This window comes from Schistocerca americana, chromosome 1 (genome assembly GCF_021461395.2).
Source record: "Schistocerca americana isolate TAMUIC-IGC-003095 chromosome 1, iqSchAmer2.1, whole genome shotgun sequence".
Taxonomy (NCBI): Eukaryota; Metazoa; Arthropoda; class Insecta; order Orthoptera; family Acrididae; genus Schistocerca; species Schistocerca americana.
In genome coordinates, this window is record NC_060119.1 from 632,961,677 (window position 1) to 633,033,765 (window position 72,089).

The 72,089-nt window shown below is 43.1% G+C and overlaps 3 protein-coding genes across 3 annotated transcripts in view; all 3 read right to left on the bottom strand.

The window, feature by feature from the left end:
• Positions 1–7,230: 7,230 nt before the first annotated feature.
• Positions 7,231–8,657, bottom strand: LOC124625592. Its single transcript, XM_047149182.1, has 2 exons — positions 8,336–8,657; positions 7,231–7,633 (listed from the first exon to the last, which is right to left on the bottom strand). The coding sequence occupies exons 1-2, from the start codon at positions 8,645–8,647 to the stop codon at positions 7,361–7,363; spliced, it is 585 nt and encodes a 194-aa protein (XP_047005138.1). The 5' UTR covers positions 8,648–8,657; the 3' UTR covers positions 7,231–7,360.
• A 28,012-nt stretch (positions 8,658–36,669) lies between these two features.
• Positions 36,670–41,917, bottom strand: LOC124544614. The gene is made up of 3 exons (XM_047123216.1): positions 41,881–41,917; positions 37,716–38,063; positions 36,670–37,014 (listed from the first exon to the last, which is right to left on the bottom strand). The coding sequence occupies exons 1-3, from the start codon at positions 41,884–41,886 to the stop codon at positions 36,742–36,744; spliced, it is 627 nt and encodes a 208-aa protein (XP_046979172.1). The 5' UTR covers positions 41,887–41,917; the 3' UTR covers positions 36,670–36,741.
• Positions 41,918–69,174: 27,257 nt separating this feature from the next.
• Positions 69,175–72,089, bottom strand: part of LOC124625608 — a 5,334-nt gene continuing 2,419 nt past the window's right edge. Inside the window, exons 2-3 of the mRNA XM_047149183.1 lie at positions 70,307–70,654; positions 69,175–69,605 (exon numbers count right to left, since the gene is read on the bottom strand). Of these exons, the coding sequence (XP_047005139.1) occupies positions 69,333–69,605; positions 70,307–70,654 (621 nt within the window). The 3' untranslated portion in view covers positions 69,175–69,332. The remainder of the gene's footprint in view (positions 69,606–70,306; positions 70,655–72,089) is intronic.

Here is a 72,089-nt window from a genome sequence, read left to right on the forward strand (position 1 = left end):
GAACAGAAGTGTGTCAGAAAGCTTTTGACAAACTGAAAGAACTGTTGACATCAAGTACGGTTCTTATATTTCCTGATTTAGAAAAAGAGTTTATACTAGCATGCGATGCATCGAATTAAACATTAGGGTTTGTTGAAACTTCCTGGCAGATTAAAACTGTGTGCCGGGCCGAGACTCGAACCCGGGACCTTTGCCTTTCGCGGGGTTTTTTCTTAGGCAGGAAACTCATGGGAAAGAACATTCTTTAGCCCATGCGTCTAGGCAGTTGAATGCAGCAGAAAGGAATTACTCAATAACTGAGAGGGAGATGCTTAGCGTAATCTACGGACTCACATATTTTAAATAATATTTATGTGGGAGAATATTTCGGGTAGTGACAGATCATGCTGCATTGAAGTGGTTGTTGAGGTTGAAGGATCCGTCCACTAGATTCGCTAGATGGGCTGTGAGGATTATTGAATTCGACTACGAGGTGGTGCACAAGCCTGGGTAGAACCACGGAAATGCGGATGCAATAAGTAGGAAGGTGGCAAAAGTAGAAGTCATAGGTAATGACCTAGCAGTAGGGCAAGAATTAGAGGACGCAAACAACGATTGCTAATTGTATCGGGCACAGCCACAATTTAATATGTACAACGGTCTTCAGTGCAGGGAAACTAAGTTAGGGCCAAGGGTAGTAGTGCCAGAGAGGTTGAGGGATGAGGTCTTAAAGGAAGCGCATGATCACGTGTTATCTGGTCATGGAAGGTGTAGAGCGACGAATAGGAGAGTGACGGAGAGGTACTGGAGGAGAGGTAGGAAAGCAGACGTGGATCAATATGTCAAGAATTGTGTATCATGTGCGCAGAGAGCAGGTTTGAGTCATAAAGAGATACAGCTACAACTATTACCGGAAGCGACATGTCCATTCTCTGTGCTGGGGATCGGTGTCTTAGGACTTTTAGGCGAACAGCATCAGGGGAACAGATTCGTTCTGACAATAATAGATCATCTTTCGAGGTACATGTAGATGGTGGCAATGCCAAATCAACAAGCAGCAATGGTCGCGCAAGCGTTAGTAAAAAACTGGATTTTGATGTTTGGTGTACTGACCAAGGGACCAAATTCATGTCGGATTTAATAAAGGAACGGCATAAATTGTTGAACTTAAAGAAGTTGAAGACGAGCGCGTTGCAACCACAGGCCAACGGAAGGGCAGAACGGGTACACAGAACACTCGGGAAGATGCTGAATTTTTATGTGGATTCTCATCACCATCATTAGGGCGAGTATTTTAAGCATATTGTATGCGCATACAACGGAAAAGTCCATACAAATACCGGTTTGTCTCCATATGAGACAGTGTACGGGCGAAAAAATTCCGTTATTGTTTAATTTAGTGAAACTTCAGAAAGGAAGGACCGGTGAATGTGTACGTCAATTCTCAAGGACAATTCGGGATGTTAGAAAACGGTTACAAAAGGTGAATACGAAGGCTTTGGAAAGGTAGGAAGACGCAGTAAAGTGGAAAGGAAGTTTACCGCAGTATAGATTGGGGCAGTAGGTAATGCTGTCCAGTCCCTATACACTAAAAGAAAAAACGAAGGTATCAAGGGCCATACCAAGTTGTTGAAACCACATCTGCCGTTAATGTTAAGCTTCTGCTGCCAACTAGATCAACTTTAGTACACATTGGGCAGTTACGGCCATTAGAGGGTTGCGCGGATGTAATTCCAGGCGTGTCACAGGAAGGAAAGAGGAAGAAAGAGAGAGTGAAAAGAGGTGTTAAGCACAGAGAAAACCAGGAAGATAGAGTACAGCATGAACTACCGTATGCTTTGCGATCCAGAAAGTAGTATAGTATTTGTAGTTTTTGTTGTTTTCTTGTACTGTGTGACTGGGTTTGCATTGTTGATTAGGCATTGTATTTTATATGTGTTTTTGGAGTATTGTGAGCCTGCTAGGGCTAGCAGTCCTTTTGAAGAGGGAGGAAGGGTAATGGTGGTCCCTGTCCTCAGATCACTGAAAAGGGAAGTGTAGCGTCTGACGTATGTGGAGTGTTGTTTGGAGGAGAAATCAAACGCAGTTCTGGAGAAATAAATGCGTCAGAGTAAATTTTGTGGCAAAGCCGTAGTAAATATGGTTCAAATGGCTCTGAGCACTATGGGACTTAATATCTGTGGTCATCAGTCTCCTAGAACTTAGAACTACTTAAACCTAACTAACCTAAGGCCATCACACGCATCTATGCCCGAGGCAGGATTCGAACCTGCGACCGTAGCGGTCACGCGGTTCCAGACTGAAGCGCCTAGAACTTCACGGCCACACCAGCCGGCTAGTAAATATGTGTTGAGCGATGTCAGAGTCGCAATATTTCCTGTTTAAGTTTTTAGTTATCGACAGTGGTGGGGCAGGCAATTCTTGTATATTGCACCAGATCAAATAATGTAAATTTAAGGATGAAAGTAGTCACACAATCGGTGTTGGATTTGGATCAAAACAGTAAATGTTAGAGGGAAATCTGTATATCTGAAAATATGGGACACGTGCACGGTGCAGCTATTTTTAGCCAGGGGGAAAGAAATAGACTGTGCAAGGGACATCATGGACCAAAATTGAGCGTACAAAGGGTCGGGATGCATTGGATCTTCCCCACCTACGAGAATTTGGTAATAGTAGCAAGTTGTTTTGAGCGGGGAGTATTTGTAGAAGCGCGGCGTCTAGAGCTCGAGGAGAGCGGAATTTTAATCAATGGCTCTAAGTGTAACATAATAGGTTTAACCTTCCACCTACCAGCGTTCATTTCAGGAGTCACGTTATTGAATGGTACGCAGCCACAGCTCTACTGACCAAATCCTACTCTAGAGTATTTGCCAAGTCAGAATCTGACCTTGTTAAATCAGACTCTAGAGCCAGACGCGTAAACCAATTCATTTTTGAGCAACAGGGGCACATTTCAGCCGAACAGCTTGCGCAACATGTCGCACAGTTTAGGGAAAGGCAATTGCAAACAACGATCATTGTGAGCACCTCTGTGCCAAGTGTCATCGCAGCCTTAACTTTGTTATCTGTTGTTTCTTTCTGATCAGGCGGAGAGCTAATTCCAAGAGGGAACCAAGGGTAGTCCGAGTCCCAGTGGATTGGATACCGAGGGCGTGAGACGAGTAGGTAAGTGGTTGATCGAGCAGTGGTATCCAGTAAGGAATTTTTACGTTTAGTTTCAGGTCATGGTTTTAAGGGGCACTAGACCACATTTAAGTTTTCCACTAGTAAGTAAATATGCCATGGGTGCCGACAAACAATTTAAGAGCTAGTTAACGGTCGAACCCGGGGATTGGGTCTTTTCAAAGAGGGGAATAATGTAGTGGCACCAAAGTTCAAGATAGGAACGTTAGATTTGGTACAACATTTCTGAGTGCACTTTCCGCCCTGCTTTCCACACTTAGGGTGACAATGTGGCAAAGATAATGTCTGTGGAGATACATGTATTTCCTCTGTGCACTAAAGCGAGAAGGTATTTCAGTGCAGGATGCATTTTGCTTTTAAGTACAGAATTGGCGATAGGTTTAGTAAATTGCAGTCCGTCAGGTCACTATTATAAATCGGATGACCGAAAGTAGTTTCCATCTATAAGACATTTAGGCCTACAATCGTGGATTCTGATGGATACTATGTTTCCCAAAAAATGCATATTCATTGTTCTCTTTTGACAGATGTGAGAACCACCGAGAAGAGCATAAAAAGAACTGGACAGAGGTAATAGTACTGCTCTACCTCTAAGTTCACCGAAACTAACCAGCTACACTCCAGGTTACTGAAGTTCTCATCGAGTTACTGTAGAAACCTTACTACGTATTCTAGAGAATCCGATTAGTCTGCCATTCTCCGCTACCTGTGACATACTGCTACTGACAATCCTTTCAGATTACCTATTCTGCATACTTATGCTGTCTTTGTACTGTATCTACCGACATACGATAGATTAAGGAATTCGCTGATGGTTTTGGAGGCAAAAACTATGCGATTTTTTCAAGAAGTTCGTTACAGCCCAGCGTTACTATTCCATACTTGCAACTCCCACATGATATGCACTCTAACACATCAAACAACTTGCTCAGTATGGCCTGATCAAACAGCTTGTTCTTTACGGCCAAGGTGTAGTTTTCCATACGAGGCACCACCTGCATAGTGCACCACGTCGGTTAACGAATTAGTTGGCCACTACACCACCAAATGCAGCATCTAAACGCTCAATGGCGTTCTCTCCTGACAATAATCTACTACCCACGTCACCCAAAGTACCATACTCGACTAGGTCCTGTCCAGTATAAACGGAAGGGAATATACTGATTAGCAATTACATATCTACAGACGGACTCTGTATCCCGCTGTGAACGACAAAGCACAGGGTATCGAGCATTGTATTTCTATCTGTCGGGAAATTCATTACACTTAAACGACACATGCGTAGGCGACTGAATACGGTATTTATATATAGTACGCAGATCTTTTCAATCCTGTTTAATATTTCGTCATAATCATGGATATCTATACTTTTCAATAACGTAATAAGTGATTTAAAATCGTCTTCACTTGTTTCCAATTACTGTGTGTGGTTTAATTCTCACAACGACTGCTTCTCTAGCTTCGTTGAACATTCGGTTGAACCGGTTCCTAACCGACGTAAGTACATCTATTACGTTCTTCAGCGAGTACTATTGTGCATCTTCATCCTTCCTAATCTTAGATTCATATTCAAGACGCCATATTATATCACCAGTTACCTTCTCGGCCAGTGGTTGTTTGTGCGACTGATCAAGTGCGGTATTCCACTGAATCATAATGGGGATTTAGCGTTGCATTCATGTGTTTCAACTATTCACCAAAATATCGCTATTTAACAAAACCATCATACAAGTTAAACTAAATTTTTTTATTACCTTACTAACTACAATTCAATCATGACGAGATGTAGCACGGGAAGGAACATATCAGGGGTTTAGTTTGTTCCTCAACCATGTTCTAGTATAGCGTTGTGGGTATCTGAATATGTTTTTCGATTAGATATATAGTTTGTCATCAGATTTTTGAGATGTACCTTCTACTACATCTACTTCTAAAGCCACTGAAACAAGTTCTATAACACACTGCAAAAATACAGACGGATTTATTTTTAATGGGAGCTTACTCCGTCCCCATAAGGTGCTCCTCTTTATGGCGTGAACTATTCTTACAAATTGCAAGTTGAAATTGGTGCCACACACACTAGGACTTATCAGTCTACAGATAAAAGACATGTACACAAGAGAGTCTATCGTTGACGAGTTACAATACCCAAATATTTGAAATGCCGGTAGGTGAATAGTCATCGTAACCAACGCTTGTGTAGCTACTGACCACGTCTTGCGAGTGAAACCTGATATTCAAAATTGAGTCGGTTCCATAAGTGAATGTTTTCACTAGCTGGAAGAGCCGATTATCAATTTAAGCTAGTTTTCGAACAAAGATAAGACTTGGAGATGATGATTTCATCAAGAATATGCAGTTGTAGCCCAAAGATTGGTATAATGCAGTTCTTCAGTGTAACTAATTTGTACTGTTTACTATCCATATTTCATTTCTGTACAAGCCTATATTCCAAATACTTTCAGAGAAGATTATCCCCGCCATTAAATTTTATATTTCATTATTAAAAGATCGTTTACCAGACACACTTTGCTTGCCTTTGTCCGGAGTCTGTATCCTATCCACTTTAACACCACATTATTTTGCTAACGGAATAGTAAAGTTCATCTACCATTTTAGCATCTCATTTCGTAACGCATTCTGCAGCATCACTTGGTTCAGTTCCGCACACCTTGCTTGAGTTTTATTGATGTTCACGATGTAATTTACTTTGAAGACAAAATTGATTCTGTTCAACTGATATTTCAAGGCCTTTGCCGTCTCTGACAACATTTCATTATTTGTGCCCCAACTAGAAGTTCCCTTTTGAAATTTCTCTGTGGTTTCTTTTACTACTTATCATCTGCTCAGCTTTATTTGCTTTGACTAAGGTCTTCCATTACTCTGTCAAACTCTTCTCTCAGTATTGTACTTCCATCTTGCAATCTACTTCCTCTTTTGTTTCCATAATATTATCTTCGTGTTTTTATCTTTTATACAGGTCTCCTATTTATTCGCTCCTTGCATTGCTTAGCGCTAGTTTGCCTTATGAGTTCTTAATATTGACACTACTGCTTCTCTTCGATGTGTAATTCTCATATATGTTGCATCAACGTACAGGTTACACCTCCTCTAGTTATTCCTGCTTTGCCACTTTGCACCTTTCTTACTTTTTAGACATATGTAGCCAATTGCGGTTGTTTCATTTACTACTTTTGTGTATTTTCATCTATCGACAACCAAAAGGAGTATCTCATGTGTTATACACACATTACAAGTAATCCTTGCGTTTTATGTGCTTGACAATCGCCATGTATCAAAGTTACCAATTTACTGTAATTCCATCACCTGTTTTATTCAATACTTGTCGAATGCTGCCTTGAAAATGAGCAACAACCATTTGTTATTTGCGTTATTGGGTCGCACCTACTTAATGATCTACATTTCCTTACTGTTCACAATGTAAATGTCATGGTGAGACTCAAGGTCTGATTTTCAAACTCTTTTCCACTTCAAAGTTTGATTTCATCTACTCTTTTCATTTTGTTACTTACCGAAATTTTCTCGTGTCTCCACGAGTAGAGCATTACATTATTTTTAAATAAAGTACTTTGGAGTTATTATATTGTACACTGCACTGTACTAAACCAGTTGGCTTTCAAATCCATTTCTTCCAGTTTGAACGTGTTGTGCCAAATCTCCTTCTTTTCATTTTCTTACTATATAATTTCAGTCCCAAATGAAAATTACAGTTTTACGCTTCATGAGAGGAATAAGTACTTATCTGTTATTACTAATTTTTTACATTCTTCGTCGTAAAAAAATTGTTCTTACTTACAAAATAATATTTTTAGATGTTCCCATCAAATGGATGTATGAGTTGTTCAACATTGTCAGATAACTAATCGTTGGTCTACACAGTTGGGGACACTGCACAGTGCCTTATTTGACTGGTAGTATGTTACATTTGCAGCATGTAACAGCTGTAGTTACCATTACAGGACCATATTCCTTGGAAGGTAAAGCACTGATAACGGTTTATTAAACAAAAACTTTGCAGCTGGTAAAAAAATATTTAATATGGATTGCAGATCTTACAACAGTAATCAACAACAAACGAAAATATGAAAAGAAGTATTGTAATCAAGCGATTTGTCTGACGTGGTTGTCATTTGAAAACGATGTCTTGTTGTTGAATTACAATACATGAAGAAGCCTAGTTGATGCGCACAAGCTCAGGTTGTTTGTAAGAGTAGATGGGAGCGCCGGCAGGATGCAGGTCCTGGTACTGGAAGCGCACCAGGTAGCTGGGGGTGAGCGCTGGCTGCTGCAGAGCAGACAGTTCACTGGAGGCGGCGCGCTGCTGCTGGGGGGTGGCGGAGACGGGGGCGGGACCGTGGGCGTAGGCGATGCGCTGCAGGCGGCCATCTGGTTGCAACACGTAGTACACGCCGCTTTCCTCCGCCTCACGCAGCTCCGCCTTGCCGTACTGTCAGCAAAGGAAGCAACGTTATTGTAAGATGACAGGAAGAAGGGCCAAATGTACACTATATTCAAAATGTTGCCATCCATAGCTGTTTGGCGATTATGTAGTAAATTTCAAATTTGTTGAGTATTTCATTTCCGGCAAACACTTACAAAGAAGTCACTAACGGAAATGGCCTAGTATGAATAAAAGTCTACAACATGGTTTATTGAATTGTTATGATATGTTTTGACCGAATGAGAAACAGGACTGTTGCCACGGTTATCATGAGGTGGTCTGCCACTGCGAGGATGTACACCAGCTGAAATGAGTGATATCGACAACCACGTATTTTAGTTTTACATTTCGAGGTGTCCCTGTTCGACATGTACCACTCATATGAAACGTTATATTGGCTGCCTATTTCTACACCTACATTTACGTTTAGAGGCCCACTATCTTTTATTTTGTATTCACTATCCTTGTGTGAAACGTGCGTTGGAGGCAGCAGAATCGTTCAACAATCAAACACAAATGCTAACTCTCTGAATGATATAAATCATATTTCGCTCCGTAGAACGTCGTCTTACCTTTAGTGATCTCTAATTGAATTCGCGGAACATATTCATAATACTCCCATGTGGATCTGATGTAAATTTAACACAAAGTCGATTGCTGAAAATTTAATGCAGTTTGGTTACATTTCCCTAGTCCTAATATACTTACGTTGTAAGGAGCCTCAGTAGTGGTGGTGGCAGCCTCAGTGGTGGTGGGGGCGGAGGTCGTGAACGTAGGCAGTTGGTAGGAGTCAGTGAGGCGGGAGAAGTCCTGTGCAGGAATGAAGAACTGTGGGCGGAAGCTGGCTGCAGAAAATCCAGAGGCTGGCTGCGGGGCCACGAATGACGGCTGCGCCTGCGACTGGGCGAAGGCCTGTGGTTGCTGCTGCTGCTTGTGCTGCGCCTGGAGCCGCTGAGGCTGGCCCGGCAGCTGGCGGGAGGGCGCGCCGTAGCTGGTGGAGGGCGCTTCGCCCGCGGCCATCGCCGCCAACGACGCCAAGGCGAATACCAGTAGGACCTGCAAGAGGCGATGGTGAATAGGTAGTGAGCAACTAGGACTTTTGTATAAGGGGCAGTCAAATGAAAACTTCTGTGGGGTCGCCCACATATTGCCAAGGTTGTTTCGACTATGCCGAAAATATCTCTATAGAGTTCAGATGCTCCCTCCTTCCCTAATGCCACTTACATGCTTTTGAAGCCACGCAGAAAGATAACCGTATCTGCTAATTTGCTTCAGACGTAGTGGTGCATGCCCAGGAACAGTCGTACTTCCGTATGCAACTGTAACCAACTTTTCGTGAAGGCACTGACTGTTGTCTCACAGAGGGACAAATTTTTTAACAGTTACCGGGATTACTTTTCAAACAATAAAGAGTTTACTTTGTTTTTCGCTCCTGTCTCAGTTTCATTTGACTGCCCACTGTACAGATTAATTTAAAACGGTACAGTGCTACATACTTCTTTTCCTAATGAGTACCTTATCTTGATTAGTGATTGGAGACCAGTTTCTACAAGCGATTATAGAGGCCGAAAATGAATGTATGACTCATTTGCGGTTCATATTATTAATGTTTTTCTAGAGACAGACATTTTGAAGGTTACTGCAATTACTCAAATATGCCTGTAAGAAAATATCTTTCAGTGTTTTGGAACAATTACAGATAACCCTTCTATGAGAGATTGGTTAGCACAGATTAGGTTGTTTGTCGCAACTATTCTACGCTAATCCTTGTGCTTATTGTTGATTCAACATCTTCAGTCCTAACATTGTTTTCATAAAAAATGTTTTATGTTAATTACACATTTAATCAGTTTTGTTTAAATATTACTGACGTATTGGTTCTTTTACACAGTTTTTACGTTTTCTTGAGCGCGGTTTGTGTATGTTCTCGTTCAAGGAAATTACTACATCTCCATACAATGATGCACCTGTATATAATGAAGAAACAAATCTGTTAAGTTGCAGAAGACAGCTTCTGTCGAATATAGGTGAAAGAATACTAAATGCCAAGAAACCACATGGTCATCGACACTAAGTTCGATTCGGGACTCTCACTGAAGACAGTTCTGCTCCAGTCAGTGACACTCCGTGGCGAAGACGTGTCTGGAGGCCTCCCAGATGGCCGTGGGATGCCAGCCTCTCACCCACCATACGTCCTGACAGCCATGTGTGATGATCTGACGTGTCATATCTTTCCGTAGGAGGACTCCTTAGGTTGTCATCCACTGCAGCCTCATGCCACAGCGGTACGTTGACGATTTTCTACTCACCGTTTTATTGGCCTTCTTGGCAAGCCATCACAGGATATCATTTCAGCAAGATAATGCCAACCCTAAAACTGCGAGAGCTTCTACTTATTCTCTCGATGCTTGCCAAAGCTTGTCATGGCCACCATGGTCGCCAGATACCTCCCCACTTGAGAAGCATTATGGACAATGTTTTCCAGCTACCTCGGGATTCTGACGATCTAACGGGCCAATCCGACTGAACTGGCACGATATCCCTCAGGCTGACACCCAACAACTCTATAAATGACAAACCGAAAAACTGCTGGCAAAGAGGCCAGAAGAAAACTAACGCGTTGTTGATTTGCTGAATTTGAGTCAAGCTCTTTTTCTTCAAAAATCCATTAATTTTTTTTTTTTCGGAAATTGTAACCATTTGTTCATTTGTTTTCCCTCCCATTCGGCAAATACTCCGTGGTGAGTCATTTTATTTTTATCTTTATTTAAGAGTGTAAGACGTGACACAATACCAAAAGACTATGCCGAGAATCGTCTCAAGTGACACCGGAAAAATTACAGAAAAAGTTGTTTGGTACGTCCGGGTAACTACTTTCTCCTTAGACTCTAAATGACGTAAGTCATCTCGCTTCTTCAGTGTTCTTGCTTTCACAAACAGTACCTGACTGGTCCTACACTTCAACAGTTTATTGTAACACCCTTACGAAAACAGTCGTCGAGAAAAAGAAACATCTTCGCGTAACCTACTCCTCCCAGCCCACTGACAGATGGAATATGGTAAATATACATGCGATCACTACGAAGCACTGTTTCTGTTAAGACAAATGAATAGCCAAAGAGAGCTCTCATTATCTTGTACCCTCTATGAAAACTGCAAGCTAGTCAGAGATGAAGATTCATGTAGGTCACACCGATTTCCACATTTCCCCTCTCGGGACCAATCTCTTAAGTTACATTAAGAACGTTCCACATGTTCCAACGGAACCGTTGATATTTTAAAGTGTGTGTGTAAAGAACGATCTCAGTTGCTTTTTAGCTCTTTCTTTTTCGTATCCTGCTTTTATGTGTCATTTGTGACATCATATAGTCGCAGACAATTATCATGCGATAAAGTTCGATGTCGCATGTACGTACTTAAATGGTTCTGACATGTGCCAGAGAACTTCATAAATGCCTTACGGTGTCGATCAACGCGATAGGTGCTAAAAATTGAAGAATATTTTGAACAGCAGCTAAGATGGTAGTTTACATATAGTATAAAATTCATAAAATCTTTTTGTACAGAACTAATTACTAAAAATTGAAAATTAAGCACCATGAAATGTTTAGTGCAATGACTTACCTAAAAGTAAGAACTGAAGTAAATTAGAAGAACATTTGACACTCCTTTGGGTGATTCTATAACCACGTACAGCGAATAATATGGCGATTGAGAATTTTAAGTTCAAAGGTACATCAAATGTTTCACTACCCTATTTTATTACGTACTTACAGACAAAATTTTTCGCAAAGCAATTGGTAGGTTATTCTAATATTTTTAAATTTTCTGACTTTGTTTAGGCACTATGTTTTCTACAATGTGAACGTACTGAATTTTGTACCTAATCCGAAGGATGCCTTTTTGAAAGGTAAATATAAGTCTGATGCAACTTTCGTGTGCAAAAGTACTATGCTTCGAAGAGTTGACATTTTCGTCACGACATTTACATAGCAAAAACCAACGAAACCAGCGGTTCGTATGTAGATACTTCAGTTTTATCTCAAATTACTAATCAAGTATTTCTTAATTACACTTTTTAGTTACAGATTTTCTTTTCTAGCCTCAAGCTCGTCGATTTCATACCTTTTTTGTCCATTTTCCACTTGTCGTTTGGCTACGAAAATTCTGAAAAGGTCCATTGTATAGGTTCTAGGTTGTCTTCTTGTCACACCGTTCATGCATTTGACCAAAAGGTCCAAGAGACAAATGTCAATCATTACAAAGAAGAGATTACGAGTATGCCCGTCGACGAGGAGGCCATTACAGGCAGGCGTAGATCCGAAGAAGACAACTCCAGTGGTGGGAAACGATAATCGCCGAGGCAGGCAACTCACCTGCATGGCTGCTCGATACACCTGTTGCGTCTGCTGGACTGGACGAATGTGGTGCCGGAGAGCAGCGCGGGGTGGCTTTTATACAGAGCGGAGCTACTTGGCGGCTTTGCCAACATGACGTCGCAGGTGAGCTCCCCGTTCGCGTCCGTCAGCGGTGAGTTGCGCAACCACGGGTCACGGCCGCGATGTCCCACCCACCTCGTTACCTCACGCTCTCTCTCTTGGCCGTGCTGCACATCAATACTGTTGCTTGCACCTCACTGAGTGGTAGCACTCCAGGCGTCTACATTGGTTCTGGTACTAACATTTCTGTTATGAGGCTTATCACTGTCAGAATGTGCTCGTGCGCAAAATTCGATGCAGTCTTTCCCCCCTACTGTACAATCTGTACATCGAAGGAGCAATGTCGGAAATAAATGAAAGTTTTAAGAGTGAGATTAAAATTAAGAGTCAAAGAATATCAATTACAACATTCGCTGATGATATTGCTGCCCTCAGTGAAAGTGGTAATGAATTGCGGTATCTGCCGTATGGAATGAAATAACTAATGCGTACAAAATACGGTCTGAGAGTTAACAGAAGGCAGGCGATACTAACCAAAAGCAGCAGTTAAGGAAATCTGCTAACTAGGCAGCAAAATAACCCGTGACGGGCAGACCAAGGGGGACATAAATTGCAGACTAGCACTGGCAAAAATGGCATTCCTGGCCAAGAGGAATTTGCTAGTATGAAACACAGGCCTTAATTTAAGGAAAAAAATTTCTGAGAATGCACGTCTGGAGCACAGCATTGTATTGCAGTGAGACATGAACAGTGGGAAAACCGAAACAGAAAAGAATAAAAGCATTCGAGTTTTTGTGACTGTTGAAAATTAGGTGAACTGATAAGGTAAGGCATGAGGAGGTTCTGCGCAAGATCCGTGAAGAAAGGAATATATGGAAAACACTGACAAGAAGAAGGGATATGATGATAAGACATCTCTTCAGACATCAGGGAGCTGAAGGGAGTGTTAACTGCAGGGCACTACATCCAGCAAATAGTAGAGGACATAGGGTGGAAGTACTACTTTGTGATGAGAAAATCGTGGCGGGCTGCATCAAACCAATCACAACAAAAGCAAGTGGGAAAACGGTCTTAACCTCCAATGTAAACATTATTTGTCTAGATCGCGGCTTTATGAAATGACATCACTTGTTTCGATTATGGCCGCAAACATCTTCAGATGGTAAAATATCGTTACACAATGCAACATGTCCCATGTCGTAAGATCAAGTACTGAGTCATAATAACAGGATTCCATAAACTCGCGATTTAGACAAATAGAAATTGGCAGTACTTATTCTATAACCTCAACGTAAAAGATATTTGAGTTCAACGTCACGACGATGACTATTCACGGAAATCAGTCTGTATGTTAAAGAGGGTGGCGTACCACCAACGAGAATCAAGTGTCTTACTTATTGTAATACTTCCCTCAGTGTCTCATTCGCATATTAGCGTATTGCAGTCTAGGTACACAAAAGAAATGTTGTTGTCAGGTCTGAATATAACTGAATTGTTAGTTTTGTAAATCGTAGTAGAAAAATACTAACAAGAGTTCATTAAAGACGATCTAAACATTGGTACGGAACTACCTCTGGGAAGTTGAGTGAGAGTTCGGGAGAAGTGTAGAAACACCGAAGGCAATGCTCGCACAATGACGTATATTGGATGACAGGTTAAATGAAGGCAACCGTACGCTCGCAATATATGTGCACTTAGAGTGGGCTTTCGGCAGTATTGACTGGAATGCACTCCTTGAAATTGTAAAGAGTGTGGGTAATAAGAAGGGAGCGGAAATTTATCTACAACTAGTACAGAATCAAACTGCAGTTATACGATTTCTAGATAATGAAATGGAAGCAATAACTGATAAGTGAGTGTGACAACGTTTTAGCCGGTCAGTGATATTCATTCAGTACCCTGAGTTAGATGCTAAGGAACCTAAGATCAAATTAGGAAAGGGAATTAATATTTGCTAAGAGGAAACTATATTTTTGCAGTTGTTGAAGACATTGTGCTTCTGAAAGAGACTGCAAAAGGCTGGAAATATCAATTGAACGAATTGAACAAAATATTGAAAAGTAGTTATCTACAAAAGTAATAAAAGTGTGAAAGATTGTTTCCGAATTATGTCAGGCGATGCCGGCAGAATTTGTTTAGTAAATGAGGCACTGAAAGTAGTAAATGGGTTTTGTCTTTTAAGCACCAAGGTAAATTATGATGATCAAATTATACAGAATGTAAAATGCAGAGGGCTGAAGTAGAAATGACATCAAATCCAGACTGACAGAAGGAAGAAAATCGTACTTGAAAAAGAGAAAGTTGTTCAAATCGAATGTAAAAATCAATTTTTATAATTCATTTATTAGGTTATTTGTTTCGATTATAGCTTTTTCCGGAATGAATTAGATTACGAAACAGTCCACACAAGTTATGAAGAGAAGCTTTTGAAATATGTTGCTGCCGGAGACTACATTAAAATCGTTTTGTGGAATAAATACTAATGCATCAAAGATTCGTGACATAGTAGTCTTTGGTGGCATAGTCATTTTGAATGAAGACCAAGATAGACTGGAACGTTTTTTTTTTTTGTTTTTTATCTGTCAGCTCCCACTCTCTTAATGTGTTCCTATCGATAAAAACGACAAGTGCAAAATTTTAACTATCAGATTACTACACTCCTGGAAATGGAAAAAATAACACATTGACACCGGTGTGTCAGACCCACCATACTTGCTCCGGACACTGCGAGAGGGCTGTACAAGCAATGATCACACGCACGGCACAGCGGACACACCAGGAACCGCGGTGTTGGCCGTCGAATGGCGCTAGCTGCGCAGCATTTGTGCACCGCCGCCGTCAGTGTCAGCCAGTTTGCCGTGGCATACGGAGCTCCATCGCAGTCTTTAACACTGGTAGCATGCCGCGACAGCGTGGACGTGAACCGTACGTGCAGTTGACGGACTTTGAGCGAGGGCGTATAGTGGGCATGCGGGTGGCCGGGTGGACGTACCGCCGAATTGCTCAACACGTGGGGCGTGAGGTCTCCACAGTACATCGATGTTGTCGCCAGTGGTCGGCGGAAGGTGCACGTGCCCGTCGACCTGGGACCGGACCCCAGCGACGCACGGATGCACGCCAAGACCGTAGGATCCTACGCAGTGCCGTAGGGGACCGCACCGCCACTTCCCAGCAAATTAGGGTCACTGTTGCTCCTGGGGTATCGGCGAGGACCATTCGCAACCGTCTCCATGAAGCTGGGCTACGGTCCCGCACACCGTTAGGCCGTCTTCCGCTCACGCCCCAACATCGTGCAGCCCGCCTCCAGTGGTGTCGCGACAGGCGTGAATGGAGGGACGAATGGAGACGTGTCGTCTTCAGCGATGAGAGTCGCTTCTGCCTTGGTGCCAATGATGGTCGTATGCGTGTTTGGCGCCGTGCAGGTGAGCGCCACAATCAGGACTGCATACGACCGAGGCACACAGGGCCAACACCCGGCATCATGGTGTGGGCAGCGATCTCCTACACTGGCCGTACACCACTGGCCAGCAAGATCTCCGGATCTGTCCCCCATTGAGCATGTTTGGGACTGGATGAAGCGTCGTCTCACGCGGTCTGCACGTCCAGCACGAACGCTGGTCCAACTGAGGCGCCAGGTGGAAATGGCATGGCAAGCCGTTCCACAGGAGTACATCCAGCATCTCTACGATCGTCTCCATGGGAGAATAGCAGCCTGCATTGCTGCGAAAGGTGGATATACACTGTACTAGTGCCGACATTGTGCATGCTCTGTTGCCTGTGTCTATGTGCCTGTGGTTCTGTCAGTGTGATCATGTGATGTATCTGACCCCAGGAATGTGTCAATAAAGTTTCCCCTTCCTGGGACAATGAATTCACGGTGTTCTTATTTCAATTTCCAGGAGTGTACAAGACGACCCTCCTCATACATGAAATTTCGAATGCTTTTTGTGAGAATTTTATTATATTTTCTCATCATCATTAGTTAATAAAATTTTGCTGTCGCAGATACTTATTTTTAATAACCCTGTTTAAGACTTTAATCCTAGTATACAGCCAGAGTCACTAACTATTACCACCAAGAATAACTGTGAAAACATGATAGTAGCTAAAAAGTTTGTAAGACAAAAACTGCATGGGATAACGGGGTCCTTAATACAATGATTTTTTGTTGCTAGCTGGTGTCGCTTCAGAGATATGAAGGTCAACATAGTTTCTCTTTAAATGGGATGCTGTAGTTTGGTACTTATTTTCTGATAGCCGTTATCAAGACGAATCCAATGATGTGTACAGTAAAGTCTTTGAAGGTCAGTGAAGGTTGCAAAGGTGGCATGAACGTCCATTTACAGGACGTGTTCCAAGTGAAGACCATTGGTATCAATGCAGTGCTGCAGTATTTTTATTATGGATTGAGTGGTATTCCTTATCACATCGGCACTTATCGAAGCTCATGCTCTGACAATTCTCTCTCGCGTATCATCAAGTGTAGTTGGAACGTCTTTATGAACAACGTCCTTTACGAATCCCCACAAGAAAAAATCCAGAGGCGGCAGGTCTGGCGAACGAACCGGCCACGACACATCTCCTCCACCTCCAATTCAACGATCTGGGCATTATCTCTGCAGTTTATTTGTAGCCATCGGCGAAAAATTTGACGGACACCTATCGTGTTGCAATCACATTCTGTTCCTTGTTGGTAAAGGTATTTCTTCCAATAACAGATCTAATGTTTCTTGCAGTAATGAGGTGTACTTCCTGCCTTTAAGACTAAAAAAAAAATGGGTTTAAATGGCTCTAAGTACTATGGGACTTGACATCTGAGGTCAACAGTCCCCTAGACTTATAACTACTTAAACCTAACTAACACAAGTACATGACACACATCCATGCCCGAGGCAGGATTCGAATCTTCGACCGTAGCAGCAGCGGGGTTCCACACTGAAGCACCTAGAACCGCTCGGCCACGGCGACCGGCCATTAAGATTTCCTTCGATGAGATAGGGGCCTATAGTTCTGTCCTCCAGAATCCCACTTCATCCATTCACCGACTACGGTTTTTGGTTTGCAACTTGAAGCACCCAACATGGATTTTCGGTAGCCCAATAATGCATGTTATGCAAATTAACATTTCAGTTGTTCGCGAATGTAGCCTCGTCAACAAATAAAATCAAGTTAATAAATGTCCCATCCCTCTGAATCTGAAATTGCGCCCGTATTCAATGAGACGCATGCAGTGCGTACCAGTTAATTCTTGCTGGAGACTGACAAGGTAAGGATGAAATTTATGGTGATGCAGAACACGAACAACACTACACTGGTTCATGCAGACTCCCTTGCGATATGACGCGAACTAACACAAGCATCTCGAACCACAGTGGCAAGAGTACCAATTTCCATTTCTTCGTTATAAACTTCCCTTTGCTGGATATGTTTCCGATGCGTTAAAGTTCCAGTTGTTCTCAATTTATCATACACATATTTTCAGAATATAAGTCTATAGCTCTCACTGAATTTCGTTTGCCGCTGTGGTAACACCGGTTCATGTCAAATTACCGAAGTTAATCGCTGTCGTTAAGCGCTGTCGGGCTGGGCTAATTCTTGGATGGGTGATCATCCGGTGCGCCCAACCCTGTTGGCAAGCGGGGTGCACTCAGCCCTTGTGAGGTAAACTGAGGAGCTACTTGATTGAGAAGTAGCGGCTCCGGTCTCGTAAATTGACAAACGGGCGGGAGAGAGATGTTCTGACCACATGACCTTCCATATCAGCGTGCGGTGACGCCTGTAGTCTAAGGATGACACGGTGGCCGTTCGGTACCTTTAGGTCTTCATGCCTTATTTGGGCAGACTTTTAGTTTAATTCTCCGTAAATGAGAAACATATCGACTTGTTCTTCGAAGGAATACATCATTCAAATTCGCTATATTCGCCGATACTAGTCTCATCGTTCCTATTACTATTGTAGTGCGAAATCTTCGAATGGTGTTTACCTGTCAATGACAGGTGATGTATACGCCGTATTTGGCGAATATTTACTATTTGCCCGATATTCGAGGGAGAATTGTCGGAGAATGTGCTTTGATAAGTGCCGAAGTGATAAGGAATACCACTCAATCTATCATAATAAGATCGCAGCACTTCATTGACACCGATGTCATCACTTCGAACACCTTCTGTAAATGGACGTTCATGCAACATTTGCGACCTTTATTGACCCTCAAAGACCTTACTGTTACACATCATGGGGGCTTCTCGATAGACGGTATCAGAAATTAAGTACCAAACTATAGCATCCCATTTAAAAAAAGAAAGTTGCCCTTCACATTTCTGACACGACACCACCTAGCAACAAAATAACCAACGTGATGTTATGGCCCTCGTTGTCCATTGTAACATTTGTCCCACAAGCTTTTCAGCTACTATCATACTTTCAGAGTTATTGTAAGTGGCAATAGTTAGTGGCTCACCCCGTATAGTAACATTCAATCATAATATATATTAAAATATATAATAAACATCATTCAATATCATGAAGGCATAGAAGTGTTAGTAGTGAGGACAGGAAAAATTCCTGTGTTTTGATTCAGAAATATCACCAAGAGTAGAAACAGCAGCGGCAACGTAGTTCACGGTACTTGTCAGTTTTCTACTCATGCCTCTCTGGTGTCTTGACAGGCGTCACGACTGGGGTTCACATATCAATAGACGCTGTAGACGCTTTTGGGCTGAAACAGAAAGCCTGGTTATATACCGAACTTCTTCTCAACGTCTCAGAAAAAGTTTATATATTCGAAACATGCACAAATTCTCAACTTGCCTCTTAACTGTTGCCAAGTTACTAGGATGGGAAGATGGTCCCAGCGCTCAAAGATAACAATAAAGAAGATAGGATGGCAGTATTACGAACCTTTCAGGGGGAGTCTCTTAATACCCAAAATCGTCTGTAGGTGTTAAATGATGACTGTCAATCAGGGATTAGGGAAGTGGGCTATAGCTGTAAAAATTCATTAACTTTTCAATGATACCTCAGCAAGCAGTACAGGTCGAGTTAATGGCTGTTGTACAAATCTGGAAGAGCTACTCGGTCATTACCTGTTGTATCTCAGTGTCCGTCATCACATTTCTGAAATGCTCCTTCAGTCCTATTTCGATTCACTGATTGGGTATCTCCTGGCCTGGACATGGGAATTATCCAGATACATAGAATATCTCAGTCGAAACTCGTTAAGAACTCTTACATGAACAGCAGCAGCGGAGTATGTCTATTATTCTCGGAAACACTTCGCTCTCGGCTTCAGGCTGTGATGGCTTCGGTTACACAGCTTGAGGCTGCACTGGATGGGCACCACTGTTGTGGGCCGGCCGTCGGGATCCAACGGACGGTCTTCACCAGTGGCCAACCCAGTTACTACTAGCACTGAGGGTGATTCCTCACCTGTGGTCGAGTGGGAGGTTGCCCCAGGGCGAAGCAGGTGGCTAAATAATTCCCAGGCGGCCGTACATAAGGCCTCCCTGATTGGTCTGACAAACAAGTACCAGGTGCTGTCTGTGGCTGACAATGTCGGTGAGCCAGATGCTGTCACCTGTCCTGTATCAGAGGAAACCACTCAGCCCGCAAGATCTGGGCAATCGCAGAGGGTGGGATTATTGGTAGTTGGGAGCTCCAACGTTAGGCGCGTTATGGGGCCCCTTAGGGACTTGGCTGGCAAGAAGGGTAAAAAATCCAATGTGCACTCCGTGTGCATACCGGGTGGAGTCATTCCAGATGTGGAAAGGGTCCTCCCAGATGCCATGTAGAACACAGGGTGCAGCCAACTGCAGGTGGTAGCTCACGTTGGTAACAATGATGTGTGTCACTTTGGATCAGAGGAGATTCTCTCTGGTTTAGAGCGGCTAACAGAAGTGGTAAAGGCTGCCAGTCTTGCTTGCAAGATGAAAGCAGAGGTGACCATTTGCAGCCGTCCTGTGTGGCCGTGCGGTTCTAGGCGCTACAGTCAGGAACCGAGCGACCGCTACGGTCGCAGGTTCGAATCCTGCCTCGGGAATGGATGTGTGTCATGTCCTTAGGTTAGTTAGCTTTAATTAGGTCTAAGTTCTAGGCGAATGATGACCTCAGAAGTTAAGTCCCATAGCGCTCAGTGCTATTTGAACCATTTGAACCAGACCATTTGCACCATAGTCGACAGGACAGATTGCGGACCTCTGGTACATAGCCGAGTGGAGGGTCTGAATCAGAGGCTCAGACGGTTCTGCGACCGTGTAGGCTGCAGATTCCTCGACCTGCGCCTAAGAGTGGTTGGGGTTCGGAGGCGGCTACACGGGTATAAGGGGCTGTGTGGCGTGGACTGGGCGGTTTTTTAGATTAGAGGGTCTCGGGAAAACACAACTAGGGCTTCAGTCACAAAGGGTGCAGCCTGAACACAGGAAAAACGTAGATACAGGAACCATTGGTATAACAGTTGTAAATTGTCGTAGCTGTGTTGGGAAAGTACCAGAGCTCCGGGCGGTAATAGAAAGCACTGATGCTGATCGTTATAGGCACTGAAAGCTGGCTAAAACCGGATACAAGCTCAGTAGAATTTTTGCGAAGAACGTAACGGTGTTTCGAAAGTATAGGCTAAACACTGTTGGCGGAGGCGTGTTTGTTGCTGTCAGAAGCAGATATTTCCTGTGAGTCATTGTTGGCAACCGGAATAAAATAATAATTGGGTCCTTTTGCCGACCTCCCAATTCAGATGATACATTTGATAAAAGGTTCAAAGAAAACTTGAGTTTGATTTGAAACACGTACAGGAATCATAGGACAATAGTTCGTGGTGACTTTAATTTACCCTCGATATGTTGGCGAAAATACATGTTTAATTCCGGAGGTACGCATAAATTATCAACCGAAATTGTGCTAAACGCATTCGCTGAAAATTATCACGAGCAGATAGTTCATGAGCCCGCGCGAATAGTAACGATTGTAAAACACACTTGAACTCTTAGCAACAAATAATCCTGAGTTAATAACGAGCATTAAAACCGACTCAGGGATTAGTGAACACAGGGCTGTCGTAGCAAGAGTGAATATTGTAATCCCCTAAATCTCGAAAAATAAGCGAAAAATATACGTATTACGAAAAGCAAATAAAAATTCACTTTACACCTTCCTGAGAGACAATCTCCACTCATTCCAAATTAATAATTTAAGTGTAGACCAGATGTGGATTAAATTCAAAGTAATAATATCATCGGCTATTGAGAGTTTATACCAAATAAATTAACAAACCACGGTACAAACCTTGGTACACAAAACAGTTTAGAAGACTGCTTCAGAAACAACGAAACAAACATGTCAAATTTAAATAGACGCAAAATCCCCAAGATTGGCGAACTTTTGCAGAAGCTCGAAATTTAGCGCCGACTTCAATGCGAGATGCTTATAACAGTTCCCACAACGAAACTTTGTCAGGAAACCTGGCAGAAAATCCAAAGCGATTCTGGTCTTATGTGAAGTATGTTAGCGGCAAGAAACAATCAATGCCTTCTCTGCACGATAGCAATGGAGATACCATCGAAAACAGTGCTGCCAAAGCTGAGTTATTAAAAACAGCCTTCCGAAATGCTTTGACAAAAGAAGACGAAGTAAATATTCCAGAATTGGAATCGAGAAAAGCTGCCCACATAAGTAACGTAGAAGTAAATCTCCTCGGAATGGTGAAGCAACTTAATTCACTTAATGGAAGCAATGCTTCTGGTCCCGACTGTATACCAATTAGGTTCCTTTCGGAGTATGCTGATGCATTAGCTCCATACTTAACAATAATATACAACCGTTCGTTCGACGAAAGATCCGTACCCAAATACTGGAAAGTTCCACAGGTCACACCACTATTCAAGAAAGGTAGTAGGATTAATACACTAAATTACAGCCCATATGGTTAACGTCGATATGCAGCAGGATTTTAGAACATATATTGTGTTCGAACATAATGAATTACCTCGAAGAAAACGGTCTACTGACACACAGTCAACATGTGTTTAGAAAACATCGTTCTTGTGAAACACAAATAGCTCTTGAATCACATGAAGTGCTGAGTGCTATTGACAAGGGATTTCAGATGGATTGCGTATTTCTGGATTTGCGGAAGGCTTTTGACACTGTGCCACACATGCGACTCGTAGTGAAATTGCGTGCTTATGGAGTACCGTGTCAGCTATGTGACTGGATCTGTGATTTCCTGTCAGAGAGGTCACAGTTCGTTGTAATTGACCGGAAGTCATGGTGTAAAATAGATGTGATTTCTGGCGTTCCCCAAAGTAGTGTTATAGGCCTTTGCTGTTCCTTATATATATAAACGATTTGGGAGACAAACTGAGCAGCCGTCTTCGGTTGTTTGCAGATGACAGTGTCATTTATCGACTAGTAAAGTCATCAGAAGATCAAAACAAACTGCAAAACGATTTAGAAGAAATATCGGAATAGTGCTAAAAGTGGCAGTTGACCTTAAATAACGAAAAGTGTGAGGTCATCCACATGAGTGCTAAAAGGAACGCGTTAAACCTCGCTTACAACAATGCAATACGTGTGACGAGGGCCTCCCGTCGGGTAGACCACTCGCCTGGTGCAAGTCTTTCGATTTGGCGCCACTTCGGCGACTTGTGCGTCGATGGGGATGAGATGATGATGGTTAGGACAACACAACACCCAGTCCCTGAGAGGAGAAACAGTGTGAGATTACCCACATGAGTGCTAAAAAGAACGCGTTAAACTTCGGTCCCGCTTCCCGCGCCCGGGTTCCCGGGTTCGATTCCCGGCGGGGTCAGGGATTTTCCCAGCCTCGTGAAGACTGGGTGTTGTGTGATGTCCTTAGGTTAGTTAGGTTTAAGTACTTCTAAGTTCTAGGGGACTGATGACCATAGATGTTAAGTCCCATAGTGCTCAGAGCCATTTGAACCTGCCAAACTTCGGTTACACTATAAATCAGTCTAATCCAAAAGCCGTAAATTCAACAATATACCTAGGTACTACAATTACGAATAATTTAAATTGGAAGGAACACATAGAAAATGTTATGGGGAAGGCTAACCAAAGGCTTCATTTTATTGGCAGGACACTTACAAAATGTAACTTACCTACTAAGGAGACTGAATCCACTTCGCTTGACCGTCCTCTTTCAGAACAATGTTGCGCGGTGTGGGATCCTTACAAGGCAGGGCTGACTGTGTACACCGAAAAAGTTCAAAGAAAGGCAGCACGATTTGTATTATCGCGAAATATGGGAGAGAATGGTAGAGAAATGATGCAGGATTTGAGATGTACATAATTAAAAGAAAGGCGTCTTTCGTTGCGACGGAATCTTCTCACGAAATTCCAATCACCAACTTTCTCCTCCGAATGCGAAAATATTTTGTTGAGACCGACTTACATAGGGAGGAACGATCACCAACAGAAAATAAGGGAAGTTAGAGCTCGTACGGAAAGATAGAGGAGTTCATGCTCCCCACGCGCTGTACGAGATCGGAATAATAGAGATTTGTGAAGGTGGTTCGATGAACCCTCTGCCAGGCACTTAAATGTGATTTGCAGAGTATCCATGTAGATGTCTAGATGTAGGAACAGAAGTAACCGCGAAATGACTAGCGAGAACTGCTGCAATTAACGATGATCTTTCTTGGCGGCATTGCAAAGACTGGGATGTCGCATCACATCACCGGAGCTGTAACTGATTCTAGGAAAAGGCCATGTAATAAATTGTCAGGATACTCCTCCAGGATTTAGTAAGGATACAGAAGGAAAATTTTCAAATCGCTTCTGGTACTTAGCTACAGATACTGTGGATATGGCTTTGTTGATAGTGGCCTAACGAATGTCAAGGCAAGTGTAACTCAATTTATGTTGGAATTAGATAAAGGAGAAATATAGGAAGGAAAAGAATATAGTGAAAAATGTACATCATATAGCAAAATGATCTATTTTCTTTTACGAATGTTGACTTTACCTCATTTGTAAAGCGTGTTACTAAAACTTGCTTCATGAGGATTTCTGTCATTACCGATTTCCTCCGACAAAGACGTATCAAGATGGGGAGGTAACACTCATTACACAAGTTATACTAAAACTTTGTTGTTGTGTATGATGCAGAAAATCATGTGAGAATTCTGGGCAATATCAGTCATAGCACGAAGTGTGGAAGGAATGAAGGAAGGCATAGCAGAGTTTAGCGTCCTAACGGCAACGAGATCACAAGAGACGGAATTGAAACTCGTTACTTTCCAAGGACTTATCCTGATATTCGACCTAAATACCCCCTAGATGGTCAATAATATTGCACACTACTTCCTGACCCGCAACAGTACTGAACGTTTAGGTGACAGATGGAGAGTTAGTGCAGTTATACTGAGAAACTAAAACAGTTTGGAAATACATCAGGCCGGCAGCAAATGTAATACCGCGCAATTGACAAATCCTTGACAGTGACTCACGTGCTACACGTACCAAGGAGGTTAGGTTCGTTGATTGTACGTGAAAAATGGGTTCAGAACATGGCGAAAGACTATTACTATTAGCGTGCATCGCAGTGTAGTACTGTGTAATGTTACACCGTGTGAGTACAAGAACACAAGTGTGAAGTAGAATGAATCGTATGTTTTGTTCCTCAGAAAGTGAAAGAAAGGCTACGAATGCAAATGTTTTTAAAAAATTATTTACGCCAAAGTTATTAATTAAGGGAATTCATGGATATCTATCTCTGTGCATACATTTATTACCCAAATATAATGCATGTACTCTTGTGTGAAACATTTCCATAACAATGCCTCATACACTGTAAGGTGAGAGTGCACTTGTAATTGAAATGTCTTTGAAAGAACTGCCACCAGAAAGTATCATAGAGAAATAAATAATTGTTGACTTGGCAGAACTGCATCTTGTAGTCCAAAAATTTGTTTTTTGCTAGTCGGTTATGGATATACTTAAAAATTTATTGTTGGGGGAGAGAGTGAGCTACTAATTGCCTATGGGAACAGCAATGTATCAGGAAAACTACTTCCAGTAATGTGCCAAATCTTGGAACTTCAACATCCAATTTGTTTTCGCTGATGCTGTTCTGCTGACACTATATTATTTAATCACAATTTAACTGTTTTCGTTTTAATCAGTACATCTGATACCAACTCTACAGCAGCAATCCCAAAGAATGTTGTATACTAATTTCCAATAATTTTTACTTGTTATAATCCTTTATTTTTAGGTGATGGGTCTGTGTACTGAGCTATATTTCTAAATTTAATATACGTGGATTACAACGATGTTGCACATCAGCAGGACAAGTCAAGCTAACAAGCTATTCGTTTGTGCACTCCCAATACAAATAGCACTATATACAAATCATCGGTACGAATTTAACATGCTGTAGCTGCACCACAGTTAAAGATAGGAAAGTTAGATATGGTGCAACATTTCTGAACGCCCAAGTTGCATCCATGCGCGAGTCTGTTGACAGTAAATTATGCTGACCATCGGCTGCAAAGTAGAATGGAGGTCACAGGGCCGTCGACCCACTAAAAAGCATAAACGCAGCGGTTTGCATGGCACAAGTTACAGGCAGAACGGCCCACTGGAGCAACTTAGGTGTGGTGAGTACATGACTTGGAGCACCATGTTAGCAAAAAAGGGCGCACAGCCAAGTATAAATAGGTGATAACGAGAGTGATTCAAGTGTGGCAGCTCTCCTGGACGACGGGGCGTGTCACACCACCAGCTACACGCAGCAGCAGATAGGGCGAAAGAGTTCCAGTCCACATTGGATCGCTGGTTCAATCCTCTGAGATCGACACGGTGTCTGTCCATAGACAGCCAGCCAGCGGCGGACAACTCTTTTTCTCATTACAATGGGCAGTCGTCTTGGCTCCCAATGCACACTGGAGACGCCCCGAGGCGAGTGCCACAGATTCGTTCGCCGGATCCCAGGCGTTTGTGGTCGCTAAGATCCCAGCTTCGCCAGCGAGGAAGACCACAGCAGGCCGCTTGGTGGCTCCCAGCGAAACAGCGCTGAGTAAACAGGGAAGAAGACGGCAGAGTTAGCTTCCGGTGCAGGCCTGACGATGCGGCCCTACAAGGCCAACACATAGCACCACGTTGCACTGGGTCGCTGGGGGCTCAGCATTGTAGGACCCTGAAACGTGGACCGAGGTGAATGGGGCACTGTAGTGGAAACAAATAAATCATTTGGAAATCTTGAATGAGTCTTAATACAGTGGCTTCAACCTCTTCCCACTACATTTGGTAATCCTGATACATTCGGTGGCAGAAGTCACCACTACATTTGGTGTCAGAATAGCGGACATCGTCTGTGCAGTACAACGTTTGAGCCCACCACCTAAATTACAGTCACAAGATGTGGTGAGTTTTGAACAGTTTTCTTTTGAGTATTGGACGTTTTTTTTCCTTTTTGTGTTTTGAGTATGTCCTTCAGGAACCACATTGTAGATGTTTTGCATAGGCCTATATTTAATTTTTTTGTCAGAATAAGTGTCAGGGAATTTGGGACAGTCAGGTGTATTATTGTATTCATCTGGGTATGATGATACTGAGGTGTGTGGAGTTGGGTTATCATTGTACTTAAATGTTTCGTTTCCAAGCTAACTAGGAGTGAAAGCAACACAATGGCAGAGGCAAGGTCGCAAGCTGTGTCGGAACCAGAAGTGGTGCGGATTTTGATGGAAATGTTAGCAAATTTGACAGCGGACAGTATGCAGTTGAGAAGTGAATTAACATCTAGAAGGGAGAGGGAAACCGCATCTGATATGTCGTTGTTGCCTAGGGTGCAGGAGATTGATACAGGTGCCACGAGTTTGATTATTCTGTTTTCTGGCAAGGCGTTTGAGGATGTGTGTTCGTTTGTGGAGGACTTGGACATTTCAGCTTTGTTTAATGGTTGGTCTGATAAAAGATATAAAAGAGCGTATGGCACTGGTGGCCGGGAGACTCCTCGTGTGGCGGTTCGCCTGGCCCGCCAAAAGTTCTTCAACGCGAGGGAATGACATTGAATTGATGATGAAAGACACACATCACCCAGTCTTCTCGAAGCAGAGAAAATCGCTGAGCCCGCCGGGAATCGAACCCAGGCCCCCGTGCGCGGGAAGCGAGAACGCTACCGCAAGACCACGAGCCGCGAACGTTCGTCTTATGAACAGTTGTTACAAGTAGCCAAGGTTTGATTAATGGCTCAAGCGAAGACACATGTAAGGTGTTCTGAGGCCTTAAGGAAGGTAGGACAGATTAAGCAATTGAAATGGCTCTGAGCACTTTGGGACTCAACATCTGTGGTCATCAGTCCCCTAGAACTTAGAACTACTTAAACCTAACGAACCTAAGGACATCACACACATCCATGCCCAAGGCAGGATTCGAACCTGCGACCGTAGCAGTCGCACGGTTCCGGAATGCGTGCCTAGAACCGCTAGACCGCCGCGGCAGCAAGCAATTGAAGGAGGGGTTTTTACAACAGTACAAGAAACAGAATAGCACTCAGTACTTTAGCGAGAGGTTGAGCATATATGGCGAAAAGTGCCTGAAGGGAATCTGAAAGATTTGTATTCGCCCATTCAGCAGGCAATTCAGTGAGAGGAAACAGACGTTGCAACAGGGGTATGCAAGAGACAAAGAGCGTTTACAGCAGGTGTGAAATGTTTTTAAGTGTGGTCATACGGAAAATGTGGAGAGGCACTATACACAGCCACCAAGGAATAGAGGAAGGTGGGGGGGGGGGGGGAATCAGCAGCGTGGTGGATGGAGAATTAGAGCCAGGAGAGGTGGACAAGCGTTAAACAGCCGAGGCGGTCCAAGACCCACCTAAGGGAGCTGCCATTTAATTTCAGTGCTACGAATACGTATGCACAGGTGGAATGTTAAGTGGTAGGATCCACAGGAACTAAAAAGTTTAAGATTTTGTTGGACACAGGAGTGCAAGTGTCAGTGGCTACTAGGAATATAATGGGACGTAGGAAGCTAGACCTAGCACGTTATAGGTTGCGTGGAGTGGGGGATACGGTGGTCATGCCTTTGGGGTCTAATAGATTAAGTCTGATTTAATGCATGCATGAAGGTAGTACCATGGGTAAGCGAAGGCTACGACATTATCCTAGGAGTGGATTTCTTGCATCAACATCACGCCAAAATTGACCTTGGACGACGAACTGTGGAACTTGGTGGAATGTTATTTCAGCTAGGGGAAACTGTTGTCAATGCAGAGCTGTCCCTAGGTCCGTTCAACGTAGTGGACAAACCAGCTGAAACGCGTTCATTAGCATTGAGGCTTAATTCGCATGAGTGGGTGTCTAGTGGCACCGGGAAGTCGCTTTGGGTAAATGTGAAGTCGAATCTACCCGTGGGTAAAGTATGTGTCATTGAACCATTGCAGGATAATGAAGTTTTGGGTCCATTCGGTTGTTTCGTGAAACAGAAGGGATCGACATGGGAGTAGTTACCGTGAACTTTGATAATTTTAGAGATGTAGACGCGAATTTGAGGAAAGAAGTCTTAGTAGCAAATTTGAATGTGCCAGATGACGGAGACTGATGGTCGAGAGGTAGGCGAAGTGATCAACCACTAACTGCCAATAGAACTGCATTGCGTGACGAAATTTAGCATTTGAAAGGAGGAGAAGGATAGCGTATGGAAGATTTATTGTGGGAATTAAAGGACTTGTTTCATCCACAAGGGCCATTACCCGAACTCCATTAGTTCAACATAGGATACCAATAGGAAATGTAGCAACTGCTTACCGTAAACCATACAGAATACCGAGGTAATCGCAGCCGACTTTGGAGGATTTCATTGATAAGCAGCTTCGGACGGTATTATAAAGCATAGTAATAGTTGCTAGGGAGCGGGCATTGTCGTTGTGCCTAAATAATCTATGGATGGAACTAAGAAATACAGGTTCTGTTGTGACTACCGATACCTCAACAATAAGACAGTACCGGACGCATACCCCATTCCAAACATATCGGAGACACTGGATCACTTAGGACAGCGACAGTACCTTTCTATGATGGATTTGACAAGAGGTTATCATCCGTTGGAGGTGGCTCCAAAAATCTTCCAAATACAGCTTTCTCTACACCAGGAGACCATTACCAGTATATTGGAATGCCATTCGGTTTAAAAGTTCTCTTTCCACATTTCTGAGGTGGCTAGACCGTGTCTTGAGGGGTTTGAAACCACGTCAGTGTCTGATCTATTTAGATGACTTTATAGTGTCTTCAAGGAGTATGGATCAACATAGACAGCGGTTAAGGGAAGTATTTATGAAGATAAGAGCCGGTAATTTGACGTTGAGTCTGAATAAGTGTCATTTTTCATTAGAAAAAGTGAAATATTGGGTCATAATATCACTAAGGACGGAATGCAAACAGATCCGAGGTTGGTACAGGCTGTAAGGGATTTTCGGGAACCGAAAACAGTTAAAGAAGTGCAGTCACTCTTTGAAATTTGCAATTTCTATCGAAGTTCGTGAAGGGTTTTACAGATTTAGCACAGCCGTTGCGATTGTTACGGAAGGGTGTGAAATGTGAGTGGTCAGAAGAGTGTCAGAAGGCGTTTGACAAACTGAAAGAACTGTTAACATCAAGTCAGGTTCATATGTTTCCAGGTTTTGAAAAAGAGTTTATACTAGCCATGGGATGCATCGAATCGAGGATTGGGGTTTGCTCTTAGTCAGGAAACTGATGGGAAAGAACATCCTGCAGTCCATGCGTCTAGGCAGTTGAATGCAGCAGAGACGAATTACTCAACAACTGAGAGGGAGATAGCGTAATCTATGGAATCACATATTTTAAATAATATTTATGTGGGAGAATATTTCTGGTAGTGACAGATCATGCTGCATTGAAGGGGTTGTTGAGGGTAAAGGATCCGTCCACTAGATTCGCTAGATGGGCTGTGAGGCTTATTGAATTCGACTACGAGGTGGTGCACAAGCCTGGGAAGCAGCACGGCAATGCGGATGCAATAAGTAGGAAGGTCGCAAAAGTAGCAGTCATAGGTTATGACCTAGCAGTATGGCAAGAGTTAGAGATCGCGAACAACGGTTGTAAATTGTATCGGACACTGCCACAATTTCTTATGTACGACAGTCTTCTGCGCAGGGAAATTAAGTTAGGGCCAAGGGTAGCAGCACAACGAAGTTGAGGGATGAGGTCTTAAAGGAAGCACATGATCACGTGTTATCTGGTCATGGAGGGTGTAGAGCGACGAATAGGAGAGTGACAGGCCGATGTGGCCGAGCGGTTCTAGGCACTTCAGTCTGGAACCGCGAGACAGCTACGGTCACAGGTTCGAATCCTGTGTCGGGCATGGATGTGTATGATCTTCTTAGGTTAGTTAGGTTTAAGTAGTTCTAAGTTCTATCGGACTGATGACCTCAGATGTTAAGTCCCATAGTGCTGAGAGCCGTTTGAACCAATAGGAGAGTGGCGGGGAGGTATTGGTGGAGAGGTAGGAAAGTAGACGTGGATCAATATGTCAAGAATTGTATACCATGTGCCCAGAGAGCAGGCTTGAGTCGGAAACACATACAGCTAAAACGATTACCGAAAGCAACATGCCCATTCCCTGTGCTGGGGAACGTTGTCTCAGGACCTTTTAGGTGGACAGCATAATGGAGCAGATTCGTTCTCACAATAATAGAACACCTTTCGAGGTACGTGCAGATGGTAGCTATGTCAAATCAACAGGCAGCAAAGGTCGCGCAAGCGTTAGTAAACAACTGGATTTAGAAGTTTGGTATACCTGCCCAGGGACCAACTTTATGTCGGATTTAATATAGGAACTGTGTAAATTGTTTGACATAAAGAAGTTGAGGTCGAGCGCATTGCATCCACAGGGCAACGGAAGGACAGAACGAGTACACAGAACAATTGGGAAGATGTTGAGTTTGTATGTGGATTCTCATCACCATCATTAGGATGAGTATTTTAAGCATATTGTATGCGCATACAATGCAAAAGTCCATACAAATACAGGTTTGTCTCCATATGAGGTAGTGTACATCCGAAAAATTCCGTCATCGTTTGATTTAGTGAGACTTTGGAAAGGAAGGACCGGTGAATGTGTACGTCAGTATGCAAGGACAATTCGGGATGTTTGAAAACAGGTGCAAAAGGTGAATTTAAAGGCTTTGGAAAGTCAGGAAGACGCATTAAAGCGGAAAGGAAGTATACCGCAGTGTAGAGTGGGACAATGGGTTATAATGTCCAGCCCATATACACAAAAAGAGAAAAAGAAGGTATTGAGGGCCATACCAAATTGTTGAAACCACATCTCCCATTAATGTTAGTCGTCAGCTGCCAACTAGAACAACTTTAGTACACATTGGGCACTTACGGCCATTTGAGGGTTGCCGGATGTGAATCTAGGCGTGTCACAGGTAGGAAAGAGGAAGAAAGAGAGAGTGAAGCGAGGTGTTAAGCACAGAGAAAACCAGGAAGATAGAGTACAGCATGAACTACCGTATGCTTTGCGATACAGAAAGTAGTAGATTATTGGTAGTTTTTGTTGTTTTCTCGTCATGTATAACTCGGTTTGCATAGATTAACTAGGCATTGTATTTTATATGTGTTTTCGAGTATTGTGAGACTGCTAGGGGTAGCAGTCTTTTTGAAGAGCGATAGAGGGTGATGATTATCCCTGTCCTCATATCACTGAAAAGGGAAGTGTAGCGTCTGACGTATGTGGACTGTTGATGGAGGAGAAATCAAAATCAGTTCTGGAGAAATAAATGCGTCAGAGTAAATTTTGTGCTGAAAGATGTCAGATTCGTACGATTTCTTGTTTAAATTTTTAGTTATCGACAGTGTTGGTTCAGGAATGTCGTGTTTATTGTACCAGTGCGTACAATGTAAATTTAAGGATAAAAGTAGTTACACAATCAGTGTTGGGTTTGGAACAAAAATAGTGAATGACGGAGGAAAACCTGAGAAACTACAAATATGGGACACATTCACGGTGCAGTTATTTTTAGCCAGGGGAAAAGGAATAGACTCCCCAAGGGACAATGTGAATCCAAAGTGAGCTTGCAGCGGGTCGGGAAGCATTGGATCTTCTCCACCTACGAGAATTTGGTGATAGTTGCAAGTTGTTTTGAGCGGGGAGTGTTTACAGAAGCGAAACCTATAGAGCTCGAGGGGAACGGAATTTTAATCAATGGAGCTAAGTTTTACAGAAAAGGAACAACCTTCCACGTGCCAGCGTCCATTTCAGGAGTCACGCATTCGAATGTTGCGCATCACTGCTGTACTGATCAAAACCCACTCTAGAGTTTTTGCCAAGTCAGAATATGACCTCGTTAAATCAAACTGTAGAGCCAGGTCGGTTGAGATCCGTAAACTAATTCATTTTAGAGCAAGAGGGGTGCATATCAGCCCAATAGCTTGTGCAACATGTCACTCAGTATAGGGAAAGACAATGGCAAACATCGATCACTTGAAGCACCTCTGTGCCAAGTGTCATCGGAGCGCAGGCCGGAGAGGCCGAGCAGTTCTAGGCGCTACAGTCTGGAAACGTGCAACCGCTACCGTCGCAGGTTTGAATCCTGCCTCGGTCATTGATGTGTGTGATGTCCTTAGGTTAGTTAGGTTTAAGTTGTTCTATGTTCTAGGGGACTGATGACCTCGGAAGTTAAGTCCCATAGTGCTCAGAGCCATTTGAAACATTTGTCATCGCAGCCTTAACTTTGTTATGTGTTGTTTTCAAATGGTTCAAATGGTTCTGAGCACTATGCGACTTAACTTCTGAGGTCATCAGTCGCCTATAACTCAGAACTAATTAAACCTAACTAACCTAAGGACATCACACACATCCATGCCCGAGGCAGGATTCGAACCTGCGACCGTAGCGGTCACGCGGTTCCAGACTGAAGCGCCTTTAACCGCACGGCCACACCGACCGGCTATGTGTTGTTTTCTTTCTGATCAGGCGGAGATCTAATTCCAAGAGGGAACCAAGGGTAGTCCAAGTCCCAGTGGATTTGATACCGAGGGCGTGAGTCGAGTAGTTAAGTGGTTGATCGTGCAGTGGTCGTCGAGTAAGGAATTTTTATGCTTAGTTTCAGGTCATGGTTTTAAGGGGCGCTGGACTACATTTAAGTTTTACAATAGTAAGGAAATATTTCTTGGGTGCCGACCCAAACAATTTAAGAGCTAGTTAATGGTCGACCCTGGATCGGGTCTCTCCAAAGAGAGGAATAATGTAGTGCCACCACAGTTCAAGATAAGGAAGTTAGATTTGTTGCAACATTTCTAAGTGCACTTTCCGCCCTACTTTCCACATATCGAGTGATAATGTGGCAAAGATAATCTCTGTGAAGATACATGTATTTCATCTATGCACTAAAGCGAGAAGGTAGTTCAGCGCGGACTGCATTATGCTTTTAAGTACTGAATTTGCGATCACTTTAGTAAATTGCAGTCCGTCAATTCACTATAATAAATCGGATGACTGAAAGTAGCTTCCTCCAATAAGACATTTATGCGTACATTGTCTGATTCTGATGGGTACTATGTTTCCCAACACTTATTGTTCTCTTTTGACAGATGTGAGAACCACCGAGAAGAGCATAAAAAGAACTGGACAGAGGTAATAGTACAGCTCTACCTCTAAGTTCACCGAAGCTAACCGGCTACACTCCACGTTGCTGAAGTCCTCATCCAGTTCCTGTAGAAACTGTACTACGAATTCTAGAGTATCCGATTAGTCTGCCATACCCCCGCTACCTGTGACATACTGCTATTGAGAATCCTTTCAGATTACCTATTCTGCATACTTATGCTGTCTTTGTACTGTATTTACTGACATACGATAAATTAAGGAATTCGCTGATGGTTTTGGAGGCAAAACCAATGGGAGTTTTTCAAGAAGTTTATTACAGCCCAGCGTTGCTCTTCCATACTTGCAACTCTCACATCATATGCACTCTAAAACATCAAACGACTTCTTTAGTATGCACACTGGCCTGAGCAAACAGCTTCGTCTTGACTGCCAAGTTGTAGCTTTTCATACGAGCCACCGCCTGCATAGCGCGCCACGTTGTGTAATGAATTAGTTGGCCTCTACACCTCCAAATGCAGCATCTAAACGCTCAACGGTGTTCTCTCCTGACAATAATCGACTGACCACGTCACCCACAGTACCATTCTCGACTAGGTTCTTTCCAGCATAAACCGAAGGGAATGTACTGAATAGCAGTTACCCACCCACAGCCGTACTCTGCATTCCGCTGTGAACTTCAAGGCAGAGGGTATCCAGCATTGTGTTTCTATCTGTCGGGAAATTTATTACACTTAAACGACACATGCGTAGGCGACTGAGTACGGAATTGATATATAGTACACAGATCCTTCCAATCCTGTTTAATATTTCGTCAAAATCATGGATATGTATACTCTTCAATAGCGTAATAAGAGATTTAAAATCATCTTCACTTGTTTCTATTACTGTATATGGTTTAATTCTCAGAACGCCAATTCTCTTGATTGGTTGGACATTAGGTTCAACTGGTTCCTAACCGACGTATGTAAATATATTATCTTTTTCAGTGAGTACTGTTGTGCATCTTCATCCTTCCTAACCTTAGATTCACATTCAAGACGCCATATTAAATCCCCACTTACCTTCTCGGCCAGTGGTTTTCTGTACGACTGATCAAGTGCGGTATTCCGCTGAATCATATTGGGGATTTAGCGTTGCAATCATGTGTTTCAACAATTTATCAAAATATCGTTATTTAAACAACACCATCATACAAGTTAACCTAAATTTCTTTTTATTACCTTATTAACTATAATACTCGTTGGAATTAACGTGTGTGTAGCTACGGAGCACGTCTTGCGATTGAAAACTTATATTCCAAACTGAATCAGTTCCGTAAGTGAAGGTGTTCAGTAGCTGCAAGTGCCAATTATCAATTTAAGCTCGTTTACGAACAAATGTAAGGATTCAAGAGGTTGATATCATCAATAATATGCAGTTGAAGCCCTAGGACTGGTACAATGCAGTTCTTCAGTGTAACTTGTCTGTACTGTTTACTGTCCACATTTCATTTCTGTACAAGCCTACATTCCAAACACTTTCAGAGATGACTATCCCTGCTATTAAATTTTATATTTCTTCTTGAAGAGATCGTTCGCCAGAATCTCATTACTTGCCTTTGTATGGAGTCTGTATCCTATCTAATCTGCTACCACATTATTTTGCTAACTGAATAGTAAAGTTCATCTACACCTTTAGCATCTAATTTCGTAATCCATTCCGCAGCATCACTTGCAGCTCAGCTTTATTCGCTTCGACTAAGGTCTCCCATTACTTTGTCAACCTCTTTTCTCTCAGTATTGTATTTCCATCTTGTAATCTACTTCCTCTTTCATTTCCACAATATTACCTTCGTGTTTTTATCTTTTATACAGGTGTCCTATTTATACTATCCTTGCACTGCTCAGCGCTAGTTTGCCATATGAGTTCTTAATATTGACAATACTGTTTCTCTTCTCTTCGATATTTAATTTTCATATATATTTTCATATATATGTTTCTATAGACATCCACATATGTACAGGTTTACATCTCCTCTAATTATTCCTGCATTGCCCCTATGTACTTTTCTTACTTTTTAGACAGTTTTGGTTGTTTCATTTCCTACTTTTATATATTTTCACCTATCGTCAACCAAAATGAGTATCTCATATGTTACACACACATTACAAGTAATCCTGGCCTCTTTACCTGCTTGACACTCTGCATGTATCAAAGCTACCAATTTCCTGTAATCCCATCCCATCTTTTATTCAATACTTGTCGAATGCTGCCTTGAAAATTAGCAACAACCATTTGTTATTTCAGTTTACAAGTCCCACCTACTTAATGATATACTTTTCCTTACAGTTCATAATGAGTAAGTTATGGCCAGATTCAGTGTCTGCTTTTGAAGCTATTTTCCACTTCAGAGTTTGATTTCATCTACACTTATTTCGTTACTTCCCGAAATTTTCTCGTTACTCCATGTGTAGAGCCTTCCAAGATTTTTAAATAAAGTATTTTGGAGTTATTATACTGTGCGCTGTACAGTGCTATACCAGTTGCCTTTCCAATTCATTTCTTACTGTCAGACCATGTTGTTCTACATCTCCTTTTTATTCGTTACTGTATAATATCAGTACTGAATGAAAATTTCAGTTTTCCTCTACAAGAGCAGAATAACTACTTATATGTTATTATTCATTTTTTAAATTGCTTTATCGTAAAAAAATTGTTCATACTTACAAAATAATATTTTTACATGTTTCCATCAAATGGATGTTTCAGTTGTTCTACATAGTCAGGTAACTAGTGGGTGGCCTACACAGTTGGAGACACTGCACACTCCCTTTTTGACAGGTGGTATGTTACATTTGCAGCATGTAACAACTGCAATTACCATTGCAGGACCATATTCTTTGGAAGGCAAAGCACAGATAACATGGCTTATTAATTAAAAACTTTGCAGCTGGTAAAAAAACATTTAATATAAATTGCAGATCTTAGAACAGTAATCAACAACAAACGAATATATTAAAACAAGTATTGGTATCAAGTGATTTGCCTGACATGGTTATCACTTGAAAACGATGTCATGTTGTAAAATTACGATACATGAGAGAAGCCTAGTTGATGCGCACAAGCTCTGGTTGTTTGTAAGAGTAGATGGGAGCGCCGGCAGGATGCAGGTCCTGGTACTGGAAGCGTGCCAGGTAGCCGGGGGTGAGCGCTGGCTGCTGCAGGGCAGACAGTTCACTGGAGGCGGCGCGCTGCTGCTGGGGGGCGGGGGAGGCGGGGGCGGGACCGTGGGCGTAGGCGATGCGCTGCAGGCGGCCGTCTGGCTGCAGCACGTAGTACACGCCGCTCTCCTCCGCCTCACGCAGCTCCTCCTTGCCGTACTGTCAGCAAAAGAAACAACGTTATTGTAAGGTGACAGGATTAAGAACCAAATGTACACTACATTCAGAACGTTGTTGTCCATAGCTGTTTGACGATTATGTAGTGAATTTCAAATTTGTTGAGCATTTCATTTCTGGTCAGCGGTTACAAAGAGGTCACTAACTGGAATGGACTATTTCATTGTTGCATGAAAAAAAAAGTCTACACCTTGTTTTATTGATTTGTTATGACCTGTTTCGACCGAATAGGAAACCAGGAAATCATGAGGTGGTCGGCCACTGCAAGGATGTGCACTAGCTGAAATCAGTGATATCAACAACCACATATTTTAGTTTTAAATCTCAAGGTGTGCCTGTTCGACAGAAACCAGTCATATGGAACGTTATATAGGCTGCCGAGTTCTATGCCTACATTTACGTTTACAGTCAAACTGTCTTTTATCTTTTATTCGCGATCTTTGTGCGAAACGTGCGCTGGAGGCAGCAGAATCGTTCTACAATCAACCACAAATGCCAACTCTCTGAATGCTCTCAATCGTGTTTCACGCATGGAACGTCCTCTTGCCTCTAGCGATCTCTAATTGAATACACGGAACATTTTCATAATACTCCAATGTGGATCTGATGTAAATTTAACACAAAGTTGATTGCTGAAAATTTAATGCAGTTCGGTTGCATTGTCCTTGTCCTAATATACTTACGTTGTAAGGAGCCTCAGTAGTGGTGGTGGCAGCCTCAGTGGTGGTGGGGGCGGAGGTCGTGAACGTAGGCAGTTGGTAGGAATCTGTGAGGCGGGAGAAGTCCTGTGCAGGGATGAAGAACTGTGGGCGGAAGCTGGCTGCAGAAAATCCAGTGACTGGCTGTGGGGCCGCGAATGACGGCTGCGCCTGCGACTGGGCGAAGGCCTGTGGTTGCTGCTGCTGCTTCTGTTGCGCCTGGAGCCGCTGAGGCTGGCCCGGCAGCTGGCGGGAGGGCGCGCCGTAGCTGGTGGAGGGCGCTTCGCCCGCGGCCATCGCCGCCAGCGACGCCAAGGCGAATACCAGTAGGACCTGCAGAAGGAGATGGTGAACTGGTAGTGACCAGCTAGGACTTTTGTATAAGTGGCAGTCAGATGAAAACTTCTGTGCGCCCACCCCCATATTGCCAAGGTTGTTTCGACTATGCCGGGAACCCCATCACAATCTCCGTAGATTCCATATGCCCCCCCCCCTTCACCCATGTCACTTACATACTTCTGGAGCCATGGAGAAAGACAAGCGTGGCTGCTGATTTGCTTCGGACGTAGTGGTGCATGCCAAGGAACGGTCCTGTTTCCGTATGCAAGTGTATACTTTTATTCGTGAAGGCACTGCCTCTGCTGTCTCACAGAGGGACAAGTTTATTAACATTTACGGGGATTACTTTTCAGACAATAAAGAGTTTTCTTTGTTTATCGCTCCTGTCTCAGTTTCATTTGACTGCCCATTATGCAGATTAGTTTAAAACCGTACAGTGCCTCATACTACTTTTCCTAAAGAGTACGTTATCTTGATTAGTGTTTAGAGACCAATTTCTGCAAGCGATTATCCAGGTCAAAAATGAATGTATGACTCATTTCTGTTGATATTATTAATGTTTTTCTAATGACAGACATTTTGAAAGTAATTGAAAATATTCAGATACACCTGTATGAAAATATCATTCAGTGTTTTGGAACAATTACAGATAACCCCTCTATAAGAGAATGGTTAGCACAGATTAGGTAGTTGGTCACAATTAAACTATGTTAATCCTAGTGATTATTGTTGATTGAACGTCTTCAGTCGTAACATAGTTTTCGTAAAAAGGTGTTTTATGTTAATTACACATTTAATCAGTCTTGTTTAAATATAACTGACGTACTGATTCCTTTGCACAAATTCTACGTATTCTTGAGAGCGGTTTTCGAATGTTCTCATACAAGGAAGTTACTACATCTGTATGCAATGGCCGGCCTAAGTGGCCGAGCTGTTCTAGGCGCGACAGTCTAAAACCGCGCGACCGCTACGGTCGCAGGTTCGAATTCTGCCTCGGGCGTGGATGTGTGTGATGTCCTTAGGTTAGTTAGGTTTAAGTAGTTCTTAGTTCTAGGGGACTGATGACCACTGATATTGAGTCCCATAGTGCTCAGAGCTATTTGAACCATTTTCTTTGTATGCAATGATGCATCTGTATATAATGATGAAACAAATCTGTGTGTATGTGAATACAGCTTTTCTCGAATAAGGGTGAAAGAACGCTAAATGACAAGAGACCGGATGGACATCGACCCAAAACTCGAATCGGGACACATCACTGTAGACAGTCCTGCCCCAGTCAATGACATTCCAGAACGAAGTCGTGTCTGGAGGCCTCCCAGACTGCGGTGGGATACCAGCATCCCGACAACCATGGGTGATGATTTGACGTGTCATTTCTTTTCATAGGAGGACTCCTTTGGTTGACATCCGCGGCACCCCGATTTATTGGACTTCAGAAATGGCTCTGAGCACTATGGGACTTAATATCTGAGGCCATCAGTCCCCTAGAACTTAGAACTACTTAAGCCTAACTAACCTAAGGACATCACACACATCCATGCCCGAAGCAGGATTCAAACCTGCAAACGTCGCGGTCGAGCAGTTCCAGACTGAAGTGCCTAGAACCGCTCGGCCACTCCGTCCGGCCTATTGGCCTTCTTTGCGAGCCATCCTGGGGTTGCATTTCGGCAAGATAATGCAAACCCGAACACAGCGAGGGTTTCTACTGCTTGTCTTCGTCCTTGCCAAACTTTGTCATGACCATCATGGTCGCCAGATATCTCCCCACTTGAACCGAGCGAGGTGGCGCTGTGGTTAGCACACTGGACTCGCATTCGGGAGGACGACGGTTCAATCCCGTCTCCGGCCATCCTGATTTAGGTTTTCCGTGATTTCCCTAAATCGCTTCAGGCAAATGCCGGGATGGTTCCTTTGAAAGGGCACGGCCAATTTCCTTCCCTCACCCGATCTTGCGCTCCGTCTCTAATGACCTCGTTGTCGACGGGACGTTAAACACTAATCTCCTCCTTCTCCGCCTCCTCCTCCCCACTTGTGAAGCATTATTGGCAAAGTTTTCCAGTTACCACGAGATTTTGACGATCTAAAGCCCCAGTTTGTCAGAACTGGCACGATATTCCTCATGACGACACCCAACAACTCAGTGAATGCCAAGCCGAAAAACTGCTTACATAGGGACCAGAAGTGAACCAACGCGTTGCTGACTTGCTGAAATTGAGTCAAGCTCTTTCTCTTCAAGAAATCCATAAATTTTTTTCGTAAATTGTAAGTATTTGTTTATGTATTTTCCCTCTCATTCGGGCAAATACTCCGTGGTGAGTCATTTCATTTTTATCTTTTTTTAAGAGTGTAAGACGTGACACTATGCCGAAAGGATCTGCCGAGAATAGTCTCAAGTGACTCCGAAAAAATCACAAAAAATGTAGTTTGGTACGTCTGGATAACTAGTTTCTCCTTAGCTTCTAAATTACGTAAGTCATCTCGCTTCGTTCAGTGTTGTTGCTTTCGCAAACAGTAACTGACTGGTCCTACAATATAACCGTTTGTTTTAACGCAATTACGAAAATAGTCGACGATGAAAACAGCTTCGCATAACCTACTCCTCCCACCTCATTGAGGGATGTATGGTAAATATACACGCGATCACTACGAAGCACTGTTTTCTATCAAGACACCTGAACAGCCAATGAGACCTTTAATTATCTTGTACCCCTCTATGAAAGCTGTAAGCTAGTCATAGATGAAATTCATCTACGTCACACCGATTTTCGTTTACCCTCTCGGGACAAATTCCTAAAGTAATATTATGAACGTTCCACATGTTACATCGTAACCACTGGTACTATAATTTGTGTGTGTTAAGAACGATCTCAGTTGCTTTTTAGCTGTTTATTTTTCGTATCCTGCTTTTATGCGTCATTTGTGACATCACATAGTCGCAGACAATTATTATCCGATAAAGTTCGATGTCACATGTAGCTACTGAAACGGTTTTGACATGTGCCACAGAATTTCTTATATGCCTTAAGATGTCGATGAACGTGATAGGTGTAAAAATTTAAGCATATTTTGAAGAGCAGCTAAAATGGTACTTTACATATAGTTTAAAACTCACAAAACCTTTTTGTACAGAACTAATTACTAAAAATTGAAAATTAAGAACCATGAAACGTTTCGTGCAGTGACTTACCCAAAAATAATAAATTAAGGAAATTAGAGAAACATTTGACACTCCCTTGGATGATGCTCGAAATCACATACAGCCAATAGTATGGCGATTGATACTTTTAAGTTCAAAGTCTCATCAAATGTTTCACTAGCCTATTTTATCACGTACCTTCAGAAAAAATATTTCAGATAAGAATTGGTAGGTTACTCTAACTTTTTTTACTTTCAGATTTTGTTCAGGAACCATGTTTTGTACAACGCACAATGTCCTGAATTTAGTATTTAATCCGAAGGATGCCTTTTTGAAAGTTAAATATGAATCCGATAAAAGTTTTGTGTGCTAAATAACTGTGCATCGAAGAGTTGACCTTTTCGTCGCGACATTTACCTATCTTATTTGTCCGTTTCCCACTCTTCTTTTGGCTATGAAAGTTCTGACAAAATCCATTCTGTAGGTTCTAGGGCTTCTTCTTGTCACACCGTTCACGCATCTGACTAAAGGGTCCCAAAGACAAATGACATTCACAGCAAAGAAGAGATTACGAGTAATCCCGTCGACGAGGAGGCCATTACAGACAGGCATAGACCCGAACAATACAAATCTAGTGGAGGGAAATTATAATCGCCGAGACAGACGACTCACCTGCATGGCTGCTCGATGCACCTGTTGCGTCTGCTGGACTGGGTGAATGTGGTGCCGGTTACCAGCGCGGGGTGGCTTTATACGGAGCTGAGCTGCTTGGCGGCTCTGCCAACATGACGTCGCAGGTGAGCTCCCCGTTCGCGTCCGTCAGCGGTGAGTTGCGCAACCACGGGTCACGGCCACGATGCCCCACCCTCCTCGTTACCTCACGCTCTCTCTCTTCGCCGTGCTGCACATCAATACTATTGCTTGCACCTCACTGATTGTTAGCACTCCAGGCGTCTACATTGGCACTGGTACCAATACTTATTTTATAAGGCTCATCACCGTCAGAATGAACTCCGGTGTAAGCACGGATGTAGTCTTTCGCCCATGCTCTATAATCTGTACATCGAAGAAGCAATGACGGAAATAAATTAAATTTTTGAGAGTGAGATTAAAATTCAGAGTCAAAGGATATCAATTACAAGATTCACTGATGATATTGCTAACCTGATAATGAATTACGGTATCTACTGCATGGAATGAACAGTCTAATGAGTACAAAATACGGACTGAGAGTAAATCGAAGGAAGGCGATATTAACGAAAAGCAGCAGAAACTTAGCATCCGAAATGGAGATCACGAAGTAGACAGTTAACGTGATCTGCTAACTAGGCAGCAAAGCCGGCCAGTGTGGCCGAGCGGTTCTAGGCACTACAGTCTGGAACCGCGCGAACGCTACGGTCGCAGGTTCGAATCCTGCCTCGGGCATGGGTGTGTGTGATGTCCTTAGGTTAGTTAGGTGTAAGTATTTCTAAGTTCTAGGGGACTGATGACCTCAGAAGTTAAGTCCCATAGTGCTCAGAGCCATTTAAAATTTAGCCAGCAAAATAACCCATGACAGGCGGACCAAGGGGGCGGCATAAAGTGCAGACTAGCACTGCCAAAAATGACATTCGTGGCCAAGAGGAATTTCCTAGTATGAAACACAGGTCTTAATTTGGGGAAAAAATTTCTGAGAATATACGTCTGGAGGACAGCATCGTAGGCTACTGCAGTAAGACATGTGCAGTCGGAAAACCGAAACAGAAAAGAATAAAAGCATTTGAGATTTTGTACTACAGAAGATTGTTGAAAATTAGGTTGACTGATACGGTAAAGAGTGAGAAGGTTCTGCGCAGGATCCGTAAAGATAGGAATATATGGGAAACACTAACAAGAAGAAGTGATAGTATGATAAGACATCTGTTAAGACATCAGGGAGCTGAAGAGGATACATCCAGCAAATAGTAGAGACACAGGAACGAAAATCGTGGAGGGCTGCATCAAACCAATCAGAAAAAAGAAGGTGGAAAAACGATCATAACTTCCAATATAAACATTATTTGACTAGATCGCGACTTTATGAAAACATATCACTGGTTTCGATACGGCCGCAGACATCTTCAGATGGTAAAATGTCGTTACACAACGCAACATGTCCCATGTCGTACAATCAACAACTGAGTCATAATAACAGCATTCCATAAACTCGCGATCTAGACAAATAAAAATTGACAGTACTTATTTTATAAACTCAACGTAAGAAATATTTGAGTTCAACATCCCGAAGGTGTCTATTCACGGAAATCAGTTAATATCTGGATGAGGGTGGCGCAACCCCGAAAGCTAATCAAATGTCTCAAGTACTGTAATAATTCACTCAGTGGCCCGTTCGCTTATTAACGTATTGCAGTCTACGTATACAAAAGAAATGGTGTTGTCAGGTATGAATATAAACCGAATTGTTAGTTTTGTAAATCGTAGTAGAAAAGTAGTAAAAAGACTTCATGAAAGACGATCTAAAAATTGATAGAGAACTGCCTCTGGCAAATGGAGTAAAAGTTCGGGAGAAGTGTAGAAACGCCGAAGGCAATGCTCGCACAATGTCCTATCTTTGATGACAGGTTAAAGAAAGGCAACAGTATGCTCGCAATATTTGTTGCCTTAGAGAGACTTTTCGACAGTGTTGACTGAAATGCACTCTTTTAAATTGTAAAGAGTGTGGGTAATAAGAAGGGAGCGGAAATTTATCTACAACTTGTACAGAATCAACGCTGCAGTTATACGATTTCTAGATTATGAAATGGAAGCAGTAACTGATAAGTGAGTGTGACAAGATTGAGCCCGGTTAATTATATTCATTCTGTGCGCTGAGATAGATGCTAAGGAACCTAAGATCAAATTAGGAAAGGGAATTAATATATGGTAAGAGAACACAAAATTTTTGGAGTTGTTGAGGACATTGGAATCCTGCAAGAGACTGCAAAAGGCTAGAAAGATCAGTTAATCGAAATGAATAAAATTTTGAAAAGTGGTTATCTACAAAAGTAATACAAGTGCGAAAGTCTGTTGCCGAATTAAGTTAGGCGATGCCGGCGGAATTAGATTAGTAAATGAGACACTGAAAGTAGTAAATCAGGTTTGTCATTTAAGCAGCAAAGTAAATGATGATGATCAAATTATACATGATGTAAAATACAGAGGTCCGAAGTAGAAATGACATAAAATAGAGACTGGCAGAAGCTAGAAAATCGTACTAGAGAAAGAGAAATTTGTTCAAATTGAATGTAAAAGTAAATGTTAGGAATTCATTTCTTATTTGTTTCGATTATAGCTTTTTCTGGATATGAATTAGATTACGAAACAGTTCACACAAGGTATAGGTTTTTGAAATGTCTAGCTACTGGAGTCTACTGATAAATAATTAGGTGGGGTAAATCCTAATGCATTAAAGATTCGTGGATTAGTACTGTTTGGTGGCATAGTAATTTTGAATGAAGACCAAGATTTGAAAACTTTTTTTTTTTTTTTTGCTCTGTTACAACTCCCACTCTCCTAAATTGTTCCTATCAATAAAAACGTCAAGCGCAAAATTTGTTTCAACAGATAACTACAAGATGACCCTCATCGTCCATGAAATTTCGAATTCTTTTTGTGAGAATTATAAGGGAACGGGTGCAGTAGGCAAGCGATCGTTCACCCTCCAGCGCGGTACACATGTCTCCGTCACCGCTGATTCCGCATTTCCGGGTCGCTGCCCGCGCGAGTCAGCTAGCAACGCTGAATAAAAGTGGGTCTTTCTGTCGGCCGGGCGGCTGTTGTCGTCAGACACCCTGCTGCGTCGTCAGACACCGGGCTTCCGAGTTGCGTTCGGGCCAGTAGGCTGCGAGGACACTGGCCGCTTCTGAGTATGTATGTAACGAGTTTTTAATAAAAGTTAAATTAAATTATTCGACCGTGTTCAAATGCTGATCACCGGCTCGCCCTAAGACCCTCACGCCCACCCGCCATCATCTTGATCAATCAAATACTTATAAAATGGTGTCAGAAGTGGGATCCTCTGGAAATCCTTTCCTGCGGAGAGAAGAAAACCTACAGTCTTTCAATAGGGTATAGCGGTGATTGGCATTGTTCGCGAAGTTCGTGTTTCGTATCCGTACGTGGAAGCAGCACAAGGCAGATACCATCCTGCATCGGAGCACATCTCTGCAGACGATGCAACGGAACGAGACCCAGCACTTAAGGTGCCACTGCAGCAGATACAGGCTTTGCTTGGCGTGCATGCGATGCAGGATGATGCACTCGATTTTGTTGCGTGTGATACCATGTGCACTCGAGCAGCTACCTATGACGTTTTTAAGCAGACACTGGTGCAACGGTACAAAGGGAAGAAGACAGCAAGATTTTACAGGGAACAACTGCACAACATGCGGAGAATCTATTGAGCATTTTGCTGATAGCATTAGAAAAGTTAACGTATGAGCTCAGCCAGAACGATTCGCACAATGAGGAAAAATTGTTGAGGCAGGACAAAGGGCATTAGATACGTTTTTGAATGGGTTGCGGGGTGAAGTCGGTCGTACAGTCAGATTGGCACGTTGTGAGACATTTGAAGAAGCCCTACAGACGGCAGTTCGATTTGTGGAAGAGCTACAGAGACCTCAAATGGACCGCAAACAGGATCGGCGTGTGTTCGAAGCTTATTCGGGAACCAGTTATCGTGGGAACCGGCAACAGGCGGCCAATACTTGTAGGAAGAAGATTCGGTGTTTCGTTTGTGGAAGGGAAGGCCACATAGCGCGGAACTGTAGAGGAAGGAATGCAAGGAGTACGTTAAACGACAGACCGAACGGGAGGGCCACCACTACTTCCACCCCCAAGAAGCAATAGTTACTGCGAGCTACACGAATGACAGCTCTGAAGGCCTGCTTGTTAACGCAATTTACCGTGGAAAGAATGTCCGCTTTCTAGTTGATACAGGGGCTCAAATGTCTCTAATGTGGTGCCATGTAGTTAAAGAGAGAAGCTGTAGGCAGCCGAGCTGTACCAATAAAGGGTTAAATGGCAACCAGGTCCACAATTACGAAGAAGTTGTGATTAACTTCGTGATCGGCCAAGATGAATACGAGGCCGGAATGCAAGCGATAAGAACTAGAGAGAAACGCTAAGAAGGTATACTAGGGTTGAATTTCCTGTCAGCTAACCACGCTCAGATCGATGTAGCAAAGAGAGAAATGCGGTTAGGTCATAATGATTATGGCTGCAATGGGAAATCTAAGAGTCAGAATCAAAAGAATGTTAGTGACGCTGAGGTAATGCGCAAATCGAGTAGGGGCACTAGTATACCGCTCCGAGTCGACGTACATTTGACTGAAAGTGAGCGCATCCCCTCCGGGAACAGGAAAAACACTTTATATCGCCGTGAAGATACCGAAGTGCCGAGGAAGTAATTTGTTGTTAACAGAGCCATCAGTAAACGGTGATTTGCTATACCAGAAGCATTGTTATGTAGCAAAAACTGTTAGTGTTATTGAGGACGAACCAAATGGGAAACTGCGAGTTCCACTGAACATTGCTAACATGAGCAAGGCGGAAGCGGAATTACCACGCGGAACTACTGTGACTACAGTTCAAAATGGTTCAAATGGCTGCTATGGGACGTAACATCTATGGTCATCAGTCCCCTAGAACTTAGAACTACTTAAACCTAACTAACCTAAGGACATCACACACATCCATGCCCGAGGCAGGATTCGAACCTGCGACAGTAGCGGTCGCGTGGTTCAGACTGTAGCCCCTAGAACCGCTCGGCCACTCCGGCCGGCGCAGAAGAAAAATGGGTCTCTCTGTCGGCCGGGCGGCTGTTGTCATCAGACACCCTGTTTCGTCGTCAGACACCGGGCTTCCGCGTCGAGTTCGGGTCGGTAGGCTGCGAGGACACTGACCGCTTCTGAGTTTGCATGTAACGAGTTTTTAATAAAAGTTAAAGTAAATTATACGACCGTGTTCAAATGCTGACCACCGGCTCGCCCTAAGACCCTCACGCCCACCCGCCATCATCCTGACCAGTCAAATACCTTGCCGAATTTTATTATATATCTCATTACCATTATTTAATAAAATTTTGTTGTTGGAAATACTTATTATTAACAACCCTGTTTAAGACTTAATTCTAGTATACAGCGTGGATCACTAACTATCGCCACCAAGAATAACTGCGAAAATACACTCCTGGAAATGGAAAAAAGAACACATTGACACCGGTGTGTCAGACCCACCATACTTGCTCCGGACATTGCGAGAGGGCTGTACAAGCAATGATCACACGCACGGCACAGCGGACACACCAGGAACCGCGGTGTTGGCCGTCGAATGGCACTAGCTGCGCAGCATTTGTGCTCCGCCGCCGTCAGTGTCAGCCAGTTTGCCGTGGCATACGGAGCTCCATCGCAGTCTTTAACACTGGTAGCATGCCGCGACAGCGTGGACGTGAACCGTATGTGCAGTTGACGGACTTTGAGTGAGGGCGTATAGTGGGCATGCGGGAGGCCGGGTGGACGTACTGCCGAATTGCTCAACACGTGGGGCGTGAGGTCTCCACAATACATCGATGTTGTCGCCAGTGGTCGGCGGAAGGTGCACGTGCCCGTCGACCTGGGACCGGACCGCAGCGACGCACGGATGCACGCCAAGACCGTAGGATCCTACGCAGTGCCGTAGGGGACCGCACCGCCACTTCCCAGCAAATTAGGGACACTGTTGCTCCTGGGGTATCGGCGAGGACCATTCGCAACCGTCTCCATGAAGCTGGGCTACGGTCCCTCACACCGTTAGGCCGTCTTCCGCTCACGCCCCAACATCGTGCAGCCCGCCTCCAGTGGTGTCGCGACATGCGTGAATGGAGGGACGAATGGAGACGTGTCGTCTTCAGCGATGAGAGTCGCTTCTGCCTTGGTGCCAATGATGGTCGTATGCGTGTTTGGTGCTGTGCAGGTGAGCGCCACAATCAGGACTGCATACGACCGAGGCACACAGGGCCAACACCCGGCATCATGGTGTGGGGAGCGATCTCCTACACTGGCCGTACACCACTGGTGATCGTCGAGGGGACACTGAATGGTGCACGGTACATCCAAACCGTCATCGAACCCATCGTTCTGCCATTCCTAGACCGGCAAGGAAACTTGCTGTTCCAACAGGACAATGCACGTCCGCATGTATCCCGTGCCACCCAACGTGCTCTCGAAGGTGTAAGTCAACTACCCTGGCCAGCAAGATCTCCGGATCTGTCCCCCATTGAGCAAGTCTGGGACTGGATGAAGCGTCGTCTCACGCGGTCTGCACGTCCAGCACGAACGCTGGTCCAACTGAGGCGCCAGGTGGAAATGGCATGGCAAGCCGTTCCACAGGACTACATCCAGCATCTTTACGATGGTCTCCATGGGAGAATAGCAGCCTGCATTGCTGCGAAAGGTGGATATACACTATACTAGTGCCGACATTGTGCATGCTCTGTTGCCTGTGTCTATGTGCCTGTGGTTCTATCAGTGTGATCATGTGATGTATCTGACGCCAGGAATGTGTCAATAAAGTTTCCCCTTCCTGGGACAACGAATTCACGGTGTTCTTATTTCAATTTCCAGGAGTGTATGATAGGAGCTGAAACGTTTGTGAGACAAAAATTGCATGGGACAACGGGGTTCTTAATTCAATGATCTTTTGTTGCTAGGTGGAGTCGCTTCATAGATCTGAAGGTCAGCTATGTTTCTTTTTAAATGGGATGCTATAGTTTGGTACTTACTTTCTGATAGCCGTTATCAAGACGAATCCAATGATGTGTAACAGTAAAGTCTTTGAATATCAGCGAAGGTTGCAAAGGTGGCATAAACGTCCATTTACAGAACGTGTTCGAAGTGGAGACCATTGGTATCAATGCAGTGCTGGAATCTTTTTATTTTGAGTGAGTGGTATTCCTTATCACATCGGCACCTATCGAAGCACATGATCTGACAGTTCACTCTCGCATATCATCAGGTGTAGTTGGAACGTCCTTATGAACAACGTCCTTTACGAATCCCCAGAAGAAAAAATCCAGACGTGCGAAATCTGGCGAACGAGCTGGCCCGGACACATCTCCTCCACGTCCAGTCCAACGATTTGGGAATTATCTCTGCAGTTTATTTCTAGCTCCCAGAGGAAAATTTACCGGACACCCATCGTGTTGCTACCACATTCTGTTCCTTGTTGCTAAAGCTATTTCTTCCAATAACAGACCTGATGTTTCTTGCAGAAATGTGGTGTACTTCCTGCCATTAAGATTTTTAAAAAATGGTTTAAATGGCTGTAAACACTATGGGACTTAGCATCTGAGATCGTCAGTCACCTAGACGTATAACTACTTAAACTTAACTAAACAAAGGACATGACACACATCCATGCCCGAGGCAGGATTCGAATCTGCGACCATATCAGGAGCGCGGTTCCGGACTGAAGCGTCTAGAACTGCTCGGCCACAGCGGCCTGCCATTAAGATTCCTTCGATGAAACAGGAACCTATAGTTCTGTGCTCCAGAATCCCACTCCAACAGCCAACATGGAGTTTCAGTAGCACAACAATGCATGTTATGCAAATTAACATTTCCGTTTTTCGTGAATGTAGCCTCGCCAGTAAATAAAATCAAGTTAATAAATGTGTCATCCTTCTGAAATTGAAATTGCGCCCATCGGCAGAATTCAATGCGACGCTTGCAGTTCTTACCACTTAATTCTTCGTGGAGACTGATATGGTAAGCACGATATTTTTGGCGATGCAAACACGAACAACACAACTCTATTTCATGCTGATTCCCTTGCGATTTTACGAGCACTAACAAAGTATCTCGAACCACTGTGGCAAGAGAACCAATTTCCATTTCTTCGTTATTAACTTTCCTCTGCTGCATATGTTTCCGATGCTTTAAAGATCCAGTTGTTCTCAATTTATCATACACATATTTTCAGAGTATAAGTTTCTAACTCTCACTGAATTTCGTTAGCATTCTCCTTAAATGAGCTGCAGTGGTAACACTGGTTCCCATCAAATTACCGAAGTTAATCGCTGTCGTTAAGCACAGTCGGACTGGGCTAGTTCTTTTATGGGTGACCATACGGTGTGCCCAGCGCTATTGGCAAGCAGGATGCACTCAGCCCTTGTGAGGTAAGCTGAGGAGCTACTAGATTTAGAAGTAGCGGCCCCGGTCTTGTAAACTGACATACGGCCGGAAGAGCGGTGTTCTGACCACATAACCTTCCATACCCGCATCCAGTGACGCCTGTAGTCTAAGGATGACACGGCGGCCGGTAGGTACCGTTGGGCCTTCATGCCTTGTTTGGGCGAAGTTTTGGTTTAATTCCCCATAAATGAGAAGCATATCTACTGGTTCTTCGTAGGAATACATCATTCACATTCGCTTGATTCGACGATACTAGTCTTATCGATACTATTACTGTTGTATTGCGAAACCGTCGTATGGTATTTACCTGTCAATGGCACTTTGATGGATACGCCGCATTCGGCGAATATTTACTATTTGCCCGATATTCGACGCCGCGCAAAAGGCCGCACATAAGGCCTCCCCGGTTCGTCTGACAAACAGATACCAGGTGCTGTCTGTGGCTGACACTGTCACTGAGCCAGATGTTGTTGCTAGTCCTGTTTCAGAGGAAAGCACTCAGCCTGCAAGATATGGGCAATCGCAGAGGGTGGGATTAAATTGTTCAAATGTGTGTGAAATCTTATGGGACTCAACTGCTTAGGTCATCAGTCTCTAAGCTTACACACTACTTAGTCTAAATTATGCTATGGACAAACACATACACCAGTGCCCGAGGGAGGACTCCAACCTCCGCCGGGACGAGCCGCACACTCCATGACTGCAGCGCCTTAGAACGCTCGGCTAATCCCGCGTGGCAGAGGGTGGGATTATGGGTAGTTGGGAGCTCCAGCGTTGGGCGCGTTATGGGGCCCCGTAGGAAGTAGGCTGACAAGATCTGTAAGAAATCCAATGTGCACTCCTTGTGCAACCCGGGGGGAGTCTTTCCAGATGTGGAAAGTTCCCTCACGGGTTCTATGAAGAACAGAGGGTGCAGCCAACTGCAGGTGTTGGCTCATGTCAGTACCAAAGATGTGTTTTACTTTGGATCAGAAGATATTCTCTCTGGTTTCGAGCGAATAACGAAAGTGGTAAAGGGCGCTAGTCTTGCTTTCAAGATGAAAGCAGAGCTGACCATTTGCAGCATAGTCGACAGGACCGATTACAGACCTCTGGTACAGAGCCTTGTGGAGAGTCTGAATCAGAGGCTCAAACGGTTCTCCGACCATGTAGGCCCCAGATTCCATGACTTGCGCCAAAGTGTGATTGGGTTTCGGGTTCCGCAGAATCGGTCAGGTGTCAACTTGACGCAGGAGGCGGCTACACGGGTAGCAGGGGCTGTGTGGCGTGGAATGGGCGGTTTTTTAGGTTAGAGGGTCTCAGGAAACCACAAGAAGTGCTTCAGTCACTAAGGGTGCAGGCTGAACACAGGAAAAACGTAGATACTGAAACCACTTGTATAACAATTGTAAATTGTCATAGCTGTGTTGGGAAAGTACCAGAGCTCCTAGCACCAATAAAAAGCACTGATAATCAAATCGTAATAGGACTGAGAGTTGGCTGTAGCCGGATATAGGCCCAGCCGAAATTTTTGCGAAGACCCTAACGGTGTTACAAAAGTGTAGGCTAAACACGGTTGGTGGAGGCGTGTTTGTTGCTGTCAGAAGTAGTTTCACTTGTCACGAAATTGAAGTAAATACTTCCTGTGAGTTAGTATGGGCAGAGGTCATTGTTGGCAACCGGAATAAAATAGTAATTGGATCCTTCTATGGACCTCCTAATTCAGATGATACAGTTGCTGAAAGGTTCAAAGAAAACTTGAGTTTGCTTTCAAGCACTTACCAGAATCGTACGTAAATAGTTGGAGGTGACTTTAATTTACCCTCCATATGTTGGCGAAAATACATCTTTAATTCCGGAGGTAAGCATAAAATATCATCCGAAATTGGGCTAAACGCATTCGCTGAAAAATTCTCGAGCAATTAGTTCATGAGTCCACGCAAATAGTAAACGGTTGTGAAAACGCACTTGACCACTTAGCAACAAATACTCCCGAGTTAATAACGAGCATCAAAACCGATTCAGGGATTATGAACTCAGGGCTGTCGTAGCAAGACTGAATATTGTAATCCCCAAATCTTCGAAAAATAAGCGAAACGTATATCTATTCAAAAAAGCAGATAAAAATATACTTTACGCCGTCCTGAGAGAAAATCGGCACTCATTCCAAATTAATAATGTAAGTGTAGACCAGATGTGGCTTACATTCAAAGAACTAGTATCGGCAGCAATTGAGAGATTTATACCAAATAAATTAACAAACGACGGAACTGATCCTCCTTGGTAGACCAAACGGGTTAGAACACTGTCGCAGAAACAACGAACAACGATGCCAAATTTAAACAGACGCAAAATCCCCAAGATTAGAGATATTTTACAGAAGCTCGATATTTATCGCGGATTACAATGCGAAATGCTTATAACAATTACCACAACGAAACTTTGGCTCGAAACCTGGCTGGAAATCCAAAGCGATTCTGGTCGTATATGAAGTATGTTAGCGGCAAGAGACAATCAATGCCTTCTCTGTACGACAGCAGTGGAGATATCATCGATGACAGTGCTGCCAAAGCAGAGTTACTAAACACAGCCTTGCGAAATGCCTTCACAAAAGAAGACGAAGTAAATGTTTCAGAATTCGGATTGAGAACAGCTGCCAACATGAGTAACGTAGAAGTAAATATCCTCGGAGTAGTGAAGCAACACTTAACAAAAGCAAATCTTCTGGCCAAACTATATACCAATTAGGTTCCTTTGGAGTATGCTGATGCATTAACTCCATACTTAAAAATCGTATACACAGTTCGTTGTAATTGACGGAAAGTCATCGAGTGAAACAGAAGTGATTTCTGTCGTTCCCCTAGGTAGTGTTATAGGCCCTTTGCTGTTCCTTATCTATATAAACGATTTGGGAGACAATCTGAGCAGCCGTCTTCGGTTGTTTGCTTATGACACCGTCGTTAATCGACTAATAAAGTCATCAAAAGATCAAAACAAACTGCAAAACGATTTAGAAAAAATATCGGAGTGGTGCGAAAAGTGTGAGGTCATCCAAATGAGTGCTAAAAGGAACGCGTGAAACTTCGGTTCATGATAAATCAGTCTAATCCAAAAGCCGTAAATTCAACTAAATACCTAGGTATTAAAATTACGAACAGTTCAAATTGGAAGGAACATTCAGAATATGTTGTGGGGGAAGGCAAACCAGAGACTGCGTTCTATTCAAGGACACATAGAAAATGTAACAGACCTACTAAGGAGACTGCCTACACTACCCGTGTCCACTCTCTTTTAGAATACTGTAGAGCGGTGTGGGATCCTTACCAGATAGGACTGACTGCGTACATAGAGAAAGTTCAAAGAAAGCCAGCACGATTTGTATTAGCGCGAAATATATGGAAAGAGTGTCAGAGAAATGATACAGGATTTGGGATGGACATCATTAAAAGAAAGGCGTTCTTCGTTGCGACGGAATCTTCACACGAAATTCCAATCACCAACTATCTCCACCGAATGCGAAAATATTTTGTTGAGACCGACTTACATAGGGAGGAACGATCACCAACAGAAAATAAGGGAAGTCAGAGCTCATACGGAAAGATATAGGAGTTCATGCTCCCCACGCGCTGTACGAGATTGGAATAATAGAGATTTATGAAGGTGGTTCGATGAACCCTCTGCCAGGCACTTAAATGTGATTTGCGGAGTATCCATGTAGATGTCTAGATGTAGAAACAGAAGTAACCGCGAAATGGCTACCGAGAACTGCTGCAATTAACGATTATCTTTCTTGGTGGCACTGCAAAGACTAGGATGTCGCATCACATCACCGGAGCTGTAACTGATTCTAAGAAAAGGCCATGTAATAAATTGTCAGGATACTCCTCCAGGAATTAGTAAGATTACAGAAGGAAAATTTTCAAATAGCTTCTGGTACTTAGCTACAGATACTGTGGATATGGCTTTGTTGATAGTGGCCTAACGAATGTCAAGGCAAGTGTAACACAATTTATGTTGGAATTAGATAAAGGAGAAATATAGGAAGGAAAAGAATATAGTGAAAAATGTACATCATAGACAAAAATGATCTATTTTCTTTTACGAATGTTGACTTTACCTCATTTGTAAAGCGTGTTACTAAAACTTGCTTCATGAGGATTTCTGTCATTACCGATTTCCTCTGACAAAGACGTATCAAGATGGGGAGGTAACACTCATTACACAAGTGACACTAAAACTTTAGGAGATTGTTGTTGTGTATGATGCAGAAAATCATGTAAGAATTCTGGGCAATATCAGTCATAGCACGAAGTGTGGAAGGAATGAAGGAAGGCATAGCAGGGTTTAGCGTCCTAACGGCAACAAGATCACTAGAGACGGAATTGAAACTCGTTACTTTCCAAGGACTTATCCTGATATTCGACCTAAATACCCCCTAGATGGTCAATAATATTGCACACTACTTCCTGACCCGCAACAGTACTGAACGTTTAGGTGACAGATGGAGAGTTAGTGCAGTTATACTGAGAAACTAAAACAATTTGGAAATACATCGGGCTACCAGTAGAAATAATGCCAATCTATTGACAAAATTCAAGTCTTCCTTCAAGTGAAAAGTTTACATTCTTTATTTTCGTAAAGTTATGATCTGTCCGTTCGATCATTAACGTCTCTGTTCACATAATCATACAAATGTTCGACAATCGTTCGATCACTTAAGGTTACAGTTCGGAAAACATTCATTGACCTTGTTATTGAAGTCGCGAGCTGTATTTGCTGGATTCATACTGCCCACGGAATACATTTCACGTATTTAATGCGCTCTCGTCTAAAGTAGCGAACAGTCAGCTGCCAGCCAGGGAGCCTCGATAGCAGGAATACTCTCTCTTCCGTGCGATGTAGTAGACTGACGTCGTGTGTTTCGATGTTTGTTTAGGTGTAGCGTCCCCATACTACGGCGCAGTTACCTCTTATCGGACGGACGGACGTACAGATAATAATTGTCTGAAAATAAAAAAAATTAACTATTCACTCGAGAGAAGACTTGAACCAAGGACCTCTTGTTCCGCAGTTGCTCACGTTAACAACGGGGCCACGAGGCTCCTGAGCCCACTTTGTCCTTGATGTTGCTTATCTTGCGCATGGACTACTCAGTTTGTATATTTTGATTATTTTTTTCATAGTTCCACACAACTCCTTCCTGTTTTCTCGATTGATCTGTGTTTAGTTCTTCAAGACCTATCCACTGTTCCAACTTATAACTAAATCTGAGGGGGGTGCGATGGGGAGGTTCCCTTGTGAGTATGATGATACTGAGGTGTGTGTAATCGGATTATCATTATACTTAAATGTTTTGTTTCAGGGCTATCTGGGAGTGAAAGCAACACAATGGCAGAGTCAAGGACACAAGGTGAGTGGTAACGAGAAGTGGTGCGGATTTTGATGGATAAGGTAGCACTTTTGACAGCGGACAATTTGCAGTTGAAAAGTGAATTAACATCTAGAAGTGAGCGGGAAACCGCATCTGATATGTCATTGCCCAGGGTGCTGGAGATTGATCCAGGTGCCATTAGTTTGATTATTCCGTTTTCTGGCAAGGTGTCTGAGGATGTGAGTTCGTTTGTGGAGGACTTGGAAATTTCAGCTTTGATGAATGGTTGGTCTGATGAACAGTTGTTACATGTTGCCAAGATTAGATTAATGGCCGAAGGTAAGACATATTTAAGGTGTTCTGAGGCCTTAATGAAGGCAGGACAGTTTAAGCACTTGAAGGAGGGGATTTTACAGTAGTACAAGAAACAGAATAGCACTCAGCATTTTAGGGAGAGGTTTAGCATATATGGCGAAGAGTGCGTGAAGGGAATCTGAAAGATTTGTATTCGCCCATTCAGCAGGCAATTCAGTGAGAGGAAACAGACGTTGCAACAGGGGTATGCAAGAGGCAAACAGTGTTTACAGCAGGTGTGAAATGTTTTAAAGTGTGGTCATACGGGACATGTGCAGAGACAATGTACACAGTCATTAAGGAATAGAGGAAGGGGTGGAAATCAGCAGCGGGAAGGATGGAGAATTGGAGATAGGAGAAGTGGACAAGCGTTAAACAGGCGGGGGGGTCCAAGACCAACCTAAGCGAGCTTCCATTTAATTTTAGTGCTACGAATACGTATGCAGAGCTGGAATGAGATTTTCACTCCGCAGCGGAGTGTGCGCTGATATGAAACTTCCTGGCAGATTAAAACTGTGTGCCCGACCAAGACTCGAACTCTGGACCTTTGCCTTTCGCGGGCAAGTGCTCTACCAACTGAGCTACCGAAGCACGACTCACGCCCCGTACCCACAGCTTTACTTCTGCCAGTATCTCGTCTCCTACCTTCCAAACTTTACAGAAGCTCTCCTGCGAACCTTGCAGAACTAGCACTCCTGAAATAAAGGATATAGTGGAGGCATGGCTTAGCCACAGCCTGGGGGATGTTTCCAGAATGAGATTTTCACTCTGCAGCGGAGTGTGCACTGATATGAAACTTCCTGGCAGATTAAAACTGTGTGCCCGACCGAGACTCTAACTCGGGATCTTTGCCTTTCGCGGGCAAGTGCTCTACGAACTGAGCTACCGAAGCACAAAGGCGAAAGGCAAAGGTCCCGAGTTCGAGTCTCGGTCGGCACACAGTTTTAATCTGCCAGGAAGTTTCATAGAGGTGGAATGTTTAGTGGTAGGATCCATAGGAACTACAAGTTTAAGATTTTGTTGGACACAAGGGAGCAAGTGTCAGTGGCTACTAGGAATACAATGAGACGAAGGAAGCTAGACCCATCACGTTAGAGGTTGCGTGGAGTGGGAGTTATGGGGGTCAAGAATTTGGGGTCGGTCCGATATAATGCATGCATGGAGGTAGTACCATAGGTAATCGGGGGTTACGACTTGACCCTAGGGATGGATTTCTTGCATCAACATCATGCCAAAATTGACCTTGGACAACGAACTGTGGAACTTGGTGGAATGTTATTTCAGCTAGGGGAAACTGTTGTCAATGCAGAGCTGTCCCTAGGTCCGTTCAACGTAGTGAACAAACCAACTGAACCGCGTTCATTAGCATTAAGGATTAATTCGCATGAGTGGGTGTCGCTTTGGGTAAATGTCAAGTCGAATCTACCGGTGGATAAAGTATGTGTTATTGAAGCATTGCAGTATAATGAAGTTTTGGGTCCATTGGGATTTTTCGTGAAACAGAAGGGAGCGACAGGAGAGTATTTCCCGTGAACTTTGATAATTTTACCGCTGTAGACGCGAATTTGAGGAAAGAAGTTTTGGTAGCAAATTTGAATGTGCCAGATGACGAAGACTGATGGACGAGAGGTAGGCGAAGTGATCAACCACTAACTGCCAATAGAATTGCATTGCGCGACGAAATTAAGCATTTGAAAGGAGGAGAAAGAGAGCACATGGAAGATTGATTGTGGGAATTTAAGGATTTGTTTTTTCCGCAAGGGCCAATACCAGTAACTCGATTAGTTCAGCATAGGATATCAACTGGGGATAAAGCACCTGTTTACCGTAAACCATACAGAATACCGAGATATTTGCAGCCGATTGTGAAGGATTTCATTGATCAGCAGCTTGCGGATGGTATTATAGAGCAATAATAGTTGCTGGGAGCGGGCATTGTCGTTGTCCCTAAAAAATCTATGGATGGAACTAAGATATACAGGTTCTGTTGTGACTATCGATACCTAAAAAAAAGACACTAACGGACGCATACCCCATCCCAAACATATCGGAGACTTTGGTTCACTTAATACAGTGCCAGTACTTTTCTACGATAAATTTGACAAGTGGTTATCATCCGTTGGAGGTGGCTTCAAAGGATCTTCCAAATACAGCTTTCTCTACACCAGGAGACCATTACCAGTATATTGGAATGCCACTCGGTTTAAAAATTCTCTTTCCACGTTTCTGAGGTTGCTAGACCGTGTCTTAAGGGGTTTGAAACCAAGGTAGTGTCTGGTCTATTTGGATGACATTATATTCTATTCAAGTAGCATGGAGCAACATAGACAGCGGCTAAGGGAAGTCTTTATAAGCTTTTTTTTTTTTTTTTTTTTTGATGCGGCCCGCCACGAATTCCTTTCCTGTGCTAACCTCTTCATCTCAGAGTAGCACTTGCAACCTACGTCCTAAATTATTTGCATGACGTATTCCAATCTCTGTCTTCCTCTACAGTTTTTGCCCTCTACAGCTCCCTCTAGTACCATGGAAGTCATTCCCTCATGTCTTAGCAGATGTCCTATCATCCTGTCCCTTCTCCTTATCAGTGTTTTCCACATATTCCTTTCCTCTCCGATTCTGCGTAGAACCTCCTCATTCCTTACCTTATCAATCCATCTGATTTTCAACATTCGTCTATAGCACCACATCTCAAATGCTTCGATTCTCTTCTGTTCCGGTTTTCCCACAGTCCATGTTTCACTACCATACAATGCTGTACTCCAGACGTACATCTTCAGAAATTTCTTCCTCAAATTAAAGCCGGTATCTTGGCCAGAAATACCTTTTTTGCCACAGCGAGTCTGCTTTTGATGTCCTCCTTGCTCCGTCCGTCATTGGTTATTTTACTGCCTAGGTAACGCAATTCCTTAACTTCATTGACTTCGTGACCATCAATCCTGATGTTAAGTTTCTCGCTGTTCTCATTTCTACTACTCCTCATTACCTTCGTCTTTCTCCGATTTACTCTCAAACCATACTGTGTACTCATTAGACTGTTCATTCCGTTCAGCAGATCATTTAATTCTTCTTCACTTTCACCCAGGATAGCAATGTCATCAGCGAATCGTATCATTGATATCCTTTCACCTTGTATTTTGATTCCACTCCTGAACCTTTCTTTTATTTCCATCATTGCTTCCTCGATGTACAGATTGAAGAGTAGGGGCGAAAGGCTACAGCCTTGTCTTACACCCTTCATAATACGAGCACTTCGTTCTTGATCGTCCACTCTTATTATTCCCTCTTGGTTGTTGTACATACTGTATATGACCCGTCTCTCCCTATAGATTACCCCTACTTTTTTTGGAATCTCGAACAGCTTGCACCATTTTATATTGTCGAGCGCTTTTTCCAGGTCGACAAATCCTATGAAAGTGTCTTGATTTTTCTTTAGCCTTGCTTCCATTACTAGCCGTAACGTCAGAATCGCCTCTCTCGTCCCTTTACTTTTCCTAAAGCCAAACTGATCGTCACCTAGCGTATTCTCGATTTTCTTTTTTCTACTGTATATTATTCTTCTACGCAGCTTCGATGCAAGAGCTGTTAAGCTAATTGTGCGATAATTCTCGCACTTGTCAGTTCTTGCCGTCTTCGGAATTGTGTGGATGATTCTTTTCCGAAAGTCAGATGGTATATCGCCAGACTCATATATTCTACACACCAACGTGAATAGTCGTTTTGTTGCCACTTCCCCCAATGATTTTAGAAATTCTGATGGAATGTTATCTATCCCTTCTGCCATGTTTGACCGTAAGTCCTCCAAAGCTCTTTTAAATTCCGATTCTAATACTGGATCCCCTGTCTCTTTTAAATCGACTCCTGTTTCCCCTTCTATCACATCAGACAAATCTTCACCCTCATAGAGGCTTTCAATATATTCTTTCCACCTATCTGCTCTCTCCTCTGCATTTATCAGTGGAATTCCCATTGCACTCTTAATGTTACCAGCGTTGCTTTTAATGTCACCAAAGGTTGTTTTGACTTTCCTGTATGCTGAGTCTGTCCTTTCGACAATCATATCTTTTTCGATGTCTTCACATTTTTCCTGCTGCCATTTCGTCTTAGCTTCCCTGAACTTCCTATTTATTTCATTCCTCAGCGACTTGTATTTCTGTATTCCTGATTTTCCCGGAACATGTTTGTACTTCCTCCTTTCATCAATCAACTGAAGTATTTCTTCTGTTACCCATGGTTTCTACGCAGTTGCCTTCTTTGTACCTATATTTTCCTTCCCAACTTCTGTGATGGCCCATTTTAGAGATATCAGTTCCTCTTCAACTGTACTGCCTACTGCGCTATTCCTTATTGCTTTATCTATAGCGTTAGAGAACTTCAAACGTATCTCGTCATTCCTTAGTACTTCCGTATCCCACTTCTTTGCGTATTGATTCTTCCTGACTAATGTCTTGAACTTCAGCCTAGTCTTCATCACTACTATATTGTGATCCGAGTCTATATCTGCTCCTGGGTACGCCTTACAATCCAGTATCTGATTTCGGAATCTCTAACCATGATGTAATCTAATTGAAATCTTCCCGTATCTCCCGGCCTTTTCCAAGTATACCTCCTCCTCTTGTGATTCTTGAGGAGGGTATTCGCTATTACTAGCTGAAACTTGTTACAGAACTCAATTAGTCTTTCTCCTCTGTCATTCCGTGTCCCAAGCCCATATTCTCCTGTAACCTTTTCTTCTACTCCTTCCCCTACAACTGCATTCCAGTCGCCCATGACTACTAGATTTTCGTCCCCCTTTACATACTGCATTACCCTTTCAATATCCTCATACACTTTCTCTGTCTGTTCATCTTTAGCTCGCGACGTCGGCATGTATACCTAAACTATCGTTGTCGGTGTTGGTCTGCTGTCGATTCTGATTAGAACAACCCGGTCACTGAACTATTCACAGTAACACACCCTTTGCCCTACCTTCCTATTCATAACGAATCCTACACCTGTTATACCATTTTCTGCTGCTGTTGATATTACCCGATACTCATCTGACCAGAAATCCTTGTCTTCTTCCACTTCACTTCACTGACCCCTACTATATCTAGATTGAGCCTTTGCATTTCCCTTTTCAGATTTTATAGTTTCCCTACCACGTTCAAGCTTCTGACATTCCACTCCCCGACTCGTAGAACGTTATCCTTTCGTTGATTATTCAATCTTTTTCTCATGGTAACCTCCCCCTTGTCAGTCCCCTCCCGGAGATCCGAATGGGGGACTATTCCAGAATCTTTTGCCAATGGAGAGATCATCGTGACACTTCTTCAATTACAGGCCACATGTCCTGTGGATACACGTTACGTGTCTTTAATGCAGTGGTTTCCATTGCCTTTTGCATCCTCATGTCGTTGATCATTGCTGATTCTTCCGCCTTTAGGGGCAATTTCCCACCCCTAGGACACGAGAGTGCCCTGAACCTCAATCAGCTCCTCCGCCCTCTTTGACAAAGCCGTTGGCAGAATGAGGCAGACTTCTTATGCCGGAAGTCTTCGGCCGCCAATGCTGATTATTTATCAAAATTTAGACAGTGGTGGGGATCGAAACCGGGACCGAAGACGTTTTTTTGATTGTGAATCAAAGACGCTACCCCTAGACCAAAGGTTTCTATAGGGTTAAAAAGACGCTTATTTGATGTTGAGCCTAGATGAGTGTCATTTTTCATTAGGAAAAGTAAAATATATGAGTCATATTATCAGTAAGGACGGAATGCATACAGATCAGAGGTTGGTAAAGGCTGTAAGGGATTTTCGGGAATCAAAAATAGTTAAGGAAGTGCAGTCACTCATTGACATTTGCAATTTCTATCGATGTTCGTGAAGGGTTTTTGCAGATTTAGTACCGCCGCTGCTATTGTTACGGAAGAGTGTGAAATGTGAGTGGACAGAAGGGTGTCAGAAAACGTTTGACAAACTGAAAGAACTGTTAACATCAAATCCGGCTCTTATGTCTCCAGATTTTGAAAAGAGTTTATACTAGCATACGATGCATCGAATCAAGCTTTTGGGTTTGTTATTAGTCAGGAAACTGAAGGGAAAGGACATCCTGTAGCCCATGCGTCTAGGCAGTTGAATGCAGCAGAGAGGAATTACTCAACAACTTAGAGGAAAATGCTTAGCGTAATCTTTGAATCACATATTTTAAATAATATTTATGTGGGAGAATATTTCGGGTAGTGACAGATCTTGCTGCATTGAAGTGGTAGTTGAGGTTGAAGGATCTGTCCACTAGATTCGCTAGATGGGCTGTGAGGCTTATTGAATTCGACTACGAGGTGGTGCACATACCTCGGTAGAAGCACGGCAATGCGAATGCAATAAGTAGGAAGGTGGCAAAAGCAGAAGTCATAGGTTATGACCTAGCATTACGGGAAGGGTTAGAGGACGCGAACAACGAATGTAAATTGAATCGGACACTGCCACAATTTCATATGTACGACGGTCTTCTGCGCAGGGAAATTAAGTTAGGGCCAAGGGTAGCAGCACAACGAAGTTGAGGGATGAGGTCTTAAAGGAAGCACATGATCACGTGTTATCTGGTCATGGAGGGTGTAGAGCGACGAATAGGAGAGTGACACGCCGATGTGGCCGAGCGGTTCTAGGCGCTTCAGTCTGGAACCGCGCGACAGCTACGGTCACAGGTTCGAATCCTGTGTCGGGCATGGATGTGTATGATCTCCTTAGGTTAGTTAGGTTTAAGTAGTTCTAAGTTCTATCGGACTGATGACCTCAGATGATAAGTCCCATAGTGCTGAGGGCCGTTTGAACCAATAGGAGAGTGGCGGAGAGGTGTTGGTGGAGAGGTAGGAAAGTAGACGTGGATCAATATGTCAAGAATTGTATACCATGTGCGCAGAGAGCAGGCTTGAGTCGGAATCACATACAGCTAAAACGATTACCGAAAGCAACATGCCCATTCTCTGTGCCGGGGATCGTTGTCTCAGGACTTTTTAGGTGGACAGCATAATGGAGCAGATTCTTTCTCACAATAATAGACAACCTTTCGAGGTACGTGCAGATGGTAGCTATGTCAAATCAACAGGCAGCAAAGGTCGCGCAAGCGTTAGTAAACAACTGGATTTAGAAGTTTGGTATACCGGCCCAGGTACCAACGTTATGTCGGATTTAATATAGGAACTGTGTAAATTGTTTGACGAAAGAAGTTGAGGTCGAGCGCATTGCATCCACAGGCCAACGGAAGGACAGAACGGGTACACAGAACAATTGGGAAGATGCTGAGTTTGTATGTGGATTCCCATCACCATCATTTGGATGAGTATTTTAAGCATATTGTATGCGCTTACAATGCAAAAGTCCATACAAATACAGGTTTGTCTCCATATGAGGTAGTGTACATCCGAAAAATTCCGTCATCGTTTGATTTTCTGAAACTTTGGAAAGGAGGGACCGGTGAAAGTGTACGTCAGTACGCAAGGACAATTCGGGATGTTTGAAAACAGGTGCAAAAGGTGAATACAAAGGCTTTGGAAAGGCAGGAAGACGCATTAAAGCGGAAAGGAAGTATACCGCAGTGTAGAGTGGGACAATGGGTTATAATGTCCAGCCCATATACACAAAAAGAGAAAAAGAAGGTATTGAGGGCCATACCAAATTGTTGAAACCACATCTCCCGTTAAAGTTAGTCTTCAGCTGCCAACTAGAACAACTTTAGTACACATTGGGCACTTACGGCCATTTGAGGGTTGCCGGATGTGAATCCAGGCGTGTCACAGGAAGGAAAGAGGAAGAAAGAGAGAGTGAAGTGAGGTGTTAAGCACAGAGAAAACCAGGAAGATAGAGTACAGCATGATCCACCGTATGCTTTGCGATACAGAAAGTAGTAGATTATTGGTAGTTTTTGTTGTTTTCTCGTCATGTATAACTCGGTTTGCATAGATTAATTAGGCATTGTATTTTATATGTGTTTTCCAGTATTGTGAGCCTGCTAGGGGCAGCAGTCTTTTTGAAGAGGGATAAAGGGTGATGATTATCCCTGTCCTCAGGTCACTGAAAATGGAAGTGTAGCGTCTGACGTATGTGGACTGTTGATGGAGGAGAAATCAAACTCAGTTCTGGAGAAATAAATGCGTCAGAGTAAATTTTGTGCTGAAAGATGTCAGATTCGTACGATTTCTTGTTTAAATTTTTAGTTATCGACAGTGTTGGTTCAGGAATGTCGTGTTTATTGTACCAGTGCGTACAATGTAAATTTAAGGATAAAAGTAGTTACACAATCAGTGTTGAGTTTGGAACAAAAATAGTGAATGACGGAGGAAAACCTGAGAAACTACAAAAATGGGACACATGCACGGTGCAGTTATATTTAGCCAGGGGTAAAGGAATAGACTGCCCAAGGGACAATGTGAGCTTGCAACGGGTCGGGAAGCATTGGATCTTCTCCACCTACGAGAATTTTGTGATAGTAGCAAGTTGTTTTGAGCGGGGAGTGTTTGCAGAAGCGAAACCTATAGAGCTCGAGGGGAACGGAATTTTAATCAATGGAGCTAAGTTTTACAGAAAAGGAACAACCTTCCACGTGCCAGCGTCCATTTCAGGAGTCACGCATTCGAATGTTACGCAACACTGCTGTACTGATCAAAACCCACTCTAGAGTTTTTGCCAAGTCAGAATATGACCTTGTTAAATCAAACTGTAGAGCCAGGTCGGTTGAGATCCATAAACTAATTCATTTTAGAGCAAGAGGGGTGCATATCAGCCCAATAGCATGTGCAACATGTCACTCAGTATAGGGAAAGACAATGGCAAACATCGATCACTTAAAGCACCTCTGTGCCAAGTGTCATCGCAGCGCAGACCGGAGAGGCCAAGCAGTTCTAGGTGCTACAGTCTGGAAACGTGCAACCGCTACCGTCGCAGGTTTGAATCCTGCCTCGGTCGTTGATGTGTGTGATGTCCTTAGGTTAGTTAGGTTTAAGTTGTTCTATGTTCTAGGGGACTGTGACCTCGGAAGTTTAGTCCCATAGTGCTCAGAGTCTTTTGAAACATTTGTCATCGCAGCCTTAACTTTGTTATGTGTTGTTTTCTTTCTGATCAGGCGGAGATCTAATTCCAAGAGGGAACCAAGGGTAGTCCAAGTCCCAGTGGGTTTGATACCGAGGGCGTGAGTCGAGTAGTTAAGTGGTTGATCGAGCAGTGGTCGTCGAGTAAGGAATTTTTATGTTTAGTTTCAGGTCATGGTTTTAAGGGGCGCTGGACCACATTTAAGTTTTACAATAGTAAGGAAATATTCCTTGGGTGCCGACCCAAACAATTTAAGAGCTAGTTAATGGTCGACCATGGATCGGGTCTTTCCAAAGAGGGGAATAATGTAGTGCCACCACAGTTCAAGATACGAAAGTTAGATTTGTTGCAACATTTCTAAGTGCACTTTCCGCCCTACTTTCCACATATCGAGTGATAATGTGGCAAAGATAATCTCTGTGGAGATAAATGTATTTCATCTATGCACTAAAGCGAGAAGGTAGTTCAGCGAGGACTGCATTATGCTTTTAAGTACTGAATTTGCGATCACTTTAGTAAATTGCAGTCCGTCAATTCACTATAATAAATCGGATGACTGAAAGTAGCTTCCTCCAATAAGACATTTATGCGTACATTGTCTGATTCTGATGGGTACTATATGTCCCAACACTTATTGTTCTCTTTTGACAGATGTGAGAACCACCGAGAAGAGCATGGAAAGAACTGGACAGAGGTAATAGTACTGCTCTACCTCTAAGTTCACCGAAGCTAACCGGCTACACTCCAGGATGCTGAAGTCCTCATCCAGTTCCTGTAGAAACCGTACTACGAATTCTAGAGTATCCGATTAGTCTGCCATACCCCCGCTACCAGTGACATACTGCTATTGAGAATCCTTTCAGATTACCTATTCTGCATACTTATGCTGTCTTTGTACTGTATTTACTGACATACGATAAATTAAGGAATTCGCTGATGGTTTTGGAGGCAAAACCTATGGGAGTTTTTCAAGAAGTTTATTACAGCCCAGCGTTGCTCTTCCATACTTGCAACTCTCACATCATATGCACTCTAAAACATCAAACGACTTCCTTAGTATGCACACTGGCCTGAGCAAAAAGCTTCGTCTTGGCAGCCAAGTTGTAGCTTTTCATACGAGGCACCGCCTGCATAGCGCGCCACGTTGTATAATGAATTAGTTGGCCTCTACACCTCCAAATGCAGCATCTAAACGCTCAACGGTGTTCTCTCCTGACAATAATCGACTGACCACGTCACCCACAGTACCGTTCTCGACTAGGTTCTTTCCGGCATAAACCGAAGGGAATGTACTGAATAGCAGTTACCCACCTACAGCCGTACTCTGCATTCCGCTGTGAACTTCAAGGCAGAGGGTATCCAGCATTGTATTTCTGTCTGTCGGGAAATTTATTACACTTAAACGACACATGCGTAGGCGACTGAGTCCGGAATTGATATATAGTACACAGATCCTTCCAATCCTGTTTAACATTTCGTCATAATCATGGATATGTATACTCTTCAATAACGTAATAAGAGATTTAAAATCATCTTCACTTGTTTCCTATTACTGTATATGGTTTAATTCTCAGAACGCCTATTTCTCTTGATTCGTTGGACATTCGGTTAAACCGGTTCCTAACCGACGTATGTAAATATATTATCTTTTTCAGTGAGTACTGTTGTGCATCTTCATCCTTCCTAACCTTAGATTCACATTCAAGACGCCATATTAAATCACCACTTACCTTCTCGGCCAGTGGTTTTCTGTACGACTTATCAAGTGCGGTATTCCGCTGAATCATAATGGGGATTTAGCGTTGCAATCATGTGTTTCAACAATTTATCAAAATATCGTTATTTAAACAACACCATCATTCAAGTTAACCTAAATTTCTTTTTATTACCTTGTCAACTATAATTCAATCATGACTAGATGTAGTACGGGAAGGAACATATCAAGGATTTAGTTTTAGTTTGTTCATCATCCATATTCTAGTATACCATTGTGGGTATCTGAACATGATTTTCGGTTAGATATATACTATGTTATCTGATTTTCGAGATGTACCTTCTGCTACATTTACTTCTAAAACTATTAAATGAAGCTCTATCAAACATTGCATAAATACAGACGGATTTATTTTTAATGGGAGCTTACTTTGTGCCCAAAAGTAACTCCTCTTTATGGTGAGAACTCATCTTACAAACTGCAATATGAAATTGGTACCACACACACTCTGACTTATCAGTCTACAAATAAACGGCATTTACACAAAAGAGTCTATCGTTGACGTGTTACAATACTCAAATATTTGACACGCCGGTAGGTGAATACTCATTGGAATTAACGTGTGTGTAGCTACGGAGCACGTCTTGCGATTGAAAACTTATATTCCAAACTGAATCAGTTCCATAAGTGAATGTGTTCACTAGCTGCAAGTGCCAATTATCAATTTAATCTCGTTTACGAACAAATGTAAGGATTGAAGTGGTTGATTTCATCAATAATATGCAGTTGTAGCCCTAGGACTGGTACAATGCAGTTCTTCAGTGTAACTTGTCTGTACTGTTTACCGTCCACATTTCATTTCTGTACAAGCCTACATTCCAAATACTTTCAGAGATGACTATCCCTGCTATTAAATTTTATATTTCTTCTTGAAGAGATCGTTTGCCTGAATCTCATTACTTGCCTTTGTATGGAGTCTGTATCCTATCTATTCTGATACCACATTATTTTGCTAACGGAATAGTAAAGTTCATCTACACCTTTAGCATCTAAGTTCGTAATCCATTCCGCAACATCACTTACAGCTCATCTTTATCCGCTTCGACTAAGGTCTCCCATTACTTTGTCAACCTCTTTTCTCTCAGTATTGTATTTCCATTTTGTAATCTACTTCGTCTTTCATTTCCACAATATTACCTTCGTGTTTTTATCTTTTATACATGTGTCCTATTTATTCTATCCTTGCATTGCTCAGCGCTAGTTTGCCATATGAGTTCTTAATATTGACAATACTGTTTCTCTTCTCTTCGATATTTAATTTTCATATATATTTTCATATATATGTTTCTACAGTCATCCACATATGTACAGGTTTATATCTCCTCTAATTATTCCTGCATTTCCCCATTGTACTTTTCTTACTTTTTAGACAGTTTTGGTTGTTTCACTTCCTACTTTTATATATTTTCACCTATCGTCAACCAAAATGAGTATCTCATATGTTACACACACATTACAAGTAATCCTCGCCTTTTCTCCATGCTTGATACTCTGCATGTATCAAAGCTACCAATTTACTGTAATTTCATTCCGAGTTTTGTTCAATACTTGTGGAATGCTGCTTTGAAAATTAGCAACAACCATTTGCTATTTCAGTTTACGAGTCCCACCTACTTAATGATATACGTTTCCTTACAGTTCATAATGAGTAAGTTATGGCCAGATTCAGTGTCTGCTTTTGAAACTATTTTCCACTTCATAGTTTGATTTCATCTACACTTATTTCGTTACTTCCCGAAATTTTCTCGTTACTCCATGTGTAGAGCCTTCCAAGATTTTTAAATAAAGTATTTTGGAGTTATTATACTGTGCACTGTACAGTGCTGTACCAGTTGCCTTTCCAATCCATTTCTTCCTGTCAGACCATGTTGTTCTACATCTCCTTTTTATTCGTTACTGTATAGTTTCAGTACTGAATGAAAATTTCAGTTTCCCTCTACAAGAGCAGAATTACTAATTATATGTTATTATTCATTTCTTAAATTGTTTTATCGTAAAAAAATTGTTCATACTTACAAAATAATATTTTTACATGTTTCCATCAAATGGATGTTTCAGTTGTTCTACATAGTCGGGTAACTAGTGGGTGGCCTACACAGTTGGAGACACTGCACACTCCCTTTTTGACAGGTGGTATGTTACATTTGCAGCATGTAACAACTGCAATTACCATTGCAGGACCATATTCTTTGGAAGGTAAAGCACGGATAACATGGCTTATTAAACAAAATCTTTGCAGCTGGTAAAAAAACATTTAATATAAATTGCAGATCTTACAACAGTAATCAACAACAAACGAAAATATGAAAACAAGTATTGGAATCAAGTGATTTGTCTGACATGGTTATCACTTGAAAACGATGTCATGTTGTGGAATTACAATACATGAGAGAAGCCTAGTTGATGCGCACAAGCTCTGGTTGTTTGTAAGAGTAGATGGGAGCGCCGGCAGGATGCAGGTCCTGGTACTGGAAGCGTGCCAGGTAGCCGGGGGTGAGCGCTGGCTGCTGCAGGGCAGACAGTTCACTGGAGGCGGCGCGCTGCTGCTGGGGGGCGGGGGAGGCGGGGGCGGGACCGTGGGCGTAGGCGATGCGCTGCAGGCGGCCGTCTGGCTGCAGCACGTAGTACACGCCGCTCTCCTCCGCCTCACGCAGCTCCGCCTTACCATACTGTCAGCAAAAGAAACAACGTTATTGTAAGGTGACAGGATTAACAACCAAATGTACACTACATTCAAAACGTTGTTGTCCATAGCTGTTTGACGATTATGTAGTGAATTTCAAATTTGTTGAGCATTTCATTTCTGGTCAGCGGTTACAAAGAGGTCACTAACTGGAATGGACTATTTCATTATTGTATGAATAAAAAATAGTCTACACCATGTTTATTGAGTTGTTATGACCTGTTTCGACCGAATAGGAAACCAGGAAATCGTGAGGTGGTCGGACACTGCAAGAATGTGCCCTAGCTGAAATCAGTGATATCAACAACCACATATTTTAGTTTTAAATCTCAAGGTGCGCCTGTTCGACAGAAACCAGTCATATGGAACGTTATATAGGCTGCCTAGTTCTATGCCTACATTTACGTTTACAGTCCAACTGTCTTTTATCTTGTATTCCGATCTTTGTGCGAAACGTGCGCTGGAGGCAGCAGAATCGTTCTACAATCAACCACAAATGCCAACTCTCTGAATGCTCTCAATCGTGTTTCACGCATGGAACGTCCTCTTGCCTCTAGCGATCTCTAATTGAATACACGGAACATTTTCATAATACTCCAATGTGGATCTGATGTAAATTTAACACAAAGTGGATTGCTGAAAATTTAATGCAGTTCGGTTGCATTGTCCTTGTCCTAATATACTTACGTTGTAAGGAGCCTCAGTAGTGGTGGTGGCAGCCTCAGTGGTGGTGGGGGCGGAGGTAGTGAACGTAGGCAGTTGGTAGGAGTCTGTGAGGCGGGAGAAGTCCTGTGCAGGGATGAAGAACTGTGGGCGGAAGCTGGCTGCAGAAAATCCAGAGACTGGCTGCGGGGCCGCGAATGACGGCTGCGCCTGCGACTGGGCGAAGGCCTGTGGTTGCTGCTGCTGCTTCTGTTGCGCCTGGAGCCGCTGAGGCTGGCCCGGCAGCTGGCGGGAGGGCGCGCCGTAGCTGGTGGAGGGCGCTTCGCCCGCGGCCATCGCCGCCAGCGACGCCAAGGCGAATACCAGTAGGACCTGCAGAAGGAGATGGTGAACTGGTAGTGACCAGCTAGGACTTTTGTATAAGTGGCAGTCAGATGAAAACTTCTGTGCGCCCACCCCCATATTGCCAAGATAGTTTCGACTATGCCGGGAACCCCACCACAATCTCCGTAGAGTCCATATGCCCCCCCCCCCCCCTTCACTCATACCACTTACATACTTCTGGAGCCATGGAGAAAGACAAGCGTGGCTGCTGATTTGCTTCGGACGTAGTGGTGCATGCCAAGGAACGATCCTGTTTCCGTATGCAAGTGTATACTTTTATTCGTGAAGGCACTGACTCTGCTGTCTCACAGAGGGACAAGTTTATTAACATTTACGGGGATTACTTTTCAGACAATAAAGAGTTTTCTTTGTTTATCGCTCCTGTCTCAGTTTCATTTGACTGCCCATTATGCAGATTAGTTTAAAACCGTACTGTGCCTCATACTACTTTTCCTAAAGAGTACGTTATCTTGATTAGTGTTTAGAGACAAATTTCTGCAAGCGATTATCCAGGTCGAAAATGAATGTATGACTCATTTCTGTTGATATTATTAATGTTTTTCTAATGACAGACATTTTGAAAGTAATTGAAAATATTCAAATACGCCTGTATGAAAATATCATTCAGTGTTTTGGAACAATTACAGATAACCCCTCTATAAGAGAATGGTTAGCACAGATTAGGTAGTTGGTCACAATTAAACTATGTTAATCCTTGTGATTATTGTTGATTGAACGTCTTCAGTCGTAACATAGTTTTCGTAAAACGGTGTTTGATGTTAATTACACATTTAATCAGTCTTGTTTAAATATAACTGACGTACTGATTCCTTTGCACAAATTTTATGTATTCTTGAGAGCGGTTTTCGAATGTTCTCATACAAGGAAATTACTACATCTGTTTGCAATGGCCGGCCTAAGTGGCCGAGCGGTTCTAGGCGCGACAGTCTGGAACCGCGCGACCGCTACGGTCACAGGTTCGAATTCTGCCTCGGGCGTGGATGCGTGTGATGTCCTTAGGTTAGTTAGGTTTAAGTAGTTCTAAGATCTAGGGGACTGATGACCACTGATATTGAGTCCCATAGTGCGCAGAGCTATTTGAACCATTTTCTTTGTATGCAATGATGCATCTGTATATAATGATGAAACAAATCTGTGTGTATGTGAATACAGCTTTTCTCGAATAAGGGTGAAAGAACGCTAAATGACAAGAGACCGGATGGACATCGACCCAAAACTCGAATCGGGACTCATCACTGTAGACAGTTCTGCCCCAGTCAATGACATTCCAGAACGAAGTCGTGTCTGGAGGCCTCCCAGACTGCGGTGGGATACCAGCATCCCGACAACCATGGGTGATGATTTGACGTGTCATTTCTTTTCATAGGAGGACTCCTTTGGTTGACATCCGCGGCACCCCGAT

Bases quoted from the DNA above. Each gene is read 5' to 3' on its own strand.
- LOC124544614 (XM_047123216.1), bottom strand. The intron at 37,015-37,715 runs GTAAGTATATTA...TTTTGCTGACAG, and splicing joins CTACTGAGGCTCCTTACAAC to TACGGCAAGGAGGAGCTGCG.
- LOC124625592 (XM_047149182.1), bottom strand. From the start codon at position 8,647: ATGGCCGCGGGCGAAGCGCCCTCCACCAGCTACGGCGCGCCCTCCCGC. The intron at 7,634-8,335 runs GTAAGTATATTA...CTTTGCTGACAG, and splicing joins CTACTGAGGCTCCTTACAAC to TACGGCAAGGCGGAGCTGCG.